The sequence below is a fragment of the Uranotaenia lowii genome, chromosome 3, assembly GCF_029784155.1.
Source record: "Uranotaenia lowii strain MFRU-FL chromosome 3, ASM2978415v1, whole genome shotgun sequence".
Taxonomy (NCBI): Eukaryota; Metazoa; Arthropoda; class Insecta; order Diptera; family Culicidae; genus Uranotaenia; species Uranotaenia lowii.
The window spans coordinates 357955827-358027915 of NC_073693.1; the positions used below are offsets into that span (position 1 = coordinate 357955827).

Consider the following 72089-nt stretch of genomic DNA (forward strand, 5'->3'; position numbering starts at 1 on the left):
AGATAATTGACTCAAAAACCTTTGACAAGCAACATAGAATCGAAATAGGTCTGTAGTTCTCCACGCTATGATTGTTTCCCGATTTGTGTATTGGTGTTATAGCGGCCGTCTTCCAAATGCTAGGGAAAATACCTTCGTTAAGTGACCGATTAAAAATGATTTGCAGTGGTTCGGCAAGTGATTCCGCAATGCCCAGTATAAGACACGGCGGGATGCCATCTGGACCTGGTCCTTTCGACGGATCGATAGTTTTCAGAGCTGTCAAGACTTCATGCTGGGTTAGAAGCGGCTGAGGAAGGTTGATGTCAAATGCAGGCAATGTTGCGAAGTTTTCGTTAATAGCAGGTGGCATTTGTGTTGAATAAACGCTCTTAAAAAAATCTGCAAAAAGGTTTGCAGATTCACAGGCAGTTTCGGAGGAGCGCCCGTCAAACGATATTCGCGATGGAAAGCTGCTGGTACGACGTCTAGACTTGATAAATTTCCAGAATTCAGAAGGATTGCTTTTCACTTCCCTCTCCGTATCATTGACGTATCTCCTGAAAAGAGTGTTGCGTAACGCTGAGTAATCAGCTTCCGTTGATGCTAGATCGGCTTTATTTGCTGCTGTTTTATTCGAGAAGTATCGTTTGCGTATCTTGCGTAGCCTGTTTCTTAAACGACGAAGGTCGGCGTTCCACCAAGGTTGCTTGTACGACTGATGTTGGAAAGGTCGTTTCTTTGGAGTGTGAAGCGCGACTATTCTTAGCAACTGTTCGTAGAAAATCGAGACAGCTTCATCGGGATAAAGGCTGCCAATAAGCTGTGACCAATCTATGGATGCTAGAGCTTCTATTACGAGGGGAAAATTACATCTTCTGAAATCGAGGTCGAGATGATATTCGTCTTCGATTACAACATTTTCTTCAAAGCAATCGAGTAAAACAACATGCGGTTGGTGATGGCGGTCAGTTGGCAAGATAGAATTCGGGGGATCCACAATCTCGGCTATCTCAGGTCTGTTTGTAAAGATCAAGTCAAGAACTCTACCGTTTGCGTTTTCTCTTGAGCACATTTGAGATAGTCCAGCAGCAAGAGTCGTCTCGACAACTGTCAACTCTGATTCGGTGGATGCGTTCATAGGAAGATACCCGTTCGTGATTTCATCAAAGCTCCACTTAAGATTCGGAAGATTATAGTCTCCAGCAACGATAACAACATCATTTTCGGACATAATTCTCATTATTCCTTCGATGGCTGTGCAGTGTGTCGCATAAGTAGATACGTCAGTATTAGGACGGAAATAAGCACAGCAGAGATACAAATTTCTTCGGTGTTGTTTGATTTTCACGAGTACTTGCTCTAGGCATTCGCAATTGTCAACAGTAAATGGAGTTGCTTCGATACCTTGCTTGACGGCAATGAGCACTCCACCGCCACGTTGCAAATGACTTGTCTGTGAGTTACGGTCACATCGATAAATATTATAATTATTAGTCAGCTCGGAGTTAGCAATGTCTTCTCGCAACCATGTTTCTGTTATCATTATAATATCGTAATCGGAGGTCATCAGTGCAAGAAGGAAATCATTAGTTTTGGTGCGCATGCCACCAGCGTTCTGATAAAAAACGGTAAATCGGCGGTTCGACTGCTGTTGGTAGGAAGCACTTGGCGAATTGTTTATTGGGCTGGAGAAGCGTATGGGGTGGATTCTTGTTGAGTGGATATGGTTCGGGAAGACTGCGATAGTGGAGCTGCTCGGTGATTCTGGGGTATAGTAAGTTGTATTTGGGGTGGAGCGAGTTGAGGGGAGAACTTCAGAAAATCCTGCCTAGGTTTCGTATCAATGAATTCGCGAAATCGAATACCAGCGGGCCATGTTTCAGTTGACAGTGCCTTTGGTTTCAAATCCATTGGTATGCCCACTTTATATGACATGAACGATAACGAACGAACGTCTCTTCCCTTGGGAATCAATTTTGCGAGCATCACTTCTTGAACACCCAAATGGGCACGGACCATTGCCAAAACTCGTTCTTCAGGAGCTGAGGGGAGAACGCTTTGCGCTTTGCGTAAGCTTATATTTCTATATGTTGTTGACATATGTACGCATTCTATGCTCTTTTTATTTAACTAGCTGAAAAAATCTACTCAAAGCTTAGTACATTTAGAAATGGGACAGTTACGAATGGTATCTTGGTATCTTCCATCGGCAAGTGCACACTTTTTTTAGTCATGATATTGATCAGTTTTTCCCACTTATACTCCGTCTAATCTGCATTTTTGGTGGCTGCATCCTCCTCTTTTAATTTCTGCTCTTTTTCGATCCAATACTTCTCTTTTAAAAGAAACTAAGGGCAATTTAGTGGATTTAGCTGTTTCGAAATTAACAAAACTTGATTAATTTTGGGCAATTTTAAAGCGTTTTTACCGGAATGTCTGCTGGCAAAATCTGACAAAAACGAAGCCAATCCAGCATGACATTGAACTTAAAGTGTTATCGGTTAGTATAAATCTTAGGTTGCAAAGGGTACATACAAGATTACTCTTTTAGGTTTTAAAAACAGCGAAAACCAAAGTTTGTTTTTTTTTCCCACAGCAGCAGTATCTTGGCAAATCAGCAACACCAGCAAATACATACTTTGTTGTACAATTTATTTTTATGAGTTTGGGTTTTACTGACTTCAGCTTCTTCAACATTTTCAGCTTATAAGAGAAACAATTGTGGGACATTTCAGCGATCTAAGCTTAGTTTTTTGGTTATTTAAAACTAAAAAATCTGGAATGAGAAATGATTTTCCTGATGACCCTTAACCGTAGTTTCCGATCATGTGCTTCATTTCAATGCTTGATTTTAACTTTGTGGACATTTTTGACAATGTTAACATACTTTTACACCACTCACATACAGTATTTTTCTGAACAAGAATCGGTTTTGTCAGCTATCGATTTGATAATGATGGATTTTTAAGGCAACTTCAAAATTTATTTTTTTTCTCTTGTATCTTAAATATCTCAAAAACGCGTTAATTATGAATTAAAAAAAAAATAGGAAGGATCAAAATTTTTATAGGCAACAAAATGCTGTCAAAATTTTGAATGTCTGACACCAAGAAATGAGTTATCAGCAAAAGAAACTGTCCTATATCTAAAAGAATTAAGTTTTACATAATTAAACAATTATCTGTAAATTGCATCGGTGAGAAACCTATACTTCCGTGATAGAGCGAAGTGACTCATATCCAATTTTTTCAATTTTGACTTTTTGATGCTGTTTTGTGCGTTTCCCTATGAGCTTTTGAATGTTTTCAACAAATCTAGAAAATATCAATCAGTTTTTGAGAAAATCGAGAAAACGATTTGCCAAAAGTGCGATTTATATGCCGAAGTGACGCATATCCATGCGTTTTTGAAAGTGATACAGAACAATTTCAATTACCTGTATAATTTTTCAGCGACATTCCTCCGATTTGGAATAAAATCATATTTTAACATGACAATCTGTTTAAAATAAAATAGAGAGGCTCCCCTCCTCCTTTCCTCAGAAAAAGGGGTCTCAAACAAAGAAGTTGTCAAGGCTAAATAGGCGAGGTATATAAAATTTGAAGGCAAATGTCAACATCTACATTAATTTTAATACTTGAGAAATTATTTAACATTTGAACAATAAAACTTTTTGTCATAAATTCTACGTTGTTTTTTATTACAAATAAATTTGTTTGTGTGGTGAAATCAACAGTATTATTTATTTTTAAAGCTGTACACTCGACTTTTATTAACGACCGGAAATTGTTTTAATGTACATAGAAATACATACCTTGAGAAGTTTATCCGATTGCATCACTCAAATTTTCTTCCTTACTCGAATACTATTTAAAAAGATCCAATGAACTAGCAATTTTAACTAAAGAACGAAATTTGTTCCAATTGCACGACAAGACTAAGGATAAATGTCACTCCGACGGAGAATCGTCAAATCAAAACAAACTTTTATACGCCGAACTGACACATATCCATTTGAAGCAATTGTACGAATTTTACGCAAAATGAAGAGTTGTGTTTCAAAAGGCTGCATTTGTCATCTATCTTTGCATAAATTCTACAGATCACATTTTAGGAAAAGTCCCAGCTAAACGAATAAAGAGGAAAAAGAGAAAATCGCTTTTATTCGTTAAAAACAAAAATGGTTAATGCGTCACTTCGGCGTAAAACGGCAGTATAGTTCATAACAAAAATATGCTCATATGCTTATTATTTCAGTTTTGTCTTGCTTTTGTGGGGAATCATTGTTTTATTTTTTTTTGTTTTAAAAACCATCTGACATAGTTGTCTTAATGATATACTTAATTTAAGGTTACATGAAAGTTACATTGCACGAATGATGATGTTTCTAATTATTATTTCTCAATTCGTCTCTTAAATAAGATTCAATCCGTCGTTTAAAGGTTTTTGTACATACATTGAAGTCAAAAAGCGTATAAAAACGTAGAAAGCTTGTTTTTGCGGAACGTAAAGGGTCGTTACTACCATACCGTGTGCTTCTTGATTCTAGTGAAAGCCAGTCACGATTTCGCAGAGCTCTTTCAAGGGCATATATATTACATCGAGAAAGAAGCCATGAGCAATCGATTTCATTTCGTAAAACCTTCGCCACGAACAGTGACTGGCCGATTGCATGACGATCCGAGAGTGTGTGAAGTCCCAGTAGAAAACAACGCTGAGCAAACGGTGGCAGGTTAAGAGGGTTCTCCCAAGGCAACTTCCGAAGAGCATATCGTACGAATCGTCTTTGAATTGCTTCGAAACGCGCAATTCACACAGCTTCAAATGGCCATCACACTAGGCTTGCAGATTCTAATGTTGAATGAACCAAACAGCAGTATAGAGCTCGCAGGCAGACAGGATCAGTGAATTCTTTGCTCAAACGTAAGATAAATCCCAGCATCCGGTTAGCTTTCTCGATAGTTGCAGAGTAGTGGTGCTTGAAAGTCATATGACTGTCTAGAATAACACCAAGATCTTTAATTTGGTCTACACGATGCAATTGTTCGCCCAGAATATTATAATTGTGAACAAAATGCTGTTTCCTGCGTCCAAATGTTATGATACAACACTTAGCAACACTCAAAACTAGAAGATTGACTGCACACCAGTTCACTACTGTATCGAGGTATTGTTGTAATTCGTGCCATTCAGTAAGGGCCCTGATTACTGCCTTGTGGTACCCCTGAAGTTGGAATGAAGTCGATTGATTCAGCGGAGCCAATTCTGACAGCTTAATGACGGTTTGTTAGGTAGCTCCTGATCCATACACATGAGCCACATATAGACACGAATGCCATAATACTGGTAAAGTGTCAAAAATAAAACCTAAAAAAAAATGAGCCACGTAATGTGTTGTTTCTTGGGTGTTTTCAAACACATTCATAACTTAACATACATTTATCCGATCTGTGATGTTTTCTTACGCCAAATAAAAGTTATAAAAAGTATTCTGTAAATTTTATTCAACGTGAAATAGTTGAAAAAAAATCTTATATAAAGAATTACTTTTCAATAACGAAATGAATCATGAAATTACAGTTTTGAGTTAACTCATAAACTTTTCATGTTATTAGGTCAATTTTGATTTGGTGGCCAACATTCCCCCCTTTTTTTTAATCTAAAAAAAATTTCAAACAGTCAGACCTTAGAAAAATTATTTATAAAAAAAATTAAGAAAAACCCAATGAAAAAAATGATTACGATATTTTCTATAAAAATATCCGTCCAAAAAGGAATGAAATCAATTGTTGGACAGTAATAAACCTCTTCGGTCCCAGCCCGATCAAATATTTTTACACCTTTTGATCAAATTCAAAAATACAGCGAATTTTGTGAAGCAACCTCAAATGTCCTTTTATCACAAGAATAGCTAAAATTTTTTTTCCCGTCATAGTTGAGTCTTCAAGCTTTGTGGAGTGTTAATTAAATAGTTGAACAAGGTTTTGTGAAAATTTCTCGAAAAAATATCAACCCAAATCATACCAGCTGCCATTTCCATTCGAAGTTAATAAGAATAAAAATCTTTATTTTCAACGCGGCAACCTCCAGATTAGTGCCATTCTGTGAAAAAAAGACTTTCTGAAAGTTTCAGCTTGAGCTCTAGCTCGAGCTGGCGCAATCGACCTCAAATTTACTCAGATTTCCTTTGATATGAAGTTAAAAGATTTCAAATTGAGCCAGACACAGTTTATTTTTATGTAAAAGTACATTTTTCATTTAGCAAAATATCATATTTTGAGCATAACTCAAATCCTGTTCTTCTAAGATTTTTATAAATTAATTTTTTGAATTCAGTGCTCGAGTGAATAGTAGAAACATGGAAAAGCCTATAAATTTGAGATTTTTATCTGTACACACCATTCACGAAATATCAAAGAAATGCGAAAAAATCACACATTCAATTACGAATGGAACACCACAGTAAACTCGTATAGAGTAACAATCTTCTACAAACTTGTTCCTCATTGTTTGAACTAATCGTAACATTAATAGAACTTATAATTTATGATGCTTACAGTCATAAAAACTGTTATTAGGGACTAAATAACCAGCGGAACGGACGGCGGTAACATTCACAGGATTTTTTGAGTGATTTATTGAGTTTTAAATTCATTCAAAAGATTCGAATAAATGTCTATAAAGGTCATAAAAGAAATTCATTCCATCTTTTGCGTATTTGTCGTGTTTGTTGCTTAGGTACAGTTACTTCATTAAGGTAGAACTATCGAATGAAAATATTTTCTTAAAACAGTTAAAAATAAGGGTAGACGTATATCCGAATTATTGATCTGTCTGGTTTGAAGTGGACAATATTTAAGCGCATCAATTTTTAAAGCTTCTTGATCTTTTTAAGCAACCTGGCGCCCCTTCTTAACTTTAAATTGTCCAGACTGCCTGTTACCTTGCCGACAATTGACATGCCACTCGTCGCCACAGTTTGAGCCGCAGCCACACTTCGCTTAGTCGAACCAGACCATTGCATTGTCGGGTAAGTGTGATATTTTATGAATCGAATGACGCACCCAGGTACCTACCCGGCTCTTTAACTATGCAGTGTCTCTGCCTTTGGGTCTGCCCCATTACTTTGTTCGTCTGTCTCTTTTGCTCACTCACTCGATCCATTCATAGGCCCCTCGATTCAAGTAAAGCATCTACTCATAATTTACCCGTACTCGCCCGTTCCAATCAGTTTCGATCTCAACCTCGACGTCGTACGACCTACACCTTTTTTCCATTCATACAGGTACATATTCGGCTAAGTTTAGTATTTTTAGAAGTGCGTTTTAACTTTGATTCATCGGTGTTCTTTGAAAATTTACCCAAGAAAAAAGTTAAATATCTGTTGCTGGAGTGCAGTTTGGAACAAGTTTCATCCCGAAAATTTAGTTTCCTATCTGTCGGTTGTTTTTTTTTGTCAAGTTTTTCCCTCCAAAGTGGTGAGAATTTCCGTCATTCGCTTCTCGATCGGTTAAAGTTTTTCCCCGGAAAAGCCGAAGAACCGCTCCTTCTTTTATTCGAACGAAAATTTCATTACCGCGCAGCAACTTAAAACTAACCAAAGCGAGGGTGTGGAGGGACGAATTTTGCGCCAAAAACAGTAGTGCTTCTTATCAGTGCTTTGTCGTTTGTGGGGGGAAGGCCAAAGTTTTTCAGCTTTTTTTGCAAGGAAAAGCTTGAAACAGAAAAACCCGACAAGGGAAAACTGCATCCAAACTAGAGTTAAGCTTTTTGGCAAATTCGAGAAAGAAAAAGCTGCCAAATTGAGTGCATGGTTGTGAAAATTTTCCCCCGGGAAAACTCGGGACAACGTGATTGTGCAACCAACCGTGGCTGGCTCAATGTGTTTGATAACGTCGAACAATTTTCGCTGAAAGTTGTCATTTGTTTTTGTTTTTTCATCCGTTTTGTTTAAAACACAGGATTGACAATCTTCATCCGGAGTAAACAAAAAAAAAACAAACAACATCAGTTCGATTGGACCCAAACAAAACCGTACCTGAAGTAGAAGTTGCCTCATCAAGCAGCAGCAGCGGCAGCAGAAAAAGAAAGAAGAAACCAGTTGAAAAGTAAGTGAAATAATCAACTTAATGTTTCATGTGTCCATCAGCAGGGCCATTGCATATCGAAGTAAGCCACGCTCGATTTTGCTTTTTTTTCTTCTTTCGCGCTAAGAGTGGGAAGCCAAGAAGTGTATTGCATAATCTTGCATGTCTCAGCAACCGTTGCATTGGCTTGGCTAGATGGTTGTTGTTTTTAATGGTGGCGATATGAATCAAGTACAAATGCTTGAGATTGCTTGGATGAAATTGTTTCCACTGTTAAATTTACTTGGAAACAGGTCGTATTTATTATATCTTAAACATAATGTTTTCATGTTATGCTATTTCCAAACTTGAACCGATACTTAGCAGTTTTAATGCACTTAGATTAACATTTGACTAGTTTCTGGCAATTATGATGGACGAAAGCCACTGATTTTGATGAGTGACTTCAATGGTATGAAGCCTTAGCTTAAGCGACGAACCTTTCATTTGCTTCGCTGAAGGTTTCCAGTATTCAACATTAGCGGAAAAAATATTCAGGAGGTTTAGCTAGAAACATTATTTTGTATTCAACTTAAAGATATTAAAGAATTCAATTGAAACCATTGCGTTTATTTCAAAAATTCTGTTAATTCACCTGATTTCTGGAGAACATTTATTTGGCATAGAATCCTCGATATTGACTGGTTAATCGCGCGATGAATTATTTGTTGTTTTCATCGACTTTTTTTCGGCGAAAATTAAAACGCAAATACTTGCCAGTAGGTCCAAACGTTTCGAGCTACTTTTGGCATTTCGCTCCTCCTCAGTGGACCTTAAAATTAAATTTATTATTGTATAATTTTCCATTTTAATTTGCTCTTGTAAAATGAAAAATTATAAAATAAATAAATTCAATTTTTAGGTCCACTGAGAAGGAACGACCAAAAGTAGCTTGAAACGTTTGAACCAACTGGCAAGTATTTTTGTTTTAATTTTCGTCGAAAAAAGTCGATGAAAACAACAATTAATCCTAGAAAAAAAAATTTTTTTAAGTGGCTTTGGGAATATCCAACAATGGTTCATTTATGAATCAAGTTTAATGCCATTCTCCGACGTAGAATCCGTAATAAAAATGTTTAAAAATTTAGTTAAAGGCAATTCAATTTTAAATTTGAAATGAGAGGTAGTTACTAAAGTTTGTAGAAAATTGGGAAATTAGTGTTACTATGATAGATATATCTTTCTGTTACTAATCTTCCTTAGCGATTAGGATCAATATGACCCAAACTGTACCTTTTTAAGGCGATATTTCAGAAACGGTTGAAGCTGGATACATGAAATTTTCAAACTTTTCCCAAAATGAGAAGCTCTAAAATTTCTCATTTTTAGATTTTTGAATAGGGCTATAATACTAACCCAGCAAGAAATTAGGCAATAAGCCGGTCAGGGTCAACAAATGAACCGATTTTTATAAATTGTGCATTTTTCAAATCGTCCAACCAAATGTGTGTTATCAGATGCTTTTTAAAAATTTGTTTTATTTTTTATGGTCTTCAGAAACCGACCTGAAAGTAAAAAAGTCTTTGAAAAATGAGTGTTTTGCAACAAATATGACTCGTTTTGCTTAAGTCGTATTGGAAAACATTTTGTTGATTTGATTTGAGGTAGATTAAGAGCTTATATTAAAGTTTAAAATGGCTTGGTTTTACAAATCACAGCTGGTTATTAGAAAATTCCTGAGAACTATGGAATTTTTTTGAAAAAAATGTTTTTATTTATAATTATATTTATTTCTAATCGAAAGTGATAAATTTATTTTGAAGAGACTTCTAGGGTGACCAATTTAAGTATAAATTCATAAAATTTCAATAAATTGAGGACTAAATGTGAGGTAAATCGATGTTGCTCCACGGGGCAAAATTATTCTTAAACTTTAAATTTATTCATCAAATAATATTAGGCATAAAAAAATATCAATTTCTTCTTTTTTCCCCCTCCCCCTCCTTTGAAATTTTCAAAAAAAACTGAAGTCAGGAAAGCAAAAAGGTTTGAAGTATTTTATGCATATTTCGAAAAAAAATCAAATATCCGAAAGATTTCAAGACCAAAATGCAAATTGTGGAAGATGGAAGTTTTAACACCTTTTCTTTTTTGATTTTATGGAATTTTTCTATTAAAACCAACAAGATTTATAGGTTTTGTGCAATGATGTAGCATGCCATTTTGCTTAAGAAGAAAAATAGCGTTCGGGCAATCTTTATTTATTTGTTTTTCGCATTATTTTTTATTATCCTTCCCTTGCGATGTTCCAACTCTGAGTGAAAAAAGAAGGATTTGAAATTTTTTCCGGGCTTATTAGGAATGAAAAACGACCCTTTGTTAAGCTCAAGAATATAGAATCTGCATATTTGATCCATTTTATGAATAAATAAGGCGCGGCGATCTCTGGAAATCTCTCATTGTGTGATTTTCGCGGTTTTTAATGTGATTAAAAAAGAGGCAAATAAGCAAAAAATTAGTAAGTTTTTCATTGGTTTTAATTTTTTTTACAAAATAAATCCTTTTTTTGTCTTTCATAGTTCGAACACCGCTGAAGGTGCGGGGGGGGGGGGGCTCAATAAAAAATAATGCGAAAAACAAATAAATTGGAATAAATTGCATACTATATCATTGCACAAAACCTATAAAATAATGTAATTTTTTAATTGAAAAATTCAATAAAATCAAGAATACACATGGTGAAATTACTTCCATCTTCCAATTTTTTTTTTTTGGTCCTGTAATCTTTCGGAAACTTGAATTTTTTATCAAAATTTCCATGAAATACTTAAATCTTTATTTAGATCCCCCCTTCGGGTATTTGGAAATTTCGAAGTGGGGGAAACAAAAGAAGAAAATGATATTTGTTCCAGCCTTATCAATCCAGTTTTAGCTGATTATTCAGTAAAAAAAAACAATGGATTTCAAGAAGGAAGACACTGAATAATCGTGTTTTATTTTTTAAATTTCCATGCATAGCGTGTGTTATAGTAACTAAAACCTTTTTAAAATTCAAATAAATCTTCAATTCAGCCAAAATCTAGCTAACATAGAAAAATTTTACAATTCGAACCGTGATGGTCGTGACCTTTGTTCTAGAAAGCCATCTTTTTTTGCCATTTTGTCTTTCGACTCAATTTTTAGCCGCCATCCAGATAATAATATATTTTTTAAATAGATCGTGAAAATATAGACAATTCCAAAATAGTATAATTTATTAAAATTGTTTTAGTAGTTTTGAAAATACAGCCGAAATAGAAATCCGGGTCTATATGACCCTAACCGGCTAATTGAACTTTTTTTAACCGATAAGGAAGGTCAATACTGATTTCACATCTCATGACATTCGATAATAAAGTTGCTTATTTATTCTAAAAAAGAAATTTCAAATTTTCAAAACAAATATTTTTGCTTAAATTTTTCAAAAACGCCTTCCTCTTTTGGAATTTTTCTATCATTTTAAATTCCAATTATTGAAATCTTAGGCTAAGTTCTGAATACTCATTGTGTCATTTTGATTTGAAATAGAGATCAATGAAAGAGAACTTGGAAATTACCTTACTAATGTCGGATTCATACATTCAATGTAGTATCTTAATTTCAAACTTATTTTCACTGTCTTGTTTTCTATGATCTTTTATCTTGATGCTTCGGTTTTGATTTTTGAACTTTTAACTCATTCTCAAACTTTTGAATTTTGTAATAGACTGAGTCGATTTGGGGTCATTTTTGAATTAATTTTTTTGTGTTGTAAAAACGGTAAACATAAAGTTATCTCATTTTCCGAAATAAAGTTCTTGCTTTTTTGTGCATTCAAATATGTGTTGTGAGGCTAAGGAGTACATTTAGAAAAAAATGCAACACTTTGTTTTGTTAGCAACTTAAGAATGCATGGATAGAAATTGATAAAATTTTCAGAGCAACTGCATAGTATAATAATTTGTCCATAATCAAACTTTTGTGGCCTGTGGCTGAAAACCTCTTAAATTAAGACAAAAAACAAATTTTTATGACGTTCTGTAGAGTCATTTTTTGAAATAACGTCAAATGAAGAATATTTACGACTTTAATTTTTTGGGCAAAACGTGCGCCATCTATAATGTAAACTATAAGCCATCCTTTTTTTACAAATCAAGGCTGTTTTTGATAACGTTTTCTGTTTCCTGAAGCTTGACTCTCAAAATAATTCGATATATTCAATTTGGTAGAGGTAAAGACAAGTTTAGCCGATTGACCTCATTCGGCACAAAATCAAAATATTGGATATTATATCCCTCCACCACAGTTTTCGCAGAATAGCAAGATTCAAAATCCAACCAAAACAGAGAATCAATTTTTTTTCGACCTATTGGTGTTATTGGGGTTATGCAGGGAAAAAATTCGTATTAAGAGAGGCAGTCTTATTTGTATATAAAGCCATTCATCGTGTCAATTGTTAGAAAACCCTGACTGATTAGCAGCTTCCACAGATCGTCAGCTTCCTACTAGACATGATTTTTTTTTTTAATTTTTGCTCCAGGTTTGACTTTTCAGCGAAAATTTTCAGGTTGGAAACCTGCCAGGTTCCCGTTAAGGGTTTTTTTTTGTAGTCGATTACAAAATTTTTCAAAATATCTCCCCGCTAGCGGTCCATATATTTTTCGCAGGATTTGATCACCGTATTTTAAGAATTTTTACAGTGGACAACTTTTTTACCTTGTAGAAATGAGGTAAGGCCTGTTTATTAATCAGCTAGACAAACCAACAAGAAACATTTATGTTTTTGATCACTTCCCTTTAACTTCAAGGAATCAATCAAAAACTTATTTTTAGATCCTCTAGGAATCCTTGAACGATTCACCGCGTGAATTTTGGTCTAAAAGTTGATTTAGAGCTCTCACCGGACTTTCCTGGATTTTTCTCGATACTGCCAAAAAATTTAATCAATGAGCTTCAGTATTTGACGCTTATTCAAAAACCACTTGGAAGCTTGTCAGCAAATTTTGTACACTTACTATTAGGTAGATTCACTGAAAATTTTATCAATTTCCATTGATGCATTCAAAAGTCAAAATCAAAGTGATACATTTTTTTGAATACACCCCATACTAAGTTGAATAATTCTACTGAATCAAAGCAATCGAAAGATTCTCTTTAATTCACCCACGTTATGAGAAAAGTTCAGATACCCGAATTTCGATAGCAATTCACTATCTTCTTCAATGAGCGTTTTTGATTAATCGAAAACGCTCACTGAAAAAATATTAAGTTGCTATCGAAAAACCGTAATCTGAACTTTTCTAATACCGTGGTTGAATTAATGGGAATCTTTCAATTGCTTTGATTTAGTAGAATTATTCAACCAAGTAGGCTCACTACACAGAGAATGACATGTGTCTTTTCTTTCAAATTTCTCATAAGGAAGGAATGAAAGATTTCAATTAATTGTAAAAATCACATTTTGAAAAAAGTTTTAGTATTTCTCAAGACATTCAAATCAATTACTTTCCAGCTGAAACAATATTTCTAAACATTGCACAGCTTATGGCAATCTAACAGTGTTGCTAGATTTATTTAATAAAAAAAATTGCTCTGTTTGTGACGATTTATTTTTTTGGTCTTTTCTTCTACCGCTTTGCAGTCCTCTGCGAAGTTGTGGCATGAAAATTTAAATTTATTGGCACTCACCTCATTGTGAGTTTATTCATCTGTGAAGGAATTGCCTATTTTGTGGATGTCCTTTATTTCTTCAAACCCTCTATTTAACATCCAATTATCGCAAACGTTGGAAAGAAATCAAACAAAAATATGATGAATCTCAGAACGCAGTGAGATTCGTAATGCACACTCAGGTTCATTATTCAAAATCTCAAAGCTGATTCAATACTATCTCAAAAACAGGTGTGTATAAGAAAAAATGCACATTAGGTTTCAGAGCAAATGATTAACAGGTCGCTGAAGAAGATAGTAAGTTGCTATCTAAATACCGATATCTAAACTTTTCTTATACCGTGGTTGAATTAAAGAGAATCTTTCGATTGCTTCGATTTAGCACCTTTCAACCTTTTTTTTTTGTTTTTGCAAACCATAGCAAATGGTGACTCAAAACCTTTGGCAACTCTGTACGAAATCAAATGATAGAAAATTAAATGTTGAAATCATCAAAACATCTCCAACATCTTTAACATCTCAAGAACAATAACATTCCAACTGTTCAATATTTTAAATATTCGACGAATTGGTTATGGCAATCTGACAATTTTGCTTTCACAGTCTGCTCTGTTTGCGAAGTAAAAACTTTTTTCTCTCTGCTCTCTACCGCCTTTTAATCATCGGCAAAGTAGGCTACATGTACCGAAATTAGTTTTGCATTATATTTTTGAATGAAACCAAAAAAAAAAATCACTAGTTTTCGCAAAAAAGACATAGAAAACCCGGGTGTCTTAATCTCGTTTAAAAAATCTTCAAACATATTGTCGTTCATTGTGACGAAATAGAAAATTTTAAAGACTGCAGGTGATTTGAAAATTTCTAAGAATGTCTATCCGGAGGCAAAACCACAGAGCCGCTATACATTTTCCATAAAGTAGGATTTCTTGAAATTTCTATTGATTTTAATTGAATTATGAGTTAGCTTATCGTATGCTGCCGTTTCTATAGTTTCATAGAAACCGCTGCCTGCTGAAAGTCAGCTCATAAATCTCATAAAATCTATTGAATTTTGAAAATGACTCTTCGCCTATGCACAGGATTAGTTAGTCATCCCATAATTCATCGCGGTTTTTCCCGGTTCTCTTCAAAAACAATCATCAACATTGGACTCTGCGGTGTTCGACCGGCCGTCAAACCGAACTGTCAACTTTTTCTGATCCACACGCCTACTAGATCCACCACTAGAATATAATACATAGTAGTAGGTAATGGTTATGGTACGTTAAGGTGGAAGTTTGTCACCGGGGGGTGGCACATCAACCCCCATAAAAAGGAAGCATTGATGGCCGCAACACGTTCCGGCTACAAGGTGAATGAAGCTTCCATTCTGAATGGTTGTCACACGAATCCTAATGAAAATAGTAAAAACAAAAACAAAAAAAACCGCCAACACCACAGGATGACAATGGATTAAGCCCCTCCTGACGGACGTTCAGTCGTTGTCGTTGTTTTTGTTGATGTTTTATTTTTTTCTGTTGTTGTCTGGTCCCTAGTCAATGTTGACATTAATGAGGGTGAGATTATTATAAGTTGCTGCCATGGTGAGCAATCAACAATTTGTTGCATTTCCATACCATGGCTAGGCTAGAGGTGTTGTTGTTTGTGATTTATTTTTTCCGCTGATTACATTTTTTTTCACCACCCCATTTGACATCCATGCGTTGGAGAGATGTTGTCGAGTGAACTTCCGATTTGGTGGTGGGATGAAACGCGGAATATTAAAGTAGCTATCGCATTAAACACATTTTGCTTCGGGAAGCAATTTGTTTTTGTCGGTCAACCCCAAAACACGGATGCATGTTGCACTCTTGCTATTGCTGGCTGCAGTCAATTTAGCAATTATTTTGCAATTTAGCACTTTTCATTCATTGTAAAGAGAGTAGCTGGAGCAAAAATTAACATGGATTTACATGTTTCAAGTAGTGCAGCAAATGGCGGCACAATAATTCTACAATTGAGTGAGAGGGAATTAATTGATGGCTTTATGTGCGGGAACACTAGGGGAGCTCTATGGATTTGATAACCGGTGGGAAACCTAATCGCTATTGTTTCTTAATACATGTATGGTTTACATTTCTTATGAGATACAGTTTTCCAAAGATTCTAAAATACCCTTCAAAAATAATAAGACCAAATTAGAGCAAGTGACTACATGATTCACTAAGACATCCGGTTTAAATATTTTTTTCTTGAAAACATTCAACTCATAATCACAAAAAATGATTCCTATACAAATCGAAGTACCGTACAACGGGGTAAGATAGATCACTTTTTTCAATATTTCTCGATTAAATTTTCTGTTAATGGGAATGTGGCATGTTTCATATTTTTAAAACCAGTACTGGACTCCTATGAACGTAAAACATGGAAGCAGAAATTAATTTGACTTCGTTGTTTACCATTTTTTGCTTTGGGATAACAATGCACCCTGTATTAATAAAAGCTGGTGTAAAAGTTAATATTAAAGTCTATAAGTCATGAACATTTTGAAGAATCAAGTGTTTCCGAGGAATCGGTCAAATTTCGAGAACCCAGTTCCTGGAGAAGAAAATGAAGTACTTACCGATGGGTCTTCGGTGTCCGAGAATTCCGGATTCGAACCCTCTCGATTATTTAATATGGGTGTATGTATGCTCAAATGAAGGCCTGTGGATCCTCTCACCCAAGTGTCGATTCTCTGAACTTCTCTCAATATCATCTCTCAATATCAGAGGCTTTTGTTGCAAAAGTATGATCCCGGTTCGGATCTCGCCTGTACAGAGTAACTCATAATGAAAGTTGACACATCCAGTTTTGTTTCCTAATCTCTATCTACATGCCAGAATGAATTAAAAAGTTTTAGAGTCATATTAATATTAAGAAAAGTGTTTTTGTTCCTTGATGACAAATTTTCGCATTTTTGTAATGGCTCATACTGAAGAGTGAATGTTCAATTTGTAACCTTTCAAAAGGAAATATTTTGAACTTCTCTTGAAAACTTGGAAAAATTGTCAATTTTTTCTGATAAGTTTGCCACCGTTTCATTGGTTTTGTAAATTTTAAATTCGGGTTATCAGTGAAACGTTTTATTCTTGGAGATGAAAGGTGGATTTAAAAGCTGAAAGACATTTTTACAGTTATTGAATAATGCGAATGAATTCAGCAAACATAAAATCGCATTATAAATGATAGCATAATTCGTTTACAATGTTCATGCGCAATTCCTTCCAAATAAGGAAACGATCGTAAAAATAGTAACTTCAAGTCGGTATAAATCAGATCTAATAAAAAGTCCGCCATGTTTAAAAATCCGCTCTCCCGCGCGAGATTCAAGTTAGAAAACAACCTTGTTGTTTTCTCTGCGATAAGCAGTGCAACCAGATTGCTAAAAATTCAGATGGTTCATTTGGAAAAATTGTCTAATGAGAGAAGCAGGAAATATTGTCGCTGCATGCATTGAGAGTAAAACTATAGCTCTCTCGAGTACTTTCAGGATGTGCGAATAAGATGTTGAACATCGTCCAATTGGTATGGGTAATTCTTATCGATTTAGCCAGAAGCTAAAAATATGTATGTATATTGCCTCCACGTTGATTGATAAATGCTGTTTTAACGAGTTTTATGCGATGATTCTAGAATGTATATTAAACATACTAACGTACACCATACTTTATCTGGAACAGTTCGTTATTTAGGGAAAGTAAATAGGCCCAGGGGTGCCCGAGAAATTGGAGAACGGTTGCTATGAACCGAGTGAATTTTAGGAATTTTGTTCGTCAAGTTATGTCGTGAGACGGAATACTATGTAAATAAAAATAATAAATAGGCCCAGGACTTTTTTAATTGGGTAACCACAGGTGGTAAATCCCGATTTGCGGATTTTATTCCAAGGCACGACGAGCCACCACGTCCTCTCAGTTTGCAACTCTGGGCTCATGGGTACAATGAGAAGAGTCGTGATATTCTTCGTGTTTACCCTCTTCTCCGTTAACTCTACCTGGCGCCGCAGACCTAGATCCACCTCAATCCACACTATCCTTCAATAGTGGGAGGTCTACTCGCGCTAGTGCGCTCCAAGGCAATACTCTGAAGTCTGAACTCACTTCTCACGACTCGAGAACCGACATCTCCTCGCATCGACTCGAGGTTGGCGTACGCATACCTCTCCTCTGCACGACTAAGGGCCCGATCTCTACTCTAGCGACTCGAGATCTGACCTCTCCTCCTAAAGACTTGAGGTAGCCTCTTGTTGATTAAAGACCTGATTTATCCGCTTGCAACTTGAGACCCGACCTCTTGTCGTTAAGACTTGGGGCTGACTACACAAACCTCTCTTCCTGAAGACTCGAGGCCTGACCTCTCCTCTAACGACTCGAAGCCTGTCCTTTTATCCAGGATTCGACGTTTGTAACCTTTATGCCATCGTGTGTCAATCGTGAGCAGCTTATCCTAGACTCACGCCTATCATCGTGACTTAACTACTCGGATGATTTCCATCATCCTACACTTACTCGAATGGCTCACTCGAGAATCCCTCTACCCATTGGTATTCCACAAACGTGGAGTAACCCTTTCCCAACAATTTCCACTGCAAAAAAGATAAAGTCTTATTATCGCAGCTTCGATCGTTCGGTTCGGCCGCACTACTCAGATACTCCCCGAAGGTGGAACAGTCAGATGTCAGGTTAAGGGTCAGTCTACTCCGACCATTGTCAGGTCTTATTGTATCTCTTTGGCTGGCAACCCCAGGATATTTGGCCCCGACACCGTGGTTTGCTCCCATCCTTCATGGTCCGCTACGAGGAAGCTATTGTCTTATCCCCGCAGTTTCCCCCGTAGGAGGCGGCACTACTCAGATACTCCCCGGCGGTGGGATATTCTACACCCATTCGCGGCGCACCCATGGCCTCCACTACGCAGATGCTCCTAGGCGATGGAGTCATCCTTCACCGTTCGCGGACTGCCGTTGACTCTTGATCCTCTGCAGGGCAGTCATGATCCGGGTGAACCCATCGCTGACTGCATGCCAAGTGTTGGAATCTGTACATAACCTCTGCACCACGTTCTTTGTTGTCGTTTTGGGCTCACAGACGGTAAATATGTTGGTACCTACCGCCACAAACCTCGGACAGGCCAACCCAACCTTTTTTCTCTTCTCTTCTTCGTCACCACAAGGTGGGCAATATGGCGATGCCTCATGTCCAAACCGGTAGTATTGCGTCATATGGAAATCCACTTCACCGTATCTTCTTCCGGTCCAGCTCCCGATGTGCGGGATCAGACGATGGGTCCACCTTCCTTTCGCTGAGCTGCGCCACAGCCTGCTGCCAGTGGGACATAAAGTTCTCGTTGGCGAGATCTTGTACGTTGGGCGTGTCTTTATTGTCGTAACAATAGACGCTGAACACTGTCTTCCCAGGGTCTGCCTCCAGGCCGCCGCACTGTACCACGAAATTGACGTGGTCAAGCTTGACAGTATCCTCCTCTTGCTACTTTGGATTGCCGAGGAGTTCGACATCATTCGTGTGAGTGCAGCCGTGCCCATCACCCCGTCGATCATCACCCTTAGGTACTAAATTGCGTGTTTAGGGGTTTGGACACTGTGAGATAGGGAAATACCTATCTTGGTTAATTTTCGAAACAGGTTAAAACAATGTCAACTATTTTATTTACATAGTTTACAATGTCAACTGGCAATCCAATTGACCAGTTTTCGAATATATCATCACATCGACAAATTTGTCTCTGCGAATCTCCTTCGTTCTCTTTCGGACGCGCTCTCTCTCATCAGACCGTCATCGTTCGGCAATATCGTGATGTCGTGCGTGATCCAATTGTAAACGCCCTCACTTCGTCAGACGAGAGCCAGTGGCAGACGAGTCAAGTCGTTCTACATCCACGTCGATTGGAAGCTGGTCTCACACAGAACCTGGCAATGTTATTCAAACCGTGTGGAGCACATCTCTGAGATTTCCCCTTTTTTCCCCTTTTTTGACAGATTTAAGCTTTTTTCCTCAGAGTTAAGCTTTCATTTCCTATGCTCTCAAGGAAAAAAAGCTTAAATCTGAGAAAAAAACCTTAAAAACGAGATTCACGACCACTTAATTAAAAGATGTTGGTCACCCGATACATAGACAAATCGTGTAACGTTGTCGAAATGTGTAGACGCCCGGGATAGAGGTGTATACACGCAGTAAATATGCCCAACACATGTGATCTCCGCACCAACCATATCTCATACAAAAAGTTAAGGTTGTGCCACCTCTATCCCGTTCTTACTCCTCCTTTGTTGCGATCAAAACACCCGTGAGATAGATTTCCATCCGTAAGAACACTATACTAGCACTGATCAACTTCAATTTTTCTCTCGATAAATTGTGCATTCCTATTCCAATTTATCGTCTCTTGTAATGTAAAAGATAATTTCTCGCTCCCGAACGAGAGCAAATTTCTCACTATTTCGCATGGAGTTAAGAGCGCGGAGAGTCAGAATGGACGTAGGGGGAAGTGTTCCTATATGCGCATATTGGGTAATATGCGCATACAGCCGATTGACGATATGGCTGGAGATTCATCATATCTAATTAGTGCAGTTTGAGGGTAATACGCTTTTAACACATGGCATATAAAAATTAAATTATTATATCAAGTCGAAAAAATTTAAAAATTCAAACAAGATTTTTGTCAGTTTTGTTATAATATATTGAACTTTAATTATTGTGCATACAGATTCTGTGAACAAAAATTTTAGTGGTTTTTCTTTCTTATTCATCTGGAAATCGGAAAATCAACAAATTGAAGCTTTTGGCAAAGTTGTAAATGATAAGATATTGGAATAAGAGACAGGTTCTGAATGCCCATATCAAGGCAGGTTAAATGCCTGTATCAAGAAAAATAGATTAGTCTTATAAATTTTTTACTTTCTATCATTTAAACATGAAATCTACGCTCAAATCACGATCTTACAGCGAAAAAAGAAGAACTTCCTACTGATCCGATAAAAATACAATATGGAAAAAATATTACCCTGAAATATGACCATATCGCATACTTAACTATGTTTCATGCAAAAGAACTAGTGATGTAAAAAATTTCACCAAAATTTCGGCCTTGACGTATGCTTAACATCCGTTTCTACCATTTTCAATTAAATAATATCAAAATATTGCAAGTGGTAATGAAATATAGCTAAAAACATAAATATGCGCATTTAGCCCGCCAGTTTCGGAAATCGGCTATTTTGACTTCTTTTATTATAAAATTATTTTCACAAAAACTGTAAGCGATTTTAAAAGAAAAATTTCACTAACGTATATAAAACAGATGTCCGCTCATGTGCATATAGTTTTCAGACTCCTATCTTTTGGAGTATAGGAGAAAATGAGTGCTTTCCTTAATATGCGCATATAGCCTTCCTCTCCCCTACATCTAGAAAAAGCACTCTCTTTGCCTTTGTGGTCAGAGTTGCCAACTTTTTTTCGAAAAAGTCTGGAAGATTTTGAAAAAATGTCTGGAAATATCTGGAAAACTCTGAATAGCTAACCTTTGGGGAAGGTGGTGACCTTTTTTTTTTGGGTCGCCAGATCCCAAAGTTGCAGATAGCCACTAATCGTTTGTTTCTGGCACTATCACTTACGTGTTCTGTTTGACTCTCAATTTGACGCACAACATCAAGCATTTGCCATTATTCCTAGCTCTCAACCACTTTTGCATTCAAAATTCATAAATTCTTATCATTTACTGCCATATTTCACCATGACCATTTTGAATTTTCATAGTTTCATAGAACAATTTACGTCCTACGCAAAAAGTCTGGAATTATCTGGAAGAAATGTCAAAAGTCTGGAATTCTGGAAACCTGAAAAAATGTCTGGCGAAAGTCCAAAAAGTCTGGAAGATCCAGACAAAATCTGGAAGGTTGAAATCACTGTGTGCTTTGGACCGCTTCCCGTTTTGTCAGAGAATATTCTCAGAACTAGAACTGACCGAGAGAAAATAATTTCGGAGGAGTTGTCTTGATCGGCATTGGAAAGGGATGAGAATTCATCGCGTTCTCACGCTAAGTATTTAACTCAGGGGACTGAGATAAACGGAGAATCATCGTCAATGATCAAACATATTTGGCAGCCAATGATTGAATTTGTGATAATTTGTGACAAATTGTTAGAGAGAATTAGAAGGTTAAAGTTAAAATGAGAGAAACCGGTGCTCAGAGAGAATGAAAATGTGCTAATTGTTGAAAATTGTTGCAATTTGTTAAGCAGTTGTTGAATTTTGATCATTACCATTCCAAATGTAAAGAATTCTCTCTCCACTGCAATCCCTCGGTTCAACTAGTGATAAACCAGATCTGCTCGATTTTCTTCCCTAATTGCGATATAAGGCGGGTAAAGATATGTGTACGTTAATAAGTTTTCTTAGCCAAATGCTCTCTTGATCTTTCAAAAACTAAAGGGTGATACGGTCAAAATTTGGTCAAGGGAAAACGCGTGTAAATCGGTGAAATCGTTTATTTAAAAAATCAAATTAAATTTCTTTTTCAAGTTTAATTAGTATAAAATTCAGGAAAAATATTCAGTTAGGCTTCCGCTTGTCCAAATCCGAATTGCCGGGCCTTACGCTTAACCCCTGCCATCAGATTTTGTACAGCCACCTTGTCCACCTTCTTCGTCGCAGAAAGCCTGTTTGCCTTGAACTGCTGCTCGTCCTTAGCAGCTTTTTTGGTCTTCTTTAGGTTCCGCTTGACAATAGCCCAGTATTTCTCAATTGAGCGGGGCTCTGGCGTGTTGGGAGAGTTCTTGTCCTTGGGAACCACCTGCACGTTGTTGGCAGCGTACCACTCCATGGTCTTTTTACCGTAATGGCAAGATGCCGCATCCGGCCAAAACAGTACGGAATAACCGTGTTTCTTCAGGAAAGGCAGCAGACGATTGTTCAAACACTCTTTCACGTAAATTTCTTGGTTGACAGTCACGGAAGCTATGAAAATGCTGCTTTTCAAGCCACAGGTAAAGATGGCTTGCCAAACCAGATATTTCTTCGCGAACTTTGACAGTTTCATGTGCTTGAAAATATCTGCTACCTTTCCCCTTCCTTTTGCCGTATAAAACTCCTGTCCCGGAAGCTGCTTGTAGTCGGCTTTGACGTAGGTTTCGTCGTCCATTACCACGCAGTCAAACTTCGTCAGCATTGTCGTGTACAGCCTCTGGGATCGCGCTTTGACCGTTGTATTTTGTTTATCATCGGGATTTGGAGTCACTACCTTCTTGCAAGTCGATTGTCCGGCTCGTTTTTTGGCTCGATGCACGGTTGTAGACGATACACCCAGAATATTTGAGGCATCTCGGAGAAAGAGGTTAGGGTTTCGCTTGAAACTACCGGCAACTCTCTTTGTCGTCCCAGCGGCTTCCGGTTTTCGATTTCCCCCGATCCAGACTTCCTGGCTGTCGACAAATGTTCCCCAAACACTTTAATCACATTTGTAACGGTTGATTTGGCAACTTTTAGCGGTTTTGCCAGCATTGCGTGCGAGTAGCTCGGAATTTCGCGATGCGCGAGCAAAATTTTGATACGCTGCTCTTCTTCCTTGGACGGCATTTTGACAACTGAAGAGTGAATTCCAAAATCAAATTTGGAGCAACATTCTACACACACACACACACACCTTCAAAATGAGGGGTGTTCAAGTTTTTTAAATGCAAAATTGATAGAATTACGTCAAGTTGATATTGACCAAATTTTGACCGTATCACCCTTTAGTAAAAAAAAAATCGTTTCATTACTCTATTCGTTTTGATCAATTTTCAATTCGGACATTCTTTTTCCAAAAATATGCCTTTTTCATATTAATTTTTCATCATCGTAAAAAAAAATTCATCAAACAATTATTTAAGTGGACACAAATTAAATGTTAGCTGAAAATATTTTAAACCATATCAACTAGAGAGAGTTTTACGGGTATTCACATTGATTTAGTGGAAATGTTCACCGAAACAACAGGAATATTATTGCCAATATTGAAAACCATTTCTCAACTTAAAATTGTTTTTAATGCGAATAAAAAATTTTAAACAGGAAATTTTTATGGTAAGTTGAGTATTTTGCACACCAGTTTTGTTTTTTTTTAAGATATTAATCTTCAACGAAACTCCGTCAACGGGGGTGACACGCATTATTTTTTACCATCGATGACTAATTTCAAATTTATGATCACAGGTAATCATAGGATTTTGCATTACATGTATAAATATTATAATTTTATATGAATATCTACCCGAAATTTTCGATAAGGTACCAAAAACAATTTGAACTTGAGTTGTATGCCACAATAGACTGAGTCGATTTGGGGTCATTTTTGAACTCCTCAAACCCTGGGGTCTAAAAAGCTTCGTCTTGGTCCAAAACTCATTCATGATTTTTTGCAGTATTTTTAAGTAACGTTTACATGAGTAAATTTGGACTTTTTAGTTTGTATGGGAAAATTGAATGTTTTGTACTGAAAAATCAACATCATTTTCGTTTCTTCTGTGAAAGCGAGCCAGCTGATGGTTTTTGTGCCGCTGAACAATTTTGTCCAAGACTATAACTTCGTAACTTCGTATCTTATTAGCGAGGAAGAATGACCTTAACGTAAGCTTGCCAGATTGCCCGGATTTATCCGGGTTTGCCCGGATATTTGATGCAAAATTTCGAGAAAGTCCGGTCCGGCCCGGTTGCCCGGATATCGTGAAAAAAGTCCGGATATTGCCCGGATTTTTCACAATTTCCACAAAGAAACCAAAAAAAAAATCAAAGTTTTTGAGTAAGTTTCAGCAAAATCGATTAACGGTATGGAAATTTTCAACGGTTGTTTCAAATAATTTCGCTGATTTACTTTTATAAACCTTTAAATATTTAAGTATTCCAAAACCTTTTGGGAAGTCTGCAATTACATCAATAAAATATTAATTTCTTTTTTTATGCATTTTTTCTTTGCTTTTATATATAATAACACCTAACCTAAATTTTGCCCGGTTTTTGCCCGGTTTTTGGATTTTAAAAATTGAAATCTATACCCGGATTTTGCCAGGTTTTTTTGAAAAAATGCCCGGAATTGCTAGGCCCGGATGGGAGTGGAAAAAATTCTGGCAACCTTACCTTAACGGGTTGAACTCCTATCAAAAAGAAAAGAAAAAAAAAGTATCTTATGAGGCAAACAAGTTATGAGCTGTTTAACAGGGATATGTCTTTTGGCATTGATAAGCAATCAATTCAATTGACATCTCTGCTGAAGCCTCGCGGAGTATTGTATGAAAAGAAGTCATGCAATACCTAGCTAGACATCCAACAGTGATGTCAATTGAGTTTATTGTTTATGAATGCCAAAATACATACCCCTGTTAAACAGTTAATAACTTTTTTTTCCTAATCATATACGAAGTTACGGTCTTCGACAAAGTTGTTCAGCAGAAATTTCCTTTAAAAATTTTATAAATTGGCACAAAAACCATCAGCTGGCTCGGTTCCACAGAAGAAACGAAAATGCTATTGATTTTTTCAGTACAAAATATTCAATTTTCCCATACAAACTTAAAAGTCCAAATTTACTCAAGTAAACGTTACTTAAAAATTCTGCAAAAAATCATGGATGAGTTTTGGACCAAGACGAAGCTTTTTAGACCCCAGGGTTTAAGAAATTCAAAAATGACCCCAAATCGACTCAGTCTAATGCCACAACCAGTGATGTCCGTGAACTATTCTTCATCAAATCTAAAAAAATATTTGCCTTTTTCTAAAACCAGTCCAGAGTATATGTACTGACAATCAATATTACACATAACCTTTACCTGTGAAAAGTTGAATGCAAACGGCTAAACTTTTACTCAACACAAGGTGTTCTCTCCGAAGAGATTTCATTTCATCAAAAGAAGCGTATGATGCAGACTTAAAAACAACTGATAGTTGTAGAAATTTTTATTTACAAGTTTGGCAATGTTAACAAATCCAATTATGCCTGTTCGAAGATTGATCACTGAAAACCACTTTTAAAGTATTTACCCAGGATATCAATGATTTTATTCTAATGCAAAAAAAAACACTTATTTACATGATTAAAGTCACGTAATTTTAAATTATAAATAAATTAGCACACCTAACAGTAGGGAAATCATTGTTTAAATTGAAAAAAAAAAACAAAGTAATAATCAATCGGAAGTAAATGCAATTTTTTCTCATATGAACGTTACTTAGAAATCCTGCTATAAATCATGGAAGTATTTTGAACCAGAACGAAAGAAAGACCTCAGAGTTTGATAAATTTGAAAACAATCGCTTAGTGACTCAGTCTATTTCGCAACTTGGCTTGAATTTGAGATATATCATCATCGGAATTGGGAAAACTGTAGAAAGAAAAATTGATCGGATTATTCTAAATGTGTGAGCTACAGGATGAAAATATATATAAAAGTTTTTTTGTCCACTTTAAAAGGTTTCAAGTAACGTATTTCGTTGTTTTACTATGATTTAAAATAAAGTAAAAATATCTTAAAGAGTATTTAATTTAATTTTTTAAAGTTATCTAAAATAATTTCTGGAATACTTTTAGGTGAATTGTAAGGTCTCCACCCCCTCTAAGCCCCGTGATAAATGCTCATTCCTGTCGGATCGAATTAAATTGTTGCTACTCGAGTGTAGCAATTATTTTACATGACGTGTTTGTGATAGCCCATGATTTAAATTTGTATCGCATTGATTGTTGCATCACGTAATTTTTTGTGCTCTCATCATTCAACCCCAATTGATTTGTCGTCCTGATGCTGATTAACATCGATTGAATCATTTTATTTTTTCGATTGTGGGTTCCATGAATTAGGCGTGCAATTAAAATTAAACAATTTTTTTATTTAACGAAAAGCTCAATTCCCTTAATTATGCTACAATAATTATCACTCTTCTGCAGAATTGATTTGTTGAATTGCAATTATCTCACAATCACCCTTTCAATTTCTCTTTACAGAAACACAAAATGGCTCTGCTGAACAAAAGTCAGATTTCAACGATGTTCATCGTTCTGTTTGTTTGCCTAGCGTTGGCATCCCTCAGTCAGGCAGCAGAAGAAACGAGCACCACCAAATCTCAGGTTTCGGATGAAGCCCTCGATAAGGCCCTCAGCGATAAGCGATACCTGATGAGGCAGCTCAAATGTGCCCTCGGAGAAGTGCCCTGCGATCCTGTGGGAAAACGATTGAAGAGTAAGTTGACCGCAAAAAAAAACTTTTCATAAGGCAGTGGACGAAAAAAGTTAGATACGTCAATCTGCAAATATGAGTTTGTTGCTTTCTATAGCTCATACATTTAAAAATTAATTTAAATTTATTTTAACAAACCAGAAACATTCAATTAAAAATAAAATTTAGCCGAAGGCAAACAATATGTCGCACTGAAAAAAATCAAAGCTTTTTGCAGTGTAGTAGATGGAAATCTATTTCCCGATAATCTGCTCTAACAAATTGCGCTAAACCGATTGTTGACTGGTTGAAGAATGGGATGCTGCGGCTGTGTGTTCTGCACACATACCAACGCAAGCACACGCACAAGCCCATTCACATCAACCTGGGCTCCGCGCTCGGCTGAAGCCCGCAGGCCTGATGGCGTGATAGTTTTCCGTTGTTGGCCACATGTCAGCAGCGAAAGTAATCAATTCAACGGCGTGGAGGTGTTAAATATCCCCTGCCTCAAAAGACTAGATGGATCGGCGATGTTTGGTCATTGATTCGACATTCATTGGTGGTTTTCTGCGAAATTTTGAAAAGGTTTTGGACACCATTGGCCGATTTTCGAGCGATTGATGGGAAAAATAATCATCTGTCATCTGAAACATAAAAAATACCTGACAATACATCGAGTGTGAGAATAAAATTCCAAAAATGTCAAAATTGTAAAAATTTTGTCAAAATTGTCAAAATTGTCAAAATTGTCAAAATTGTCAAAATTGTCAAAATTGTCAAAATTGTCAAAATTGTCAAAATTGTCAAAATTGTCAAAATTGTCAAAATTGTCAAAATTGTCAAAATTGTCAAAATTGTCAAAATTGTCAAAATTGTCAAAATTGTCAAAATTTTCAAAATTGTCAAAATTGTCAAAATTGTCAAAATTGTCAAAATTGTCAAAATTGTCAAAATTGTCAAAATTGTCAAAATTGTCAAAATTGTCAAAATTGTCAAAATTGTCAAAATTGTCAAAATTGTCAAAATTGTCAAAATTGTCAAAATTGTCAAAATTGTCAAAATTGTCAAAATTGTCAAAATTGTCAAAATTGTCAAAATTGTCAAAATTGTCAAAATTGTCAAAATTGTCAAAATTGTCAAAATTGTCAAAATTGTCAAAATTGTCAAAATTGTCAAAATTGTCAAAATTGTCAAAATTGTCAAAATTGTCAAAATTGTCAAAATTGTCAAAATTGTCAAAATTGTCAAAATTGTCAAAATTGTCAAAATTGTCAAAATTGTCAAAATTGTCAAAATTGTCAAAATTGTCAAAATTGTCATAATTGTCAAAATTGTCACAATTGTCAAAATTGTCAAAATTATCAAAATTGTCAAAATTGTCAAATTTTCAAAATTGTTAAAATTGCAGAAATTGTCAAAAAAAAAAATTGTAATAATTGCCAAAATTGTCAAAATAGTCAAAATTGTCAAAATTGTCAAAATTGTCAAAATTGTCAAAATGGTCAAAATTGTCAAAATTGTCAAAATTGTCAAAGTTGTCAAAATTTTCAAAATTGTCAAAATTGAAAAAATTGTCAAAATTGTCAAAATTGTCAAAATTGTCAAAATTGTCAAAATTGTCAAAATTGTCAAAATTGTCAAAATTGTCAAAATTGTCAAAATTGTCAAAATTGTAAAAATTGTAAAAATTGTCAAAATTGTCAAAATTGTCAAAATTGTCAAAATTGTCAAAATTGTCAAAATTGTCAAAATTGTCAAAATTGTCAAAATTGTCAAAATTGTCAAAATTGTCAAAATTGTCAAAATTGTCAAAATTGTCAAAATTGTCAAAATTGTCAAAATTGTCAAAATTGTCAAAATTGTCAAAATTGTCAAAATTGTCAAAATTGTCAAAATTATCAAAATTGTCAAAATTGTCAAAATTGTCAAAATTGTCAAAATTGTCAAAATTGTCAAAATTGTCAAAATTGTCAAAATTGTCAAAATTGTCAAAATTGTCAAAATTGTCAAAATTGTCAAAATTGTCAAAATTGTCAAAATTGTCAAAATTGTCAAAATTGTCAAAATTGTCAAAATTGTCAAAATTGTCAAAATTGTCAAAATTGTCAAAATTGTCAAAATTATCAAAATTGTCAAAATTGTCAAATTTTCAAAATTGTTAAAATTGCAGAAATTGTCAAAAAAAAAAAAAATGGTAATAATTGCCAAAATTGTCAAAATAGTCAAAATTGTCAAAATTGTCAAAATTGTCAAAATCGTCAAAATTGTCAAAATTGTCAAAATTTTCAAAATTTTCAAAATTTTCAAAATTTTCAAAATTTTCAAAATTGTCAAAATTGTCAAAACTGTCAAAATTGTCAAAATTGTCAAAATTGTCAAAATTGTCAAAATTGTCAAAATTGTCAAAATTGTCAAAATTGTCAAAATTGTCAAAATTTTCAAAATTGTCAAGATTGTCAAAATTGTCAAAATTGTCAAAATTGTCAAAATTGTCAAAATTGTCAAAATTGTCAAAATTGTCAAAATTGTCAAAATTGTCAAAATTGTCAAAATTGTCAAAATTGTCAAAATTGTCAAAATTGTCAAAATTGTCGAAATTGTCCAAATTGTCAAAATTGTCAAAATTGTCAAAATTGTCAAAATTGTCAAAATTGTCAAAATTGTCAAAATTGTCAAAATTGTCAAAATTGTCAAAATTGTCAAAATGTTCAAAATTGTCAAAATTGTCAAAATTGTCAAACTTGTCGAAATTATCAGAATTGTCAAAATTGTCAAAATTGTCAAAATTGTCCAAATTGTCCAAATTGTCTATATTGTCAAAATTGTCAAAATTGTCAAAATTATCAGAATTGTCAGAACTGTCAAAAATAATGTCAAATTTATCAACGTTGTTCAGTTGATGAAGTTTTTTAAATTTTTCACAAGCTCTTATTTAAATTTTTTTCTTTTTTGCAAATTTTTTAAACATATAATTTTAGTTCAATTTTGTTTTCTTATTTTCATAATTTATAAAAATTTGTAATTTTTCAATTTTTCTCTATTTTCTCAGTGTTTTAAAATCTATCAAGTCTTCAAAGTTTTATTTTATTTTAAATTAATGCGCCCAGCTCAATTATGAACCCTCGCGGAAGCTCACAAATGAATCAAGCCGTTAGTTTTTCCTCAAAGGATGAAAGCGGCAAGATTGTGCAAGTCAAATAAATTAAGATTTAATCATCTCATTTCTTTCGCCGAATCCGCTGAAGCGCACCAGCAAAGTGGACTTGAGACATTACCATCGCTATCAGCCATAGAGCAACCACACGGAGCGTAAACCAGATTACAACAACCAGTTTTGCATTAAAAATCCATCACTTGGCGGAAGCGGGGAGCTAATTTGAACATTTTTATTTTTGGTTTTTCCTACTGTTTTAACGTTTTTTCCTTTTCTGTTTCCTTTCAGGTTTGGCACCATTCGTGCTACGAGGCGCTTGTCCTCAGTGCACCCCAACTGAGATGAATCAGATTAAGAAAACATTGGCCCATCTGCAGCGAAATTTCCCCGCCGAGTGGAACAAGCTGATCCAAACCTATGCGGGCTGAATGAGCTTTTTCAAGGAGAATCAACGCAAAAAAAAAACAGAAGTAGAACGACGGAATAAATGGCGCTTGAGGCTCAAAACGGGCGAAAAATAAATTTTAAAAACGACAACAGCGAGAAAAAAAAGTTACCCTCGACCAAAGCTCGAAACAATAGCAACAATTCCAACATCATCGGCGTAGAAAGTTGAAAAAAAGAAAAAAAAATCAGCAGACACGGAGAGAAAAAGAAAAAAATTCTACCAAGTTCGCGACATTAAAATGCCAACCGTCAGAAAATAACACCGAGAGCAGCCAACTAAAAATATGATAAAAGGGAGCAGCAGAACAGAGCATATCGTAGCAAAAAAAACAGAGTGGCATAAAAAGGACCAAGAAAAGATTCAACGCTGGCAAAATTGCACGAGACAGAATAAATTCACTGTAAAACACAATTAGCTGTTATTAAATAAAGAACCGTAGCGAAATTTGAGAGACGGGGGCCAAAAAGGGGAGCTTTCATTCGTTGATGGGGGTAGCTACTGAGATGACGAAAGATGAAGGTTTGAGGAATGAGTGTGGACGAAAGGGGAGAAAATATATTTGAGGGGGAAAAGGGTTCGATGAGTTACCACTTTTATGTATATGTGAATATTTTTCAAACTTTTAGAGGATATTCATCAATAAACAAAGTTTTAATTAAACGGACATTTATTTCAAACCGCTTATCACTCACATATCACCGATCTTAATTATTTTTTAAAAGTTTCTTGAATTACACTTTGAACATTTGTATATAAAACTTTTCTATACGTAACACTAGCTGACCCGTTTTACTCTAAAGTTCTGCTCTGAAGTAATGTAGCATTTCTTTTTGTAAGGAATTCGAGTTCTCTTACTTTTCTCTTGCTTTCTCCGACCTTTTTTTCAATTTTAGGCAAATTTTTTTTGAATTTTTCAGCCATGTTCGCTGGTTTTATGTATTTCCTTAGATTTGCCTTCGTCAAAGCCCAAAAAGTTTCGATTGGTCGAATCTCTGGACAGTTTTGTGGGTTCATGTCTTTCGGTTAACCTAGTTGACTTCATACCATTTTAATGCATCCTTAGAGCAGTCGCACGAAGTAGAATCAGGCCAAAAGGTTGTAGGATTGTTATGCTGTTTGATTAAAGGAAGCAAAATTTTTTTTAAAAATATCTTGCACGTACATTTTGACATTCATTGTATCTGGGGTTAAGGACGGACGAGACATTTTATCGCATTCACATATGGCTTGCCACACCATAACCTTTTTCTAAATTTTTCAGTGTAAATTATTCATGTTGATTGCTTTCAATGATGCAGGAACATCGGTAAGATATAAAATTGTGGTCCTGGCAGAGTTTTATAGTCGAGTTCAATGTAGGTTTCACAATCCATGATAACATATCCCGATTTCTTGGTCAGAAGTTTGTAGTAGAGTTACCGGGCCCTCGGTTTCACGGATTCAGCCTGTTTGGTACTTCTTTTTGACTGCTCCTGCTTCCGATGGGTCTGAAGTCCAATTCTTTGGAACGCATAACGTAAGTCGATGAAGTACCTAGTTTCTTAGCCACTTCCCGTACTGATGCCGAAGGAAGTTTGTAGTAATCCTTGATTTTCTTTTCCATTAAGGGTCAGCAAAGCCAGGTTTCCTACCGCGTCTCGGGGAATCTGCGTTTTCTCTGCTAGGGAGTAAGGACACGCATTTCAGATTTCTTCGTGAAAAACGACAAAAATTATAGCATTTACTTCACTCGGATGTAAACAACAGTCAAGGTAGCCAAAGTTTGGTTGAACACTATAGCACTGATCACACTGACATGGCATTTAGAACAAAAATTCGACCATTTTCTAGCTATTTTTTTCGTCAAATTTGGCAGGTTCGCAAAACCGACGCTAGGTGGCGAACCTGCGAAAGTTGACAAAAAATGCCCAGGAGAAAAAATGTACCTGTTTAGCACGATTTTATCGTAGAAATTTCCAGTTTCTTTTTTTTTCAAAGTTTCGTTCTTTTGACTTTATTTAATCCACTTTATTTCTGTCAAAACTCGTTTGTGTATCAAACTCTAAATATTAATTAGAAAAAAAAACCCATCAGTTTTGATAGTAGAAAATTCCTTTTCAGATCATAAATCATTTGCGTTAAGCCTAGCCATCTTTCACACTTTTAGGAGTGGATGAGTTCCATAAGTGTTCCCGATGTGTCAAACCTAGCTTAAATATGTACCTACCAAGTTTTATGAAATTCACTCGCAAAACAGTGGTTCAGAAATGAAATTTAGCGGGAAACAATTATTAGCATCTTCCCCTTAAATTTGATGGCTTAGACCATGGGTGGCCAAACCATGGCCCGCGGGCCACATGTGGCCCGCGTCTGTCTTTTTGTGGCCCGCGAGGATTTTTTTCAGAATTGAATATTTTTCTTCTACATCATTAAAAAACTGACTGACAATATCAAGCAAATGGAAATATTATTATATTCTTCAATTTTTACAACATTTTACATATTGATACCACTTCGCAATCACGTATTATGCCATAAATATTTGTTATTTAGTTACATTATACCAGTGGTATTGAAATGACCTCCATTTTTCTGGGAGCTTTGGGAGTTTTCAAGCGGAAACTAGAATAATTTTGAGGAGATTGGAAGGCGTCAGGGAGATATGCTCATAAATTATGAATTAACTCAAATAACTCAGTACACTTAAATGATAATGAGAAAGTAAAAAATTATTTATGTTTACTTAAAGCTGAAAATTTACCGTATATCAAAATCACTCACAAGATTTTCACAAAACTTATTTTTTTATTTTAATTTGTAGTCCAAAGTTCTAATTTCAGTTGTTAGCTTCGCTTGAAAAAAAAACCATTCGAACTCTATTTTCGAAACTTTGTTTACCAATAAAAAATATTCAGCTTGTTAAAATTGATTTAAAAACTCTGCATTTTATGTATACTAAACTTGAACAGAAAAGGGTATTGCGGAAATTGCACCTATTTAGACTCCTGTGCAAATAATTTCCACGCAGAAATATTTTCGCACTGACGCACACATAGACAACCCGTGTCAGTTTTTCAAATCAGCCGTTGCTCGCTTCTGATTTTCGAATCACATTTCCAAACGGCATAATCGTTATTGTTTTGGCGAAAATTATTATGAAATGCGAACCAAGGAGTTTAATAACGAAAATTGACCGGTCAGCAAATGAAAAGAAACGAACAGAAAACAGAATGCATTCTGTACATTCGGGTACAAGAATGTAAGTGGAACAAATAAATCATGCATTTCGGGCGTATTTCGAATTACTGAAAAATTAGCCAAAAAATTATGGATTCACTGACAATTTTTACTGACACACCAGTCGCAATTGTTTTTAATTCAATTTTATCCAAAGATGTAAAGAATATCGATATGTGTCATTGTCTATGTATAGGTCTGTGAGCAGATTTTACTGCGCGCAAATTATTTGCACGGGGGTCTAAATAGGTGCAATCTGCGCAGTTGCGCGGTGCGTATGAAAGTTGATTTTTTGGTAGAAATAATTTGAAGTAACTGAACTCTGATGTTGGTCCTTTTTTCATATAGTCCCTTTTCAACTTTTAGCACATGATAGTTTATATAAAGAATGTTATGGTGTTAGTGAGTGCGGAATTGATATCTGTCAAATAAGATTTTCTCAATAGTCTAAAAATTCATGCAATTGACAATAACATTTTGTAAATTAATCCTTCGTTTCATAAAGCAACAAATTTGCAACAATAAATGTATGAAAAAAGTGAAAAATCGTATATTATTTTAATTTTTTTTTCCTAATGTACACTGTTTAAAATGATTTCAAAGAAAAATAAAAAATCATGAAATGAAGGGTTAAGTAAAAATGATATAAATTAGAATGGGTAAGTTATTTTCAATTTATGTTCAATAATATATAAAATAAAAGACAGTGTTGGGCATTAAAACGCTGATCGCTTATCAATGTGCTCTGTTTTTGTTGTGAAATTCGTTCTCTCTCCAAATTTGTAAGGAGCTGGATAAACAAGCTCCAGCAAGGAAAATTTTATAAACCAGATGGCTGATATAAAGTTGCCTTCAGATTGTGGACCTTTTTTCTGTAAGTTCACCAAAATTAGAAGACAAAATAATTTCCAATTAAAATATTCAGTTAGGTAAAATTTATCTAAATTTCAACTTGAACTAATTTGGCAATTCCCTTTTAAATTTTTGTGTTTGATCATTCTCCATATATTTTTCTAGATTTTGAATTTTTCATTCGTATGTGAAAGTATGTTAAAAAATTCTTTTATGGAAGGATTTCCCACTTTTCGAATTTAAATTTGATCAAATGGGAAATTTTAAAAGAACGATCATTGAAATTTTAAAGTTTTAGATTAGGTACGAGAAAATTTTGAAATTTTCACAAAGAACAGCACGAGAACGAAACACGGAAGAGCTCTTTTAATATTATTAGTTTTTTATAACAATTGAAGAACGTTAAAAAAATTTCATCTGAAATGCGAAAAGGTTATGAATGTTATTTTGTTTTGAACAATCCCGTTCTACAGAGTTGTTTTTTAGTTTTATTAACAAATTTATTACCATGATTTGATTTTTAAAATGTAAAAACCATGAAACTGACTTTATTTTCACGGTAGTAAGCAAACTATTTGGTCCTTATGGAATGAATAAGCTCAGAAAGTTTATAATCTCTAAAAAAAAATGCAATATATGTGAAGCATTGTTGAGGAAATGTGAAATTTAATTCAGAACCCATGTATTGAGTCTGAATAGGAAGGTAGAATCTTGTCAATAAGCTCGTTAAAAGTATTTTAAAATCTTTTAAATTTCTGTTTTGGTCAAATAAAGAAGAACTGATAAAAATCTGTACTGAATCCCGGAAATCTATCTGCCTCAATCTGTTTTTAAAACATGTAAACAAATATTTGGCTAATTGGCTTAAGGTAACCCACTGAAATTCATTTGCATTTAATACTAAAGTTTTTTTTTTATGTGATCCGCAAGCAAGTCTTAGTGCTAAAATTTGGCCCGCCTGTTGAAAATCTTGGCCACCCCTGACTTAGACCATCTTTTACAACAACAAAAGGCAGTAAATTGACTGGACAAATTTTAGGGTGCTAAAAAGATTTCTGAGATCCGAGTATAATTTCATAGCTGTGACGAAATAGAGACCTACGATATTCTACAATATTGTAGAACATTATAAATTATTAAACTTTGTCGAAGACACCACACATCTATCTCTTGATGTTAGAACGCATTAGAATCAGGAATGATGAAAAATGTTTTCAGATTTTGGGATGACCCCTTTTGAAGGGGTCCAAACAAGACAAATATTCCCAAGTAACCATTAAGCCCTGATAAATGGCCCTAGTTTGGCCTTATAGTCGGTTTTAGAAAATGCTTTACAGAACCTTCTAACTTTATACCCCGCTTTAGGGCTGATCAAAAGCCACTTTTGGCCTGTATTTCGGCTCATTAAGTGCCTATAGGAAGCTGTCAAAAAGAATTTCCCTGTGGGTACAACCCACTGGCTGAAAAATAAACAAAGAAAAAAACTTTATGTTTTGTCTTTTTCCCTCAAATCTTTTTTGTTATCCTATCTCAATTACTCCTTCTTTCCACAGCTGTTTATTTTTTCTACCGAATGGAATATTTGCTACAGAAGCAGGATTCGTACTCTAACCACCCTTGACACATGTGCTTAGCGATCATCGGCGCCTCTACTCATATTACTATTTCATCCATGCATGTTTGTTGGGGAATTTTACTTATTTAAATTAAAATGCCCAACTGACCCAATCAATTATCTGAGCTCAAAAATGGAAAAGATGATTCATTCCTGAGTAATAATTAACAAATGAGCTATCTAAATGGAAGAGAATCAGCATACAACATAATATTACTTAAGTGAAAAACAACTTTATATTTCCATTCATTTAGGTTCTCCCAGAACAAACTTTGCACAGTTACAAATTCACACTTTTTTATTCGAAAAAAAAAACAATTCTCACTATAAGATTAGCACAAGATTTACACTACGAGGACTCCAGCTTGTTTTGTTTTCTCGTGCGGCACCTTTCGGAGGGTTTCATTGCCGATGCTGCTTTTCCAGGCTCGAGCGAAGATTCACTTCCGCAGATAATTTTCCGTTGTTATTCGGTTTCCTTTTTTGGATTCCTGTTAGCTGGCGATCCGAATCCCCCAAAAAGTCTCGACTCAGGGCCATGGGAAATGATTCGAAAACCTGAGAAAGCACTTTTTAGATTAAATATCATCCACCATTGACAACTTGTAAGGGACCAATTACCTGTAAAAATTTTCTCTTTGACGGTGTCCTGAGAACCTTTTTATGACCAGGGATCGTCTTCTAATTCGGTTACCTCGTACAAGCAGCTTGTCTTCAGATTCTAGGTTCTTATTTTTGGAGAATAATTTTCCCAAATTATTAGATTTTTTTTTTCATTGAGTTCTGTGGGTGCGATTTGCACCAGAGCAAAATAAATAACATTTGACATTCGTATTTGGCACTGAGGTGTTCCCCAGCAAACATTTTTGTAGGTACATTTCTCAACAAACTTTGCTATACGCTTCATATACATTATCAAATCATCTTATATAACTCGAAAAAACAGCATTTACGTACTAAAGTGGAGGCAATATACATACATATTTTTAACTTCTGGCTTATGCGATAAGTGTTGTAAAAATTGGACGATATACAACACCTTTTACCGTACATCCTGACAGTATGCGAGAGAGCGCAAGTTTTACTCTCAATGCATGCAAACCGTTGCCAGCGACAATTTTTGCTGCTTCTCTCATTGGACAGTTTAACCAAACGGACCCTCTGATTTTTAGAAATCTGGTTGCACTGCTAATCGCAGAGAGAACAACAAGGTTGTTTTCTCACTTGAATCCCGCACGCGGGAGACAAATTTGCAAACATGGCGCAATTTTGTCATATACGAGTCGGTAGACTTTTACTAACCATTTTTACGATCATTTACTTGGTTTGGTAGGAATTACGATTCGCATTAACATTGTTAACGAGTTGAGCTGACATTTCTAATGCGATGTTATGTTTGCTGGGTCAGTGCTACAAAGCCCTAAAGCTGCAATACAGGCTGATATGGTGCTTATTTCAGGGATTTAAGCTCACAGTGCCTTTAAGCATTTGTAAACATCTTTTACGACTAATAGGCACTGAAGTGCTTTTTCTTGGCCCTTATGTGGCTTACAACAGTGCTTACTGGTTTGATGGGTTGTTTTAGCACAATTGATACAATGAGGTTTTGAGGGACGAGCTATCGATTCCATTTATCAAATTCAGAGTCGGGGTCGGCCAATGCACTATGGGGCGGCAAATAGTCAAAAACTGAACTTTATCAGATCGCTGTTTTATTTCCACTAGTTACTAAAATTCCTCAGTTTTTCAACTCATTATCTTGGATACCGAACGCAACACAGACATCAGACTTTGAAAAATTGAAGAATTTATTTGATAAAGCAAACAACTTAACGTACAGGGTCCGCGAAAATTCGAGCTACTCGCACGCAAAGCTGGCAAAATCGCTAAAAAATGCCAAATCAACCGTTACAAATGTAATTAAAGTGTTTGGGAAACGTTTGTCGACAGCCAGGAAGTCTGGATCGGGGGGAAATCGAAAACCGGAAGCCGCTGAGACGACAAAGAGAGTTGCCGGTAGTTTCAAGCGAAACCCTAACCTCTCTCTCCGAGATGCCGCAAATAAGCTGGGTGTATCGTCTACAACCGTGCATCGAGCCAAAAAAACAAGCAGGACTATCGACTTACAAGAAGGTAGTGACTCCAAATCGCGATGATAAACAAAATACGACGGCCAAAGTGCGATCTCGGAGGCTGTACACGACGATGCTGACGAAGTTTGACTGCGTGGTAATGGACGTTGAAACCTACGTCAAAGCCGACTACAAGCAGCTTCCGGGACAGGAGTTTTATACGGCAAAAGGAAGGGGAAAGGTAGCAGATATTTTCAAGCACATGAAACTGACAAAGCTCGCGAAGAAATATCTGGTTCGGCAAGCCATCTGTACCTGTGGCTTGAAAAGCAGCATTTTCATAGCTTCCGTGACTGTCAACCAAGAAATTTACGTGAAGGAGTGTTTGAATAAACGTCTGCTGCCTTTCCTGAAGAAACACGTTTGTTCCGCACTGTTTTGGCTGGATTTGGATTCGGCATTTTGGCATTACGGTAAAAAGGCCATGGAGTGATACGCCTCCAACAACATGCAGGTGGTTTCCAAAGGACAAGAACCATCCCAACACGCCAGAGCTCCGCCCAATTGAGAAATACTGGGCTATTGTCAAGCGGAACCTAAAGAAGACCAAAAAAAACTGCTAAGAACAAGCAGCAGTTCAAGGCAAACTTGCTTTCTGCGGCGATGAAGGTGGACAAGGTGGCTGTACAAAATCTGATGGCAGGGGTTAAGCGTAAGGCCCGGCAATTCGGATTTGGAAAACTGAACCTAACTCAATATTTTTTCTGAATTTTATACTAATTAAACTTGAAAAAGAAATTTAATTTGATTTTTTAAATAAACGATTTCACCGATTTACACGCGTTTTCCCTTGACCAAATTTTGACCGTATCACCCTTTACGACGAGGATTTCTCTTAAGGCGCTTCTTGACGATCTTCGCCATGACAGGTGTCACCAGGTGTTGGACCCTGTATTCTTGAAAGCTTATTACCACCTCTAATTTATGTTTTCGGTAGAGCAACACCTAGGCGTAGCCTCGTTGCAACGTGTTTTGCTTTCATCTTGGAGGGTCGCGGTTCAAATCAGGTATCAGGTATCAGGTAATCAGGCAGGACTATTTTTTAGAAGGTTATTTGATCGCTTGAGTAAGCAAATACAAGTGAGTAGTTTTTTTTTTTGCAATCATGCATCCGTAATCTAAGCTCTTCCTTCGTTCAAGTATCCGCACGTGTAGCTACAAGTGTTTGTGATAAAACATCGGATCATCGTGCCGATTTTACCTCGTACAGAAGAAGTAATTATTTTAACTTTAATAAGGTTTCGTGCTTCGACAAACTACCATCGCACCCCGGGCACCTGTATAGTGAAATCGATTGTTTCGATGTACCATTTTAGCTTTGCAGCTAGGAGGGAAAAAGCAAAAAAAAAAAACATCACGGTAGGAAACATTTCCTTTCGCGCTCCCCTAACGGTTATGGTCAATCGTTTTCCAATGCCATTACGGGGTTTCCAGCAAGGACGAACGGTTTGGTTTCCTGTTTCTTTATTTTCTCATTCTAACCGAACCCAAAGTCCTGCTGCTGCTCGAATTCTCGGCATAGGATGTACCTGTACAACGTCTTAAGACACGAAAAATTGCTACCTTGTAGATAGAGAACTGGTAGAAAAAAAAACACATAAAATAATCGCCCAAAACGCTCCACGCCATTAACAATTCACGGAAAGTATCATTTTTCGCGTTTCCAAATTATACATCTCTTCCTTGGCATCGCTTCTTCCGTTTGAGGTGATTTTAAGGGAGAGGAAGTGTGAGGCTGAAAGATTTTCCCGACGTCATTGGGACACCGTTGATGGTGGGATGTTTGAAGGTTGGAGGCGAAATTCTTTCCAGAAGAACTCAATTCCAGCTGCCTGGTCGGGATGCTGCATCTGACTTCCACCTGAGGCCAGGGGTGATTAGTTTTTCCTTTCCTCGACACTCGGAACCGTCATTTTTCTGTTCTGGGACCGCCTGTTACGTTTCCGCTTCTTTCAGACTTTCCGTTTCTTTCTTGGGGGCCATCATTTTTTTCTGGCTCCAGCTTCCAGGTTTGCCCACTGCTTTTTCTCTATCTTCTCTCTCGAAGGCGTGCGGCTCCATCCGTTTTCGGGTGGTGGATCTCCTCCCGGATTGATGGGGGCGAAATGGAGATGCCCGGTAAAAGATTGTTCATTAAAAATTCATTCCCACGGTTTTCCGTTTGCGCCGATGTCGCTGTTAAAAGTGAGAAAATTTCAAGTAGCAAAACGAAAAAAACGAAAACCTCGACACCAACCTGAAGGAAACGGAACCAGGCATCGGAAGGGCTCTTGTGAGTGTTGAGCACATAATAGTGAATGGCAGATGAGAACGAATCGGGATCAAGTTGCTTTAGGCGGCCGTCATTCAACTGGGAAGGAAAAAAAAATCCCGGAAACACCTGTAAAAGGATGTTCCGTTTTAAGCTGCCAATATTTTCCGCCGGGTTCCCTATTTGCCGTTGTCGTTTGGCTGGCATCGGAGAAGTTTTCGAACAAATTGGTGATGCGATAGGTTGGCTTATTAGTTGTGATGGGACGAAGCTTTCATGCAATGTTGATCCCGTTCAATTTGGAATGGTAATAAAGTAGAATTGAGAGGAAGGAAAGTGCTATACCAGGACAGAACTGTTTATTTTGATCATTTGCATATTATGACATCCTCATACAGAAAGCCATATTTCGATTGGGAGAAAAGGTAGAATTTTGTTTTTTGAAATACTATACTAGGGTAGGTGCACCAACCTCCGTCGTATCCCTCTGAGTCGTCTTAATTCATGAATGCATGTTTAAGAGCCGAAAAATCACTTTCCACTTTAATTAGCTACTACACATGATAAACTTATGCCTGTGAATTTATTTTCTATCACAAATTTGTCACTTTTGAAACTATTTTTTGAGATATTTGATTTTGAAATCTTTTTTTCTTTTTTTTTCCTTGTAGGGGAGAGCTCCCTGCGACCAGTAGTTGATCTATTGTGGTAATTACCCCGCGTTACTGTATGCTATCAGGCTCACCTGCACTATGGGTTGAAGTGACAGTTGATTGCTGACTAAGCATTTTATCCCAATCGGGTATGATATCAAAGATGTATGATATAACCTTCTTAGGGCTGATATTCAACAATATATCTTGTGCGCTTATTAACTTTGCCCCAAGAACCCGCTCTCTCCTATTAAGGAGGGCGCAGCAGTTGCATAAGAGATGCTCTGCAGTTTCTTTTTTGAACCCGCAGAACCGACAGTCGTCGTTTTGAATAATGTTTATCCGTTTGAGATGTTGTTTTGTTGGATAGTGTCCTGTCAATAGACCAGTGTAAGTACTTAACTCGGGCTTACTTAAGTTCAACATGTTTTTGGAGAGTCGTGCGCTTGGTTCAATGAATCTTTTTGCCTGAGTTGCTCCCTCTGCTGTTCTCCAGTTGGAGACAATAGTGGTGCTTTCCCAGTTTCTGAGTTCCATATTCAAGGCACTCCTAGATACTCCGCAGAAAGGTTCAGGTCCAATTAACAGGCCCTGGGATCCTTCCCTAGCTAGCTGGTCTGCTTCTTCGTTCCCTAGGATACCGCAGTGGCCTGGAACCTAGAATAACAATACTCTGTTCCGTATGGCCAGGTTTCTTAGTGCAACAATACACTCCCATACTAGCTTGAAGTAACATGTGAAAGTACTTAGTGCTCGAAGAGCGGCCTGACTATAAGAGAATATATAGATACTTGTGTACCTGTATCCTCTTTTAAAACAGGCTAAAGTGCATTCTAAAATTGCTTGAACTTCTGCTTGGAACACTGTTGGCCAGTTTCCCATAGGAATTGAGATCCTGAGTCTAGGTCCTAACACCCCTGTCCCAGTTCTATTATCCATTTTTGACCCATCAGTAAAGAATTTTATTGATCCAGAAGGAACCGCAGGTCCACCTGACTCCCCCTATCATTGATAGTTACATTGTATGGTATGTCTAGATTGAAAACGGGTTCCATTACAAGAAGTGAGTTTATTTTAACACTAAACATACCGACACTTTGTATATACCTATTCATACCGCGAGCGGTCAAATGACGGCAAACACCGTTTTCGCTAAAACTCCCTTGTTTCTCAACCGATTTCTATCAAATTTAAAGTTTTGAATAGCTTATAATTCGACTCAAATATGTTTCTCAGACAATTTTCAACTACAATCAATAACTTTAAAGTTATTTACAGTACAAAAAAAAATTTATGAAAAAACATGCTTCAGAACAAAGGTTGTAAATCAGTTATTAAGTGCTCGAAAAAAAATTCACTTAGTGCCTGAGAAAGCTGAAGTTAGAAGCTATATGTTGCTTATATGGAAATTTTTTTTAAAAATTTTCCAAGATCATGGCCACAAAAAATGTAAAAAAGTTGTGTAAAACCCGTACTTTTCAATCAATCGACCGCCAAAGCTGTTCCTGTTACAGTAGAAAATTTTGAAAAAGTAAATTGAAAAGTAGACGTAATTTGTCACATTTTGGCATCTTTAGATTTTTAAAATACTAAATACATAATTTTTGACGGCTTTTCAAAGGTAGTTGTTTTGCGAACTTTTTATGAATCTGGATTTTCTGAGACAATCCCTACACCCAAATTCAGCTTTGCACTGGATTTTGAGTACGTTAACGTATAGTTTAGGCAATAAAACTATATGCAAAAGAAAGCAAATTTCATACCGGTTCTAGTGATGTAACTGCTTTGGCGGTGCGATGCTTGACAAAAATATAATAAATATATTTCTGAAAGTAAAACCAGAAAATTTGAGCGATTGCTCGTTTGTTTTTTCGTTTCCTTTCACCCGTCTTCGTGTGCAAAATAGCTTTGAGATATTACCACCCACTGCGCTCGTCTGCCAAGCAAGAATTTGTGCTGACTTCTCAAAATTCAGAAACTAGTTCACTGTTTTATTTATCATATTTTTGCCAAGCATTGCACCGCCAATACAGTTACACCACTAGCACCGGTATGAAATAAGCTTTCTTTTGCATATAGTTTTATTGCCTAAACTATACGTTAACGTACTCAAAATCCAGTGCAAAGCTGAGCTTAGGTGTAGGAATTGTCTTAGAAAATCCAAAATGATAAAAAGTTCGAAAAACAGCTACCTTTGAAAAGTCGTCATAAATTATGTACTTCGTATTTCAAAAAATCTAAAGATGCCAAAATGTGACAAATTACGTCTACTTTTCAATTCAATTTTTCAAAATTTTCTACTGTAACAGGAACAGCTTTGGCGGTCGATTGATTGAAAAGTACGGGTTTTACACAACTTTTTTACATTTTTTGTGGCCATGATCTTAGAAAATTTTCAAAAAAAATTTCCATATGTGCAACATATAGCTTCTAACTTCAGCTTTCTCAGGCACTAAGTGAAATTTTTTTCGAGCACTTAATAACTGATTCACAACCTTTTTCCTGAAGCATGTTTTTTCATAAAATTTTTCTTGAACTGTAAATAACTTTAAAGTTATTGATTGTAGTTGAAAATTGTCTGAGAAACATATTTGAGTCGAATAATAAGCTATTCAAAACTTTAAATTTGATAGAAATCGGTTGAGAAACAAGGGAGTTTTAGCGAAAACGGTGTTTACCGTCATTTGACCGCTCGCGGTATGAATAGGTATACCACATACGTTATTCGAAAACCGTAACACTTAAAAAAAATTTAAAAACGCAAAAACACTTGCATTTCAAAAACAAAAATAGTCCTGTCGTTAAATTTGCGAAAAAACAATTATATAAGGCGTAATCATCGTTTAAAGTTCAAAAACCGTCATTTGACCGCCTCCGGTACGTTTAGTGTTAAATATTTTTAGGATTTTAAATTGTTACCCAGAGATGGGTCTTGACTCAAACATTCAGTCAGCGAAACTTTTTTTTTTCGTTTCGCTGACTGAATGTTTGAGTCAAGAGTGACCCATCTCTGGGTAACAATTTAAAAATAGAAATAAGGCGGTGCCAAACACCGAAATTGGCTGGATATCCAAATACGGCAAACGCATCATTTCTCATCATAACTGACAACCCGTGCAGTATATGAGAAGGCAATGCAAATCTTGCCGTGCTTAAAAAATGTCCAAACTTGTTTCCAACTACCGTAAGATGAAATGATGGGAATAGAAATAGACCAAGAAAAATGATTATGATCACATGGAAGAACTATTCCCTTCATTCCGATAGACATCGACACTCAACCAGTATAATATTCATACGCCAGGTTGGTCTCCTGTAGTAGAATGTTAATACATGGGCCCCGGAGAGGCGCAAGATGTGGGATCAAGTCTCACCGGGAGACAAGGCGAATTTTTTTTCGCATGTTTTTCAACATCGATTTTCTCTTATCTAGTCCCTGAAATTTCATCTAAGTTGGATTCATTTCTCTACAAAAAAAATATTTTTAGGATTTTTAGGTGTCCTGTAAGATCCCTCTCATAGAGAGTTTTGTTTTTGGAGAGTCTCAAGGCACTACGTTCTGCCTCTTACTCAAGTAATTGATGTAGTGGCAGGATATTAAGTAGTGCATTCAGAGCCTCGTTTGATGTGCTTCGCATAGCGCCAGTTATAGCTAGTGTTGCTATTCTTTGAAGCTTCGCTAGTTTCTTCCGGGCCGTAGCTTCCACAGTTTTGGTCCACCACACCAATGTTCCGAAAACCATTCATTTTCACCGGGCCATGCTTTACTACAATCAGAGGAAAAAGAATCGTAGCAGTCAATTTTTCCTACTCCAATTAAAGCATGCAAACTATCATGCATGATAACGACGCTTGTGTATTCAAAACATTCCTGAAAATACATGATGTGGTAAAGAAGGACGCAAACAATCAGCGTCGAGCGTCTTGATAGTGATTGATTTCTATGAAGATTTTCAACCTACTAAAATCACATCTGATTTGTATCATTCTTGAGCGATCGATGGAGGCTATCGGATGGTTGTTTACTTTTCGCTTTGCGTAGAAGGTACAAATCATTACTGGGTATTCACAATGAACTGCCCAGCCCGTGCAACGGGTTTTGGAAGCATATGGTCCTGTCATTTCTTCAGAATTTTATTCTGATACATTCATGATCGTCTATTAGTAACAATCGTTGTACAGAATGATGCGAGGATAGACGTTTGTTGATGATTGAGTGGGCGTCGCACAAAATGTATCATCAAGTATGTCGATCACCTCTGATTGGCCACGTGACAAAAAGCAACGGTAGCTCCCGATGAGGCATGGTATATATTTTAGTATCTAGTTAGTGTTGATGGTCGACAAATGTTCAACTAAAACTTTAACCACGTGCGTATCACAGCACTCGAAGTAAAAAATTTCTACCATTTCTACCAACGAATCCTGATTGCTTTTCTTGAGCGATTTTCGGAACATTGCACCACACTAAAGAAGCATACGAGATTTTGGGTATTATTATAGCTGTATATATCCAATGGATAATTTTAGGCCTTAGTCCCCATTTTTTCCCTACTCCTTTGAGGCAAACCCATAGAGCTATTGTAGCCTTGGCTATTACATGCTCTATCTGCGGATTCCATGATAGCTTTGAATCTAGTATGATGCCCAAATATTTAACCTTTTTTTTTTTTTTTTTTTATTCTTATAATAAGTTTATTAAGGCAGTTCACTTCATAAAAGTATAATTTTGCCGAGGATCAGGTTTGGGTTTAGGGTTAGAAGGAGGTGGGAGGGCGGTTTTGGATAAGGTGGAAGGGGTTGGGGAAGAAACACGATTTGTTTCTCGTGTCAATTTCCGAGTCTCGGAATTGATGAGGGTATCGTTTTGTTGTTGCTGTGGGTCATCTTCAGCCTTGTCACCTGAGGTGATTGGCGAAGCTTGAGGGGTCGATTTCTTGCGGGGCGGCGAAACGATCGAATGTATTGTTGGTTCTGTCGTGTGATGAATCCGTTTTTGGTTCTGCTGTTGTTGTTGTTGCTCCATCTGTTGGTTTGATTCGGTCGGTGCGGTGATTTTTTTCGGCTGCTGCTTTTTCCTCTGCTGGTTGAAAACATCGTTGTGGTTTTTAACTATCTCTGCGTAGCTGGTGGTACTTGGCGTTTGAACAATCCTACGGGCGGCATCCAGTGTGATATTCTGCTCTGTTTTCACTTTTAGGACAGCAGTTTCGTACAAATAAACGGGGCAGTTTCTATCGAGCGGAGAGTGATTTCCCTTGCAGTTTGCACAGAATTTCGTTTTGGCAGTACAAGTTTCGCTGCTGTGCGTGCCAGAGCAAACTATGCACGCCTTTTCTGCCAAGCATTTAATTTTGGGATGTCCGTATTTCAGACAGAGTCTGCAAATTAACGGCTGCGGATAATAATGTCGAGTTCTCAACCTATAAACCCGAAATTAATGAATTCCGGAACAACAGTTGAATTTATTGTTAACACTAGTGTCGGTGTTTCAACTAGCCCAGCGTTTGTCTTCTTCATTATCCTCCTCACTGCGATTATTTTCTGCGATGAAAGTTCTTTTAAGAGTTCTTCCTCCTTCATACCATCAACTTCATTGCATCGAACTACAAATTTTCGGCTATTTAGTTCAGGATGACGTCCAATTTCAATTGGTGTGCCATCGATGAGTGTAGTAAGTGTGAAGATTTTTCGAGCTTGCTCTTTACTACGAATTTTTAACACATACCAATTTTTATTCTTCACGAAATAACCACTTTCGATTTGGCCCGCGTGCTCTTCTATCGACCTTCCAATTACGAAAGGATTTTTCGGTAGTGTTGATCCATTTTTCGCTTTCAGGTACAAGAAATATAATCTGCCGTGTACACCTTGGGGATCCATCCATTCCGGAATGGTCCTATCTGGATGACCTCCAGGGGAAGGACTCATCCCGCCGAAAACACACGTTTTAATACTCCTGTCATGCAAAGAACAATAGCCTTTCGATTGTGGCTTACGAGCGCGTTGTAGTACGTCCGATTCCACTGAAGGCAGAAGACAAACTGAAATATTTAACCTGTGATTCGAAGTTTAGCACTTCCCCGTCTAATGTTAGTGGTTTTAGTGCAGTTTTTCGTCTCGTAGTGAATGCTATCACAGTAGTTTTGGAAGGGTTTATGTTCAGTCCCTCTTCCCTGCACCAGAATAGTGCGTAGTTAAGTGCAGATTGCATTCTGTTTGACAACACATTCTCATATTTTCCCCGAACTATTATTACTACGTCGTCTGCAAAGCCAATAACTTCGAAACCCATAGATACAAGTTTGTTTAGGAGGTCGTCCACGATCAGTGACCACAACAACGGTGATAGAACCCAACCTTGGGGACATCCCTTTGTTGGAGTGGCTTTGATTGTAAGTCCTCCCAAGCTTGCATAGATGGTTCTATTTATAAGCATGGTACTAGTCCAGTCAACAATTGCCGAGTGGCATCCTCGTCTTGATTTTGAAATCGCGAGGTGAAATGAATTATCGGCGCACTCCGCCATATTGAAAGACGAACTAAGTGATCCCTCCAACGTGTTTCTTTGCTTTAACGCTTCCTATCAATGCCTGTAACGATCAAAATCATAAAATCCAACAGAAAAATGTTGAAATAAAATTAGAAAAACGATCTCAAACTAATCTGATTTATGTAAATCTGTCAATTTTCGTTTGAAATCAAATCGCTCGGATCCCATAATTCGTCGTAATTTTGCGACAAGCATAGGAAACCGTTTTGCAATAATTGGAATTAGACCGGTTCATTTTTACTATTTTTGCTGACCACAGTCGGACTCATTAAGAATGAACATAATTGATTTCCAAGTAATTTTGTTTATTTGACCTCATTCAAGCTGGGAACTTAATACGCTGGGATATAAGTACAAAAAGTCTATTTATATTATTAAATTATTTGAATGTATTCAGAATTGCTTATAATGCATGGTTCTAAATGAACAAAGTATTGATGACTTTTTCCGCTAAGTGGTTGGCATTTTACTAATTATTTACTACCAGTACCGTGCATAATTTAATAGGCGTTAGATATGGTGCACGCAAGAATATCTCATACTTTAAACATATCTAACGTTCAACTCCAAAGACATAAGACACAAAATAAAAATTCTTACGTGAGCACATATCATTTAAAAATGAGTCCAATGACATTGTTTCTTCTAAATTTTATATTTTAAGATTTGATTTTTTTGCTTTTATTATCTGATGACATTAAACATTTTTTTAAGTATTCGAAACATAACCAACTATCGAATCAGCACCTGCACCGCTAGTTAAAGTAGGCCCACATCACCCGGCTTTACTGGTTACATTTAATATCTCTAGATTGTGTAAACCCGCTGATAAACTCACACTCTTCTACTTGGACTATAAAAGGCCGATTTTGATATCATTTCTCGCGTACTGGCCACTATTGACTGGGAATCCGAACTCGAACTAGCAAACCCTATCTTTGATACATCTTCAATAACCGACGACCAACTGAATTGTGCCATCAGGAGTGTTTCACCACTGGGCTTTTCTTTAAACGGTATTACAGTCGAGGACACAACCAGCGTTACCACATATACAGATTTTTCTGTAAGTATACAGATTTTTTGGAAATTTTCAAACACAGAATCTGTAAATACAGATTACAGATAATTGGAAATTTATACAGATTCCATACAGATTTTTGGAAAATCAGATATTTTCCAAGATATTTTAATTATATTTCGAGTCACCATCTATTTTGATGACTCAATCATCCATCAATTTTCACGCTTGCAAACACGGAAGAACTAGAATTCGGAACCGTTACAATGCAATACAACAAGCGTAGGGTTGAAGAAAGTTTCAAAACCTCTGTTTTAGAATCATATACCAAAATTGGTCATTGCATTATAGGAAATGTAACTTCAAAGGGATAAAGACTATCGACACAATGTTCAAATCCCAACTGATTGTTAAACCCCAGAAGGACACTGATCGTTATATTTAACGGAATATATCGACCTAAATCTTTGAGTAACCTCATATTTCGCACGTGTTGGACATGTATTTTGACCGTTGCAATTAATCGGACAAAGTTAAATCAAAACCGATTCGCGTATACAAAATGTTACGTTTAACACTAGTTTGACATGTTGCACAAATAGTCGCACAAAAAGGTCACCGTAGCTCAGCGTAAGTATCTGGAATGAAATTGTTTGATTCAGATTTCAATACAGAAATCTGTATAAAAAAATTTCAATTTTTTTATACAGATTTCAATACAGATTTTTGAGATTTTATACAGATTAAAAAGATTTTTTGGCTCGAAAATACAGATGTAAATGTGGCAACGCTGGACACAACCATCTCTAGAGCAGCCACTAAGCTCAAAAACTCCTTCTCTACGGGCCCGGATGGGATACCAGTTACCTTCCTGAAGCGTTTTATGCCTTCTTTGCTGACTCCTATCTGGCTTATCTTCCAAGCTTCGCTTGACCAGGCCACCTTCCCTTCATTGTGGAAAGAAGCTTACATGTTCCCGGTTCATTTTATAGGGCTTGTGATATAGCTCAGTTGGCAAGTCTGTTTTCTCCTGAGCCGATGTCCGCGAGTTCGAGCCCAAGAGTAAACATCGAACACAGTTGTACCGGATAAGTTTTTCAATAACGATCCGCCAACTGTAACGTTGATAAAGTCGCGAATGCCATAAAGATGGTAAAACGACTATAATCGAAACAAAAAAAAAAAAGTTCCCGGTTCATAAAAAGGGAGATAGGAAAGATGTTAATAATTACCGAGGAATTTCAGCTCTGTGTGCTATAGCCGAACTTTTCGAATTGGTGGTTTTAGATCCCATTTTCATGTACTGCAAGCACAACCTCTCCAACGACCAGCATGGATTTATGCCTCAACGCTCAACTACAACTAACTTACTAACCTTTACCTTGTTTGGGCATGAAAGTTTTGCAAAGAAATCCCAAACTGATGCCATCTATACCGACCTGTCTGCCGCATTCGACAAGGTGAACCATGATATTGCCATCGGAAAGCTCGTACGTATAGGATTTTGTGGATCTCTTATTGGCTGGTTCCGCAGTTACCTTACTGGACGTGAATTGACAGTTCGTACGGGTAACTGTTTTTCCAGGCAGTTCTCAGCTTCATCAGGCGTGCCTCAGGGAAGTTATTTAGGGCCGTTAATATTCCTAATCTACTTCAATGACGTGTTGCAACTCCTCGATGGACCAAAATTGGCGTATGCCGACGACTTGAAACTGTACTATTCTATCAATGGCCCCGAAGATGTGAACTTCCTGCAGAACCAGTTAAACCTTTTTGACTCCTGGTGTGATGCCAATCGCCTACCTTTAAACCATAGTAAGTGCGTAGTAATATCATTTTCCCACAAACGACGCCCGTTCTCAGCCGTTTATTTCCTTGGCAACGTAAGAAATCTCAAGCTCAACACGTGAAAGATGTTGGTGTGGTCCTTGATGCACGGCTGGATTTTAAGAATCACACCAACTATATCGTAGGCAAGGCCTCCAGAAGCCTGGGTCTTCTTTTCCGCATGACAAAGGACTTTAAGAACATCTACTGCCTGAAGAGTCTTTACTGCAGTCTGGTTCGATCGATCCTTGAATATGCTTCTGCGGATTGGTGCCCATATTATCAAAACGGTTCTGATCGCATCGAAGCCATCCAACGACGTTTTTTGAGGTATGCCCTTCGACACTTAAACTGGCAAGACCCTTTTCGACTTCCCAGCTACGAAAGCCGCTGCCGCCTGATCGACATCGACACGCTGCAAGCCCGCAGGACTGCCATCAAGAATCGACACTCCCGCACTTTTGGAAGTTCTTCCACTTAGCGTCTGACCTCCTGGTTTGAGGAATCGTGATCTTCAGCTCTTCGTTCCTGTTAGACTAAACAATTACGGGGCCAACTCTGCAATAATTGGCGTAATCAAGACTTTTAACCGCTTCTCAGTGCATTTTGATTTTGACGTTTCGAAGGTTGTATTCCGAACAAGAATTCTTAGTGTTCTAAGTTCAGTGTAGATTGGTATTTGTAGTTAGTCTCTTAATTTTTAAATATCATTTGTATCAATATATGATTTGATGATGTTTTAATAATAATACATAATAATAAACACATAATCAAAGAAAATTACAATATTGATTAATTCACCAAATTGATATCATCGACAAAAATGACAAAATAGTAAAAAATTCGCAAAATTTACAATAATCACATCGAAAACAAAATTAAAAAAATTAAAAAAAAAACATTCAAAAATAAAAAAAAATTACAAAATTTACGATATTTGTCGATGATGAAATTGATGAAACTGACAAAACTGTATAATTTGGCCATTTCGGTCAAATTGATAAAATTGAAAAAATAATTAAATTTACAAAAGTTAAGGAATGACAAAGTAAATAAAATTAACTGAAACAAGAAATTTAACAAAAATGACAAAATCGACAAAAGTGACAAAAATGGTAAAATAAACAAAAACGACAAAAAAAAATTCGACAAAATTTACAAAATTTTCGAAATTCACAACATTGATAAAATTGACAAAATTTTCAACATTGACAAAATTGACAAAATTTAAATAATTGACAAAATTGACTAAATTGCAAAATTGACAAAATTGACCAAAATTGACAAAATTGACAAAATTGACAAAATTGACAAAATTGACAAAATTGACAAAATTGACAAAATTGACAAAGTTGACAAAATTGACAAAATTGACAAAATTGACACAATTGACAAAATTGACAAAATTGACCAAATTGACAAAATTGACAAAATTGACAAAATTGACAAAATTGACAAAATTGACAAAATTGACAAAATTGACAAAATTGACAAAATTGACAAAATTGACAAAATTGACAAAATTGACAAAATTGACAAAATTGACAAAATTGACAAAATTGACAAAATTGACAAAATTGACAAAATTGACAAAATTGACAAAATTGACAAAATTGACAAAATTGACAAAATTGACAAAATTGACAAAATTGACAAAATTGACAAAATTGACAAAATTGACAAAATTGACAAAATTGACAAAATTGACAAAATTGACAAAATTGACAAAATTGACAAAATTGACAAAATTGACACAATAGACAAAATTGACAAAATTGACAAAATTGACAAAATTGACAAAATTAACAAAATTCACAAAATTGAAAAAATTGACAAAATTGACAAAATTGACAAAATTGACAAAATTGACAAAATTGACAAAATTGACAAAATTGACAAAATTGACAAAATTGACAAAATTCACAAAATTGACAAAATTGACAAAATTGACACAATTGACAAAATTGACAAAATTGACAAAATTGACAAAATTGACAAAATTGACAAAATTGACAAAATTGACAAAATTGACAAAATTGACAAAATTGACAAAATTGACAAAATTGACAAAATTGACAAAATTGACAAAATTGACAAAATTGACAAAATTGACAAAATTGACAAAATTGACAAAACTGACAAAATTGACAAAATTGACAAAATTGACAAAATTGACAAAATTGACAAAATTGACCAAATTGACAAAATTGTCAAAACTGACAAAATCGACAAAATTGACAAAATTGACAAAATTGACAAAATTGACAAAATTGGCAAAATTGACAAAACTGACAAAATTGACAAAATTGACAAAATTGACAAAATTGACAAAATTGACAAAATTGACAAAATTGACAAAATTGACATAATTGACAAAACGGACAAAATTGACAAAATTGACAAAATTGACAAAATTGACAAAATTGACAAAATTGACAAAATTGACAAAATTGACAAAATTGACAAAAATGACAAAATTGACAAAAATGACAAAATTGACAAAATTGACAAAATTGACAAAATTGACAAAATTGACAAAATTGACAAAATTGACAAAGTTGACAAAGTTGACAAAATTGAGAAAATTGACATAATGGACAAAATTGACAAAATTGACAAAATTGACAAAATTGACAAAATTGACAAAATTGACAAAATTGACAAAATTGACAAAATTGACAAAATTGACAAAATTGACAAAATTGACAAAATTGACAAAATTGACAAAATTGACAAAATTGACAAAATTGACAAAATTGACAAAATTGACAAAATTGACAAAATTGACAAAATTGACAAAATTGACAAAATTGACAAAATTGACAAAATTGACAAAATTGACAAAATTGACAAAATTGACAAAATTGACAAAATTGACAAAATTGACAAAATTGACAAAATTGACAAAATTGACAAAATTGACAAAATTGACAAAATTGACAAAATTGACAAAATTGACAAAATTGACAAAATTGACAAAATTGACAAAATTGACAAAATTGACAAAATTGACAAAATTGACAAAATTGACAAAATTGACAAAATTGACACAATTGACAAAATTGACAAAATTGACAAAATTGACAAAATTGACAAAATTGACAAAATTGACAAAATTGACAAAATTGACAAAATTGACAAAATTGACAAAATTGACAAAATTGACAAAATTGACAAAATTGACAAAATTGACAAAATTGACAAAATTGACAAAATTGACAAAATTGACAAAATTGACAAAATTGACAAAATTGACAAAATTGACAAAATTGACAAAATTGACAAAATTGACAAAATTGACAAAATTGACAAAATTGACAAAATTGACAAAATTGACAAAATTGACAAAATTGACAAAATTGACAAAATTGACAAAATTGACAAAATTGACAAAATTGACAAAATTGACAAAATTGACAAAATTGACAAAATTGACAAAATTGACAAAATTGACAAAATTAACAAAATTGACAAAATTGACAAAATTGACAAAATTGACAAAATTGACAAAATTGACACAATTGACAAAATTGACAAAATTGACAAAATTGACAAAATTGACAAAATTGACAAAATTGACAAAATTGACAAAATTGACAAAATTGACAAAATTGACAAAATTGACAAAATTGACAAAATTGACAAAATTGACAAAATTGACAAAATTGACAAAATTGACAAAATTGACAAAATTGACAAAATTGTCAATTGACAAAATTGACAAAATTGACAAAATTGACAAAATTGACAAAATTGACAAAATTGACAAAATTGACAAAATTGACAAAATTGACAAAATTGACAAAATTGACAAAATTGACAAAATTGACAAAATTGACAAAATTGACAAAATTGACAAAATTGACAAAATTGACAAAATTGACAAAATTGACAAAATTGACAAAATTGACAAAATTGACAAAATTGACAAAATTTACAAAATTGACAAAATTGACAAAATTGAAAAAATTGACAAAATTGACAAAATTGACAAAATTGACAAAATTGACAAAATTGACAAAATTGACAAAATTGACAAAATTGACAAAATTGACAAAATTGACAAAATTGACAAAATTGACCAAATTGACAAAATTGACAAAATTGACAAAATTGAAGAAATTGAAAAAATTGACAAATTGACAAAAATGAAAAAATTGACAAAATTGACAAAATTTTCAAAATTGAAATAATTGACAAAATTGACAAATTTGTTTTGTTTGGTTCGTTTATGTATTTTTTATCTTTTTTTTTAATTTTTTTTTGTGATTTAAAGAATGACTTAGTATATTTCAGTTATACCTCAGTGACTAAGTATTTTGCAATGTTAATTACCCCTCAGCTCTGGTTCCGCCTCATTTCTCATTGTTAAGAATTAGTCCCAGTCAGGTATCTTAATTTTGAAGTGAGTACTTAATGTCGGAACCTGTCTGCTGGTGGAAGGAAACCGGAACCGGATGGCCACAAACTGCATTACGATGAAGGTTCTTTCATCGACGAGCCGGGGAAACAAGGAGAAAAAACCCAAACCCCTGAATCGAAACATTCCTGGCAACAATTGACACTTGGCATTCTCTTACGGTTTCGTCGTCGTCGTCGTCGTTGAGCTGTGTTTCGAGAATCGTCCTCGTGAAGCATCAGAGGATGACTACGACCCCAAGAGTTTGGAACCATCAGCATGGCAAAAGACTAGGACAAAAGGTGGGTTTCCCTCGCGTTGCGGGATCATTATGGAAATAAACAATAATAATACCGAATAATTTATTCATGGAGATACGGACGGAAATATGCTCGACGGAATAATTTATAGATCAGGAAACGGGTGGGCTTTCTTGTGATTAAAATTGAAGAAATGGAGAACTTTGTCACGTGGCTGGCTGATTAAGTTGTTTGATTTATTTTTGATTGTGTAAAAAAATGTGTGAAATTAAAGTTATGTTTATGGTAAAATAACATAAATAACAAAATAAATAATAAATCTGGTAAAATAGTCCTCAAAATTCTCAAAAGACAATAATGCAACCATGCTCACTGAAGCACATTTTCATTACTCTCTAGACTTACGGTTTTCCCAAAATGTACCTGAATTGGTGTCGTAGTGCATCTCCATTTTGTGGTGTCGTCCACTTGGCCAAATGAAGGACCAACTCTCGGCACGATCTCTGATGCTTCCAGGAGAAGCATGAAAATTCCGGAGGAAAACTTCAGGGCTGAGTGCAATTTTGAAAATGAAATACACTCTAACAGATTCTCCTGCCGATATTTTTCTCAATTAAGCTCTCGTCTCGTCTGTTCCACCTTCCACTGCACTTCATTGCTGCTTTGTGTTTATGAACCTGGGGACATCATCAACGAGGTTTTTCGTCTTGGCCCTGGAAAGATACTTCACAAACTGGTCCACACAAACATTTCATTTGTTCTCGTTAGAAATTAAATTCTCCTCAAGTCGGTGGTTTATGACGAGAGATACTCAGACGACGACGATCTCTGGGACATTTAAAATCACTTTACAGAGCATCAGTTGTGTAACGATTTGTGGTCTAATTATAAGGACAGAATAAATCAAGAAGGTAGAACTAAAAAGTCAGATGTGCAACCTTTCTAATTAAAAAAAATCTAGATAGAGAACCTGAATCTGAAATCCGAATCTGAAATCTGAATCTTAATCTGAATCTGAAATCTGAATCTGAAATCTGAATTTGAAATCTGAATCTGAAATCTGTATCTGAAATCTGAATCTGAAATCTGAATCTGAAATCTGAATCTGAAATCTGAATCTGAAATCTGAATCTGAAATCTGAATCTGAAATCTGAATCTGAAATCTGAATCTGAAATCTGAATCTGAAATCTGAATCTGAAATCTGAATCTGAAATCTGAATCTGAAATCTGAATCTGAAATCTGAATCTGAAATCTGAATCTGAAATCTGAATCTGAAATCTGAATCTGAAATCTGAATCTGAAATCTGAATCTGAAATCTGAATCTGAAATCTGAATCTGAAATCTGAATCTGAAATCTGAATCTGAAATCTGAATCTGAAATCTGAATCTGAAATCTGAATCTGAAATCTGAATCTGAAATCTGAATCTGAAATCTGAATCTGAAATCTGAATCTGAAATCTGAATCTGAAATCTGAATCTGAAATCTGAATCTGAAATCTGAGTCTGAAATCTGAATCTGAAATCTGAATCTGAAATCTGAATCTGAAAGCTAAAATCTCAAATCAGAAATCTGAATCAGAATTCAAAACTTAAAAATATAAATCGTAAATCGGATTTGTCTGAAAAAATCATTTGCAGCTTCGTTGAATCTGATTTTGTAGTATAACTTCAGGCGCTTTCTGATGCCGCGAGTTTATTTTTATTTTTTCCACCTTTGTTCACATTTGAAATGCTTTATTGTTTAAAGATTTTTCTCACACGATGCAATGTTGCTTAGTGATATTACTTACTATGATAAATAGTTAGTTACAATTATCTCCATGAAATCATGCGGTATTACGTAAGTTGCAAAATGATTCTTTCGCCCCCAATCAACGAAACATCCTGTAAACAACAAACCACTCCACCGGAAAATCGTTGGCCCAAGTTTTCCCCATCCCCTTTTTAACATTGGAAAAAAATGCCAGCAGCATCAACAGCGTTACTAGAAAAACAAACCGAACTCAAATTCTCCGAGGGGGGAAAACGCGCGTACGCAATTTGTTTGCACACCGGGCGGAAAATGAAGTCCTCGAAGAATGTTTCGCGAAGGTATTCGTGCTGAATGAGCAATTGCCCTGGATCTCGGAGCTTTTCTTCTTACCTTGCTCCAAGGGTAATTTTTGCCGCTATTGCCACAAGGGTGAATGAGCTTGCGATTCGAAAATTGTTTTTTCTTGGACTCCCGGTGTTTTGCTCTCCATCAGATTCCAGAAAACGGTTTTTCACTGGAATTCCGCCAGTATTTATGTACCGGCCAGGAATGCGTAATGAGGGGTACTTTAAAGGGTCGATCTCGGAAACATGTTTCAGTTTTAAATTCATGGAACAAAAAAAAGATCAAACATGTTTTTGAAATTTAAATACTAGGTTTAAAGCATGAAAATTATTATAAATTGCAAAAAAACTGACGAAGGCTGAGCGCGGGAAACTTCAATACAACATAATTATTAACACCTTCTGGAACGCTGATGGAATGTTGGGTATACATCAACTTTTACCAGTTATCGATGTTATGTCTGGCATTTTGTCACTACTGACGGCAGTTTTTAACTTGAAGGAATGCGAGGGATTTATTCTCATCGTGTCATTCAATAACCTGAAAGCATCTATTTAGTGTTTATTCATTCAAATGTTTTTCCTTCACTGAATTTTTAAGGTTTCTTTCCACGAAAGGTAGAAATGTAGGATAAAAAATGCAACAGATTAAATCTAGATAAGTTAAATTCATATCTGTTTATGCTGTAACTTTGGCTAAAACAATTTGAAAATTTGCGATATGTGATAGTAAAATCTAGTAACAATTTCGACTGAAAGTTAAAATTGTTCCCGTTTCAAAAATAATTGTTTAAAATTTAAAAAAAAATTGTTATAATCTCTAATCGAACCCATAACTTTCGTCATTAAAACTCGAACAGTAAATGTACTGGTGTTAACAAAACTGTAACATACGACGGCTGTTATCATATTTGACAGTGCACAGCTATGAACCCAGCCACATAATTAGCCGATTTTCCCAGGACCCACAACCTAGGAATCAGTCGAGCCATAATTCGAAATTCAATTTATCCGAACTTCCTTCCGCAAAACTCCCGGAAACTGCCAATCGGTCGCAATTGGTGGTTGGTGGCAGAAATTTATGCCCTTAACACTCCGCCCTCCACAATCTAACAGGCGCATTCCCACTCAATGTATCTAGAGCTGTCAAAGGGAAATCGCACAAACAGTCACATACACACAAACGGATTCATAGATTTGCCGAATTAATCAACCACATTAGGGGCCCATAATAATCGGCAAAAGTGTGGCTGGCCTCCATTTCGGATGGGGGAGAATGGGGGGATGAAAAGGTAACGGAAGGTTCATGACAAAGCTGCCAAACATACACTAACAGCTATACACACATATGCAATTAATGGCCTCCGAAAGGGTGCTTGTGTTTGTTGGAATGTGTGCGTACAGAATGTTTGTGTGTCTGTTCTCTCGAAAGTGTGTGGTTTACAAAACACATTCGCAAAATGCTGGCGTTGCTGGGATGTGTCATAAATTGGCGAATTGAAATTTAATGGCCCATTAGATAATTAATATGCATGGCGTTGAAGAATTACTTTTGCTTGCTGCTCGTCGTGGTGGAGGATTAAATTTAAAGAAGAAAAAAAACAACATTCCCACTATCACTTAAATAGTTTACGGAGGGGATTTAAATTTTATTGTAAATTTGGTTGATAAATTGTGCTGCGTGCCTTTCGCTGCTGTCATCACCGGAAACACAAACCGTTTCAAATGCACTCTAGGCTTATAAATCTGGATTTCAATTGTTAATCAGAATCAGAAATCACAGTAATTTATGTGCTTGGGTATTTTAGATTATCCGCAAGCAAAATTTCAATATTTTGGGCTTGAATACAAACAAAAGTGATCAGAATAATTGGGATTAAAAAAAACAATCGTAGAAATTTGTTTGAAAAAAGTCCAGGAAAAGCAAGCAAGGTGTTCTATTTACTCTATGCTCAATATTAAAAACTCTTTATTAAATTTTGATGATTTAGTAAGGTGATTCAAGAGTTACAATCTTGACTCATGATGCCAAAATTTTGAAAACTTATCTCAGGTTAAGAATTTTGCTACCGGTTTTCAAAATTGTCTCACTTGTTGAAAGGAATTCCTTTCTGAAAATTAAATTTTAAATTAGATTGAACTCATTTCAGAGGTTAAGGTTCCCTTGTTTTAAAGTCAATATTTTATTTCTGTTTTCATAAGTCGCATTCTGTATCTAGTTTGGGATTCTTGATTTTCGGTTCGCATCATCATAAAAAAACAGATTTGAAATGGTGTTTTTAAATCGTTATTCAGATTTGGTTTGCTGTGCATTCCAAATATTATTTATGATTTTTTAAACTCATAGCCATAAAGAAAATTATTCCCCGAGTATGAATATAAAAAAAGAAAACATCCCAATTTGCCCTAGATTCGAAGTTCTTAAACCTAATTCCTATACAGAATTCTAACAATAAAACATAAAAATTGCTATCTAGCTCGATAAGACGGTAATCGCTGATCCATTGATGGCATGGGCTCGATTCTCATCTCGGAACTGGGTGTTAAATGTAAATCCTAAGTTATTCAGTCTGTAATCCCCAAATCGACTTAACTATGTATGTCTTAAGATTAATCATTCGAAATTCATATTATGATTCAGATTCCCATGTCAGATTCAAAATAAAAAAAAGGAATAATAATTCACATCGAAATCTACAACATCAAATCCTAGGCACATACCTATTCAAATCCTGATCTGAATTCTAAATTCGAAATTCGATTTTTTGACGTAGAATTACGTCTTACGGCAACACTATAGGGGGACAAATTGAAATTCGCGAACGGATCTCGCGTCACGAAAAACGCCTCTTTCACGGACATCTTTTCAGAACAACATTTTGGGTCGGCTATGTGTTGGTACACCAATACTTATAACGCGCTAATACAAATTTGTGCGCAAAACAGTTATAAAAGAGTTATAAAAGAGCAAGGATTGCCCCGACCCGGTTTCATTTGGTTTTTGGTCTTTCTCTCGGTCGGTCGGATGTTGCGACCAAAAATGTGTGCAATGCTGTTGAGAGAAGGCCGCTTGCTAGGATTGTGCTGTTTGAAGTTCTTCATCAGGACGACGAGGACAACTATGCTCGGCTGAGTAAATCATTTTCACTGAAACCCGGAACATTCATTATGCTTCATCACCATCATGTTGAACTGGTACAGCAGTCGCCTGGCATAGGGCTGCCAGAACATAAACATAACCTTGAAAACATTCGATTCCTTTGAGAAAATCAAACACGGCCAAAAGCCCACCAAACCACATCAGCAGCATCGTCCAGATACAGCAATTTTCCACATCTGCGGGGTCAGCCAACTAAATGCTTCAGGCTACTTTACAAAAGCATGAGTCACCTTTGAAAAAAAAAAAATATTTTTCATTTTAATTTTTTTTTGTATGACCACCTGTAATTAATTTTTTGAATATATAATATACTAGCTGATTTACCCGGCCTTGCTCGGGTTTGCATAAAATATAAATCAAAAGGAGTCGATTGACTTTACGAAATTTTGGTAGCTTTGTATTCAATATGCTTTATATATTAATTATGAAATTTTTTTACCCATGTTGTGCCATGTATTTAAGCTTTGAAAGTTTTGTTAGTGTTTTTAAAGTTTTAAATGAGAATATTTACTGTTTTCTCTTTTTCATATTTTTGAAACACTTATAGTTATGAGGTTCGTATTCATTGAAATTCAAAATAATTTCCCATGAATGCTTTTTTATTTTATCACGAAAAACATTTTATACCTACCCTTTCTTAAAGGAAGCTTGAATAGCTTTGGTCTTCTATTTTTTTTATCTTCAAATGATTAAACTATATTTTTATCTTTCCCACCCCCCCATCTAATGAAAACTCTTTTGGAGATGATCTTCTCGGACGCTATATGCCAAATACTCCCCCGCATGCTATATTCAATCTTTATTTGCCCAGAAAATTCTAAGAAGGCTTCTGAAACTTGCCGCAGCTCGTGGCCTTCAAGTCTTCCAAGCCAACGACCATGAGTTCGAATTCCAGTCATGGCATACACAGTAATCTTTTGTGGTTTAGTGGTTAGAGCATTTGTGAGATTCTAGCCATCATATACTCGAAAGATGTACGCTTAGAATTAAGTAAAAGGAATCTATTCGAGGAAACATTAAGTTTCATTGAGATCCTGTATGTGTTTGTATTTGGTTTTTTAGACTTGTTGAAGACTCTTTTTTCATGTTTTCAAATGTTTGTATACTTTTCGCTGTTTTTTCCACACCGTTTTATGATAAGTTTTTCTTAAATGTTCCAAGTTCCACTAATAGTTTTTTGAAATGATCTTAAAGAAATTATCTCGGAACCCAAATCGTCCATTTTATGATGCTATAACAAAAGATTTAAAAAAAAAATTCCGTTCTTGGAAATAAAAATTCATTAATTATTTTGAAGAGTTTTTTTTTATATTTATTATAGACATTTTACCACGGTTGTGGCTTTCGTGTCTCATTTTGAAGAGTGATAAAGAAAAAATTCTTGGAAATAATTTGATTGGATTCGCAGTACTTAACGATTTAAGTTTTCGCATAATTGGATGGTAAAATTGAACACATTGATGATCAACATTTTTACAAAAGTCATAGATTGACCGATAAAATTGAATTGTAAAAAACTTAAAAACTCATACATAATTTCAAATAAAGTTTCTTGCGTTGGATTTGGTTTTTCCAGATAATGCACGTTAAATTTTTGAGTCCTCCATTTAGATTTCTCGACGGCTTTCAAAGTGTTGAAATCACAGCTCTCAACTTATTTATAACTCTGAATTTAATTATTTTATCTTTCTCTATGAGGAATTCTAAAAATACGAAAATGGTTGGTTCTATAAAGCTTGATTTAAGAAAATAGCTTTATATGTTTTCAGCACTCAATCCAAATTCATAATGAAGGTAAATCATTGCATCCATACTTCACACACTGTATATTCTTATAGACTCCAAAGCCCTTCAGCAGTTGTAAGGAGTACTTAGAAAACCACTACAATTCAAGTCAATACATACAGTACCGTTCATAATTGTATAGAAATTGGAAGCAAGCGCACTGTCACTTCGACTTTGAGTTTCCGTAAGTTTTTACGCTGATGATATTTTTTGATCAAATTTTTTGCGTTAGATAGATCAACTATCACGCTATTATATCACAAAATTTAAGCTTTCTGGAGTTTGTGTGGCCTGAGAAACAGTAATTCTACGAAAATCGGACTTTTTGGACTTTTCTCATTCAAACTGCAATATCTCTGAAACTACGCTACATTTTTTATTGAAATTTTGCAGAGTGATTGTTGAAATATAAAACTAACATGTCTGAAGTTTTCAAAAAGTTCTATCGATGAAATCAAAAGTTACGCGAGGTGCAATATTTCAGGCATGAACCATGAAATGCGATTTCTATAGAATTTTGGACGATTCATGAAAACAATATCGTTTCCTCCACCAATCAGACAAAAAATGTCTGGCAAAAGCAATGAAGAAAAGAAAAAATGGAATAAATGATCCATTTGTGTTTTGAAATCAGAATCTCGCGATATTGTCGTGATTTTTCGGTTGAAATGGATTTACCGGTTGTTAAACAGTGAATTTGATTGTCCTATGGAAACATTCGTCCAAAATTCTATAGAAATCGCATTTCAAGGTTCATGCCTGAAATATTGCACCTCGCGTAACTTTTGATCTCATCGATAGAACTTTTCGAAAACTTCAGATGTGCTAGCTTTATTTTTCAACAATTACTTTGCAAAATTTCAATAAAAAATGTAGCGTAGTTTCACAGATATTGCAGTTTGAATGAGAAAAGTCCAAAATGTCCGATTTTCGTAGAATTACTGTTTCTCAGGCCACACAAACTCCAGAAAGCTCAAACTTTGTGTTATAATAGTGTGATAGTTGATCTATCTAACGCAGAAAATTTGATCAAAAAATATCATCAGAGTAAAAAGTTATGGAAGTTCAAAGTCGAAGTGACAGTGCGCTTGCTTCAAATTTCTATACAATTATGAACGGTACTGTACTTTACAGGTTAGTTGTATTTTTCAATCCGAAATGTTAGCTCATTATTGCATCCAAAAATCTCGTAACTACCGGTACCATGTGCTTTCAGCAGTAGAAGGTACAAAAAACACCCGCCAAAATTTCCCCTTTCAAATCTTTAACGCTCAGCAAGCATTGATTTGCTTTCCAGTACACGTGAACTCTGGATAGTCGTTTCTTACGCCCGGCCCATGGTGATGGAGAAAACAACCCGCCAAAGCAAACGAAAATCGGCTGCCAAATGGGTGCCATGACTTTTGGTTCGTGGGAATAAAATAGAACGTTGTATGGGAGGGTCCCTTTTCTTAGGTGGGAGGGGCTCAGAACTATTACTAAAACCTTACCCTGGTTCAACTACATCTCTGTACCTAATTTCAGGCTGATCGGTTCAGCGGTGTGGATTTGTATAAGGTGCATACAAACAAACAAACATATATAGTCCAACTCATCTTTATATATTAGATTTTTTGATTAAAATTATAAACCTTTCGTTACTTTTCAATAACGTTCTTCTATAGAGATGAAATTTGAAATAAAATTTATATTGTGCATGGCAAAGATAATTCCACGGTTCAAATCTTCAGATCCGAACTTTGATAAAAAAAATGAAAAAGTAATCCGCGGTCCCGATTTCTGAATAGAAAAATTTCACGAAATTAAAATGACTAGAAATTTGAGTATGACACCATTCATTGACATATAATATTTATTGAAGCAAAAAATTCCATTGGAAAAACTTAAAAAAAATTTCACTTTATAAATAATTTTGTATTAAGTGCGCTTTTTATTAAAGTTAAATTTGTTGTTGATTTTTCATCTCCATCCAATTGCAATGTACAATGACGACCCCTTTTGTATACCCCTTAGTGCGCATTTCCCATACTGATTCGAATTAAACGCATAATAATGAATCTTTAAAGCTTTTCTCCTAAGCGTTTAATAAAACGCTTGAGGTTTGTAGTTGCATAATTGCAGGCGCATTGTCTCAGTTGCATTGGATTTTGAAGCAGCTACAAATATTTTCCCGCCTTTTGCTATGCAATTGTCTAGAGCTAAAATCTGTCTCAATTGGCCGTGATAGTTGTTGAATGAATATAAAATTCATGTCAAAACGATCAACATTTTCCGAGTATGAAAATTCATTATGAAACATATCCTATTGACACAAGACCGGCTGTCGTAATTCTACGTTAATCTTGCGGTCGTGGCTTATGTACAACCTCTTTAACTTTTTTCTTTTAGAAAAAAGTGCTAAGCTAAGAAAACGATTGTAAAAACAAAGAAAACGAGTTGGGCTCCTTAAAACATAATCGTATGAGCCGTTTCAAATAAAGAATTAGATATATATAAAAGAAAATAAAACAAGAACATTAAGTTTTAGGTTAAAATCGAGATACACTAATGGGCGTTGGACATATAGGGTTAGTTACCCTACTTAGGACCCATTAAGCGGTGGTTTTTAAATAATCATGATTTTTTCATAAATGGACATAGGGTTGATATCTTTCAGGAAATTTATTTATAGTTCAAGATCTATTCTTAACACAGGTTTCACCGTTATTGAAAAGTTTGGAAAAATATGGATGAAAAACATTTCCAACTTTGAACCTACCCGACCAGAACAGAAAAACTAAATTACATCAAGATGAGATGTTTTGATATTAATTTTTTCCTACCTGAATAAGTTGTAATTAAGTACTCGTACCATGTTTAAATATCTCAAATTATATCAAAAAGTCTATGTAACCATAACTGAATCATATCAACCGTTGTTATCATTTAAACTAAATTATAACTCATCCAGATGGAGAATATATAAACTAAAAATCTTATTGGATTTGTACGCAAAAATGATGGCGGTTGAGAGATGAGAATGGACCTCATCACTTTTCAAATCCCATCCCATTAACTGTGTGTCCTTGTTTACTACTCCACCAGAGCTTCTAAGAAGGTGAGTGTTTATTTTTGTACTGATTCTGCCTAGCTCGATGATGGCTGCTCGTTCAGGGACGGCGCGCAAAGACAGACGTTTGGGTTCCGTAGAATTGGCCAATGGGAATGCATATAACTATACCTGATGTATTGGATGTATTTATTTCGATTGAAGTCGTTTTACCATCTTTATGGCATTCGCGACTTTAGAGTGTCGTTCTGATGCATTGAAATAATAATGAATTGGAAAAGGATTACCAGGATTGGAGAAGAAATACTAGATGTACCTACTGAAATGAATGCTCTGAAAATCCAATAGCAGCTTTTAAAGCATGGATATTCTTAAATCTGGACGCACTGTTTATTACACCATAGCGCTCCTAGTTGACGGATTTGGAATGTTCTGACAGTAGGGCTAGGTGGGGTAATTATGAACAAAATTTCTTCATTTGGCACACTTACAGCCACCATATGTTTATTTCTTAACATAAATTCTGAAAAGCTGCCAACAATGCAAGTTTCCGTGCTCTTCATCATTCTGTAGAGCAACTTTTTTTTGTTGGTCGTAACCCACGTCCTTGAGACGGCTGTTCATAATTACCCCGTCTGTTCATATTTACCCCCCTGTCTAGGGGGTAATTATGAACACGGATTACGGACTTGGTATAAAATTTTTGAAAAGTAATAGTATTTATACGTTACATTTACCCATAGTAAGCTGTGTATGCTGATTTTTTAGTTAAAAAATTATGTTCATAATTACCCAAAACTCTGTTCATAATTACCCCAGACTATGTTCATATTTACCCCGAGACTTGTCCAATATGATTTACATGGTGTCAGAAAATCTCAATTCAACACCAAATAATGAAAATTATTAGCAGTAACAAGAAAATGGGTTGTTTTATAAAAACTCAATCCAATTCATGTAGAAAACTTGCAAAATAAACAAATGTAATCAAAATTAAGACGTAAAACAATAGAAAAATAGCTATTTAGTGTTCTTTTTTATTGATATCTTCTAACTTGTGTTTCGAGAGTTTATTTTCTTTGTTGCATTTTTTATGTTTTGGTTGGTTTCCTTTTTCCAATTCTTTATGTCTTTACAGAACATTTTATTTGATAGGACCTCTCCATCCTTGTGAAATTTCAGACGAGTTAGGCTACTCGATAGTTTTTACATCCGTTTAAAATGTCCTGCACAGCAAACATCAAGTCTTCACCAAAATGTCGTGGGCTAGGCTTTTCACGTACCTGCGAGGTATCATGAAATTGAAACCTATACATATACAGGAAAATCGAACAAGTTTTAAAAGGGTTGTTCCACAAAAACACTCATTAAAATCTTCTTGGATCAGTGAACATTTATTTTTTACTATTCTTGTCAGTTCTATATGATCGACAGTTTTGAAAAATATTTACACTTATAAATTTTTTCATCACCTATATGAAATTTCACATAAATAGCTCTATTCTTTAAAAAAAATTGAAGTACTATCGAAGCTTTCCTCAACAAATTGAAAGAGAAAATCTTCAACAAAAAGATGTTCATTATGCACCAAATTTTAAAAAAAATTGAACAAATGATTTGAAAAAAGTATCTAAGTTAAAAATAAGACTGCAGGAAAATAGATTTTGGATCTTTGATATCCGGATGTAACACATAAACAATTAATATTTGCTGTAATTCTAATGTTCTAATACAGTTTAATTGATCTTTGCTTTGTGGACTTATTCACCAATTAAACTTATGAAAGTTTTTCATATATGTTACTGTTAACTACAGAGATTTAAGGTTCATAATAATGTTAAATTTCACACAGTTATGAATAAAAGCTCGATCAGCAAACCTGTTGTTAACAAACAGTGAATTTAATTTTTAGTAAAATTAAACATTTCTTCAAGTCTGGTTTATAACCTTGTAATTTATCAATTACCAAAAATTGATGGTTTTGGAAGTACGTAAAACCTGTATTCGGTATTAGAGAACTATTCATGGGATACAGGTTTTCGGTTTTGGTATAACCGGACTATTAACTGCCTTTTTTTCTATCAACGAAAAGAAAGTTTTTGTCGCAGTTTGTTTAAACAAAATTAAGACTAGTTTAAATTGGGTTACGGGTTGAGCTTTTTCAAAATTTCTGTTTTATTTAGTTTTTTCCACTTTCGAAGTTATATTTTCATTTTAAATAAAATGGGTTCAAAAGTTTTTTCAAAGACTGAAAAGAACTGGCATAGCTTTTTTTCAAAATCCGAATCTCAATTTTGGAAAAAAAAAATTCAAAACTTAACACATTGCAGACCTAAATTAATTATGAAATTTAGGCTGATCAATTTCTTCTTTTGTCAACAACCGCCCCCCCCCCACCCCTTCGAAGTTTCAAAAAACCCAAAGGGGGAAATAAATGAAGTTTGAAGTAATTTATGAGAATTTCGAAAAATAATTCCAATATCTGAAAGATTACAAGTCCGAAAAACAAATTTAAGAAGATGGGAGTTATTCCATATTTTGTTTTCTCGATTTGATTGAACGATTGAATTATTCGCTAAAAAAATACTTGATGTTAAGATTTTGTGCTATGATATAGTAGCAATTTTGTTGAATACAAGCTTCCGTGCAATTTATTCCAATTTATTTGTTTTTTTCGCATTATTTTTTATGGTCCCCCTCCTCGCAATGTTCCAACTTCCAGTGACAAAAGAAGGATTTGAAATTTGTTCTGGTCTTATTGAATTTGGTCCAGTGGGTTCTGCCGAATGTTGGTGTTTCCAGGCTAAGATTTCTTCACGGTCGTTAATGTGTTAAGATCCTATAGAAGAGGGTGGAAGGGGGAGTAGTTTCTAAAGAAATTTCTTACAAGGTGAGGAGGGGGAAAGGGGTCTGGAAATGCTTGGGTAATTAGTGAATGGCCCCCTAAGTTGATGAATAAATCATTTGACCATTAAAAAGTATAAGAAAAATCAGGAAATGCATAAGAAGTGTGTTCATAATTACCCCATAGGACGCAAACTATGGGGTAAATATGAACACTCATCTGTGAATCAGTGCGAATAATTTTTTCAAAATTTCTTCAAAATCCAGACAGAGCATCATAAACTGGATGTAAAATATGTGATAACAACATTCTAACTGGATTTCCTATGATCAGATATTCAAAACATTAAACACTGTCCGAAACGATTTCCGTTTCACGAGGTAATGGTTTTTTAAAACATCTGAAATGATATCACTATGATTTGAAAACAGATCGGAAACACCTTACAGCTATCAATCGGATGTTAAACTACCTCTTTTGGAACTTTTTGTTTTAATACATCCCCCACAGCAGCGCGTATGGCACTTGTTCGGAATTACCCCGTGTTCATAATTACCCCACTTGACCCTACTTTGTTCGGAAATGTTTCCTCTCATCAGTACTGAAAACTTCATAACGATTTGTTTTGTTCCAAAAAAGTTACACGTGATTAAAGCAGAGAGACGAAAATTCATTTTGGACACCCACGTCAAAAACCCGACGTGATAGGGTTCAAAAATCGCGAAATCTTTGAAAATGGTCAATGATCAAATGGATCGTGTGCAGCGTTCTCAAACGTTGCCGTGAGATGCATACGATCAAGGCAAACACAGGGTAGTCGTACTACGACATCGCCAAAAAATTCAACGCCGACCGGTGCACCGTCAGAAGGATTCGTCTACGCGAAGGAATACTATCCAATCGGACCAGTAAGCAACCAAACCGAACCTTGAAGCAGAATTTATTAGCCAAAAGACGTGCCCGGAAGTTATACAACAAGATTCCAACGAAGTTCGACGGATGCATCCTCATGGATGGTGAAACGTACGTGAAGATGGATGTTGGGTTGGGGTGATGTCCTCGGCAAGTTCGAATTCGTTTTTGCCGATAAGTTTGCAAGAAAGTGTTTGATCCGACAAGGTATTTGCAGCTGCGGACGAAAAACTCCGGTTTTTGTGACAAACATGACCATGGACTCCAAGATGTACAAGGAGGAGTGCCTGAGAAAACATATTCTACCGTACATTAGATCTTACAAAGAACCAGTAAAGTTTTCAACAGATTTGACAAGTTGCCACTACAGCAAAGAGGTGCTACAGTGGTATTGGAACAACGGAGTAGATTTTGTCGAAAAGAACATCAACCCACCCAACTGTCCTCAATTCCGCCCTATCGAAAAATATTTGGCCATTGTCAAGCAGAAGATGAAGATGTATGTGTAGGATAGATATGAGATAATGGAAAATATACAATCCAATAATTTATGATAGAATAAAAGATCGTAATTTAATCACTTAGAGTTTCTCAACACGCACTAATAATTGACGGGCAAGTGAACAACATGCGGAATCCGAGAAAATCTGGCTACTTTGATTGGAAAAAATGGTCATAGCGTTCATTGTTGCGCGGTAACTTTTATCTATAAATAGAAAGGCACTTGTGCTAATCGGGTCTGGCTGGCACACTGCCAAGTTCGGTCTCAGTAATCCTTCATGAATTGAAAGAAATAAGTCTGTTCACTTCATCATTCGTTTCGTGGCAGTCAAAGTGATAAGTTCGTTTTTCTGTTTCGCGATTCTCTTTCGTAGTTTGTATCACAAGATTGATACCGGTCGCTTCTTCTCGCCGCTTCTCTCCGAGTCGCGTCATCGTTTTCATCGCCTGCTTTGGCGTGTTTATTACAGCACGCCAAAAGAAAATCCATGGAACGAAATCGTTCTTCTGCGCCCCCTGCTGGAGGCCCTTCGAAGAGGCCCCGAACCCAACCTGACGCATCACCGAATGATGCCAACGTCCGCTTACTCCAGAGTAATCAGTTCTCGTTGCTGCCGCAAGAGTCTGAAAGTGGTGATGTTATCCCCAAAAAAGAAAAGGTGCCGCCTTTTTTCACTCCTTTGAAAGATGTTGCTAAGCTTGAGGCGGAGCTTGCTAAAGAAAACCTCAGACCGTGTTACAAATTATGCGGCATCGGCACAAAAATTTTGTGCTCAAGCCTGAAACAGTACGAGCAGGTTGGTGCGTTCCTGAAGAAAAGTGAAGTACAATTCTACACTCACGATATACAGTCAGCCAAACCGTTGAAAGTGGTGCTTCGAGGATTACCGCCTTTCGAGGCATCCGTCGTGAAATCCGAGTTGGAAAAGCTTGGTTTGCAACCAAATGCTGTATATCCAATAGCTCGTCGTGCCGCTGCTGAAACCCAGGCCAGCTTTCGGGATCAATTATTCTTGATTCATTTTGCCAAGGGTTCCACCACAATGAATGCCCTTAAAAACGTTCGTGACATTTTACGCATCATCGTGACATGGGAACCGTACCGCCCTCAGCATCGTGACGTGACTCAATGCACAAAGTGTTTGTGGTTTGGCCATGGAACTAAGAATTGCAGCATGGAACCGCGCTGTGACATATGTGCTGATAATCATCTTACAGCGACCTGTGAGTTACCTGATGACAGCGATCCCAAGTGTGCTAACTGTGGGGGAAATCATCGAGGTACCAATCGCAACTGCTCCAAGCGTGGGGACTTCATGCGTATTCGACAGAAGGCATCGACTAACAACCAACCTGGTCGTCACAAAGCACGTGTTGCTCCGGCATTCTCTGCGGACCAATTCCCACCTCTTTCCCCTCGTAGAGCGATCCCAAACCTAGCACCGCTTCCCATCAACAATCAACAATCCACCCGTACTGCTTCTACGAGTCAATCAGCCCAGCACCGCCTCTCTGCTGCAGCGAATGAACTATCTCCTCCTGGGTTATCGTACGCCCGAGTGACTTCCGGTACATCTAACGACGATACTCCCTTTACATCGGAAGAACTGGTAACATTGGTGGCCGAAGTGATTATCATTCTTCGTTCATGCAAAACTCGATCTGAACAGCTCCATGCTGCACTACACCTAGTCAACAAGTATGGACCGTGAATCCATTAACATACTTAATTGGAACGCTTGCTCCTTATGGAAAAAGCAGTTTGAACTACTCGATTTTCTGAAAGTCAACATGATAGATATCGTAGCTTTAACTGAAACTCATCTTCAGCCTGATAAGAACATCTATCTCCCGGACTTTCGGCTCCTACGGCTCGATCGAACTAGTTCTAGAGGCGAAGGTGTGGCCATTGCAGTGAGGCGAAACATCGAATGCCGTCTACTTCCTAGCTTCAACTTAAGTATCATCGAAGCCATTGGTGTGGAAGTATCCACATCTCTTGGCTTAATAACCATCGTTGCGGCATACTGTCCCAAACAAGTCAATTCTAGGAATGGCTCCGCCGAGCTATTGCGTGGAGATTTGAGCAAGTTGACTAGGCGTAGAGGAAAGTATATCATCGCAGGGGATCTGAATGCTAGACACGAGGTCTGGGGCAATTCTCGGCGTAATCAAAATGGTATCATCCTGGCGGAGGATTTTGAATCCGGACATTATAACATCTTGGCCCCAGACAACCCAACCAGAATCTCCAGATCAGGGCTCCACTCCATCCTGGACATCTTTCTGACCAATATGGCCTCTACTGTGACCCCAGTTGTTCGGGAGGAATTATCTTCCGACCACTATCCTGTGCTACTGGAACTAGGAATGCGTGCCGAAACAGTGACCC

At 35.8% G+C, this 72089-nt stretch overlaps 1 protein-coding gene across 1 annotated transcript; it reads left to right on the forward strand.

Annotated features, from left to right (window-relative positions):
• Positions 1 to 7160: 7160 nt before the first annotated feature.
• On the forward strand, positions 7161 to 31228 carry LOC129751864 (putative odorant-binding protein A10). Its single transcript, XM_055747617.1, has 4 exons — positions 7161 to 7267; positions 7944 to 8090; positions 26752 to 26986; positions 30405 to 31228. Exons 3-4 carry the CDS (start codon positions 26761 to 26763, stop codon positions 30542 to 30544), a joined length of 366 nt encoding a protein of 121 aa, XP_055603592.1. The 5' UTR covers positions 7161 to 7267; positions 7944 to 8090; positions 26752 to 26760; the 3' UTR covers positions 30545 to 31228.
• Positions 31229 to 72089: the final 40861 nt, after the last annotated feature.

Bases quoted from the DNA above. Each gene is read 5' to 3' on its own strand.
- LOC129751864 (XM_055747617.1), top strand. From the start codon at position 26,761: ATGGCTCTGCTGAACAAAAGTCAGATTTCAACGATGTTCATCGTTCTG. The intron at 26,987-30,404 runs GTAAGTTGACCG...GTTTCCTTTCAG, and splicing joins TGTGGGAAAACGATTGAAGA to GTTTGGCACCATTCGTGCTA.